At 41.6% G+C, this 72,089-nt stretch overlaps 1 protein-coding gene across 1 annotated transcript; it reads right to left on the bottom strand.

The window, feature by feature from the left end:
- Window positions 1-15,833: 15,833 nt before the first annotated feature.
- LOC147891248 (germin-like protein 9-3) lies at window positions 15,834-45,475 on the bottom strand. The gene is made up of 3 exons (XM_087389188.1): window positions 45,391-45,475; window positions 45,128-45,296; window positions 15,834-16,485 (listed from the first exon to the last, which is right to left on the bottom strand). The coding sequence occupies exons 1-3, from the start codon at window positions 45,473-45,475 to the stop codon at window positions 15,834-15,836; spliced, it is 906 nt and encodes a 301-aa protein (XP_087245314.1).
- Window positions 45,476-72,089: the final 26,614 nt, after the last annotated feature.

The following is a 72,089-nucleotide window of genomic DNA, read 5'->3' as shown; positions in this document are numbered from 1 at the left end:
TTCTAAAGCCACCTAGCTAGTACTTTGGTTTCTCCCTTCTCTTCCTTTCAAAATAAAGTATGGTCCTCTTCCCTTGATGTCTCCATATTTGCATTCCTCCTCCCATCATGTACATGCTTCTCTTCCCCCTCTCCCTTTCCCCTTGTGTCATAGTCTCCCTCTTCATTCCCTCCCCTTCTAATTCCTTTTCCCCTCCCATGATAACGTTTCGCCCTCACGTTCTCCTTTCCTCTATGGCCCTCGAGCATCGCCATGCTTAACCTCTAGCCTCTGGTCCTGATTTCTTTTCCGGCTAATAGTACACGGTGCAATAATATTTATGAACTCTCAGCTTTTAGTGCTCGAGCAGATGTGAAGAACGCTAAGTTGTGGCATGAGAGGTTTGGTCATCTAAACCTTAGTTCTTTGAAGGAGATGCATAAAAGTGGAATGATTGCAGACCTACCAAAAATTTCAGATCTACCCGATGTATGTGAAGCTTGCATGATGGGCAAGCAGCATTGGCAACCCTTTCCTAAAGAGGCCAGCAGAGCAAAGGATCCTCTAGAGCTCATTCACACGGACCTCTGTGGAAAGATGGAGACCGAAGCTTTGGGTGGTTCCTACTACTTCATGACACTGATCGACGACTACAGTAGAAGGATATGGATATACTTCCTGAAGACTAAAGATGAGGCTTTTAGTAGGTTCAAAGAATGGCATGTAATGGTCGAGAAAGAAACGGGGAGGAAGGTGATGAAGATGTTGAGATCAGACAAAGGTGGAGAGTTCACATCAAGTAAATTCGAAAGTTACTGCAAAAGTCACGGAATCAAAAGGCAGAAACCCCCGCCACATACATTACAGCAAAATGGAGTAGCAGAATGCAAGATGCGCATCATGTGCGAAATGGGCCAGAGTATGATGAAAGGGAAAGATTTGCCAAAGACTTTTTGGTCTGAAGCATGTAACACTGCATACAATCTTTCACGTCCTTCAACGCACTACGTGAAATGCTAGTAGGTAGTATGAATTGAACCCACGAGGAGGTGGTTGATTAGTTGCTTATAATTATTCACTCACAAATTTGAAATATTATGCACATAAAATACTTACTTGGAGCATCTTGTGCCAATCATGAGATTTCAAGCCATATATTTGCTCTACACCTCTTTTCTTGCTCTTTGTAAAGGCTCCCTTCAAACACCTCATGCATCCAGTGGGAGTACGAATTGTAGTAATAGTGTGCTTCACTGCTGCCATCTCTAGTTTTGATAACCTCCACAGTGCACGAGGTAAAAAAACACACCCATTTGGTCTCTCTTGTGGCCAAGCTTCATGCATCCTCCGTGTGGTATGTAGATCCTCCCTTATGCCTACGGAATCTTGTGTCCCATTCAAATGCTCCCAAATGGTAGATGCCACATTCTTGAAGATATGCATGGGATTAAGCAGGTGATTGATCTTGAGGTGGGACCAATATGGTAAACGATAACAGATGGAGTATCTAACCAAAATAAAGTGTTAGCAGGCAATCTTTATTTCCAGCCAATATAGCACACAATAGTTACAAACCTTTACCGGCTCATGCCAAGTGGTGGAGGAGTCGTGGAACCATCCCAAATTCTCATCCAATCTCCCACAGTGAGTGATTGTGGGAGGACTTCATTCCAAGGGGCAACATATCTAGGATGATCAGGTGGGAGAAATCGATGGTGATTCTCATAGATGACCTTATTCAATGCGTCTGCCCATGAGGCAACTAGCGAAGGACCACAAACAGGACATGCATGGTAACCCGATGTAGTGAGACCTGAGCAATAGATGCAATTAATAGTTGAAGGTGGGTTTAGGGTGCCACATCCTTTGCCTATTCATAATTAGAAGTGCAATGCTTACCTGAACACTCGCCATAGGCTGGGAAGTCATGATGCATCCACATCAAGACTGCTTTGCAGTTGAAGTCTCGTGACGAGGGAGGCCTGCTCACATCATGCAGCTTGATACCTCTCCAAAGTATCTCTAGCTCGTCAATCAAAGGCTCCAAATGAACATCAGGATTTTTGACTTTATGTTTCTCTGGAATTAGAAGGGACAGCATAACATGTCCTTTCTTAATAGCCATAGAGGGTGGAAGATTATAATTCACTAATATCACTGGCCATACACTGTAAGAGGTGCTTTTGAGACCAAATGGGTTCACACTGTCCATACCCAATCCAAGTCTCAAGCTCCTAGGTTCTTCCTTGAAGGTTGGCCATGTGTCTTGAATATGCTTCCATGCAAGAGTGTCTGCGGGAGTTCTCCACTTGCCATCGGTTGATCGATGGGAAGAATGCCATGACATGAGCTCTGCAATGGATTTGCACTTGAACATATGTTGGATGCGAGGGATTATGGGAAAATGTCGCAGAACCTTATGAGGCACGTCCAAAGTTTTGAGATCTGCTCTATATCTTGCCTCTCCACAAGTAGGACACTCTCTTGCATCCTTATGAAGTCCACGAAACAAAACGCAATCATTGACGCATGCATGGATGTGCTTATAATCTAATCCTCCAAGAGAGGTCACATGTTGCCTTGCCATATCTCTTGAGGTTGGTAATTTATTCTCCCTTGGAAGCATTTTACACAATAGCCTACACATGAAGACCATAAATGAGGAAAAGCATTCGAGTAATTGACCCACTAGCATAATTCACCATGTTTGCAAAATAGACTTTAAAGCTTACTTGAGTAATGCATTCAAACTTGCATTGCTCCATCCATAGATGGTTTGCAAGTTTAGTAACTCAAGGGAGGCACGTAGAACAGATAATGTGCACCCCTCAAACAGTGGAGTCGATGATGCAATAAAAAGATCGTCCTGCTCTATGCTATCATCCCTCCCTTCGGATTAATGGACATATAAATCCCGCACCATATCATCAAACACCTCCTCCTCGATGACTTCATGAGGTAATGGTGGAGGGCTACTATCACCATCACTCCATGCATCCATTCCCTCCTAAAGATCCCACCTCATATTGCCGATGCTTCGCCTCCTCACGGCGAGCATAGGGCAACATATGCGAGTGCGACACTGCATCCTGTATCAAATTAAAATGGGATCATAACTCAAAAGCGGCGATTGAATGAGTGTTGGAATGAAAACTATTTTTTCTTTGCATCCTTTTCCACATCCATTCTAGTCCTAGCCTCTCACAAGACTTTGCCTTCTTGCTCATTTGGAGGCATTGTAGGTCTAATTATTAGACTTTAGGTTACATGGCAAAGTTAGTACATGTACCTTTTATGACACCTAGTTATGTTGGGACACCTATCTTAGGGTTTCATCATATTGGGTATGGGTGTAGTCTTTGTACTTTCCAACACACTTAGTTATTCTACTACAGCAGCATGTTTTGCTTCTTGTATAATAAGACAAAGCACCCACAGATGCATTTACTGAACTTAAAAAAAAACTTACAGGTGCATCTATTTGTGCGTCTATTTTCGCATCTAATAGCGTGTCTATATAGCAGACAGATGTGCATATAGATGCGCATCTAGACACGTAAATAGACGCTCTGCTAAAAAATTTAAAAAATAGACAGATGCATCATCAAACGCGTGTATAGATGCATTTATAAACGGTCTTATAGATGCATTTATAGATGCGCAAATAGACGCTTCTCGAATAGACAGATGCGTATATAGACGCGTTTATAGACGCACTGCATAGTATTTTTTTTTAAATTTACAGAATGCTGTGTATGTTGTGTATGCTATATAGTTACAAGAATCCCATTTCCATATTGTGTAATTCAATTCTTACAGCCAACCGCATTTTAATTACAATTCCAAATAAAACAGTATAACTCCAAAATGCAATAAAATTGAAAGCTCAAAAAGTGCTTGTATGTAAATATAGCACGAAGCTAAGCCACGTCATGTGGCTTCAAGTACAAAAAATAAGAGGAGTGTATATACAAGAGGCATGAAGCCAAGCCAGTGGCTTTAAGTACAAAAAAGAGTAGCTAGCACTACTTCTATGACTAATCTATGTTCTCCACATCCTCGCTCCCTTCCATGCTCCCTTCTGTGCTCCCTTCTCTGCCTCCTTCCTCGTCTTCTTGTGTAGGGACCTATAAACAAGGGACAACATATATCAATGTATGAAAAATCAAATCTTTACTTGTAATATTGACATTATTTAATTACTTTCAAATACCTCGGGGGCTGCTCCAGTACCCTGGATATACTGCTCCTCAATAATCAACCCGTCATGATAGAAGTGCTTCCATGTATCTCCTCTACGATGGTGGTGGTGGTAGGCTGTCTCGACAGGAGTAGGGTATCTGCCCACGATATCAAGCTGCAAGATGACACAATTTGCGGAGGGGTTAGTACAAAGAAACAACCTCCTAATAAACTACATAAGCAATATAATTTGACATCGATACTTACAAATTGGGCCTCCCATGATTCAACACCACCTGCTCCAAAATGCACGCTTCCATTTTGCTCCATCTGGATCCTTCATGCCTCCACATGCTGTAGACTGGGGTCCTCCCTCGCTGACTTCATTGCTTTCTTCCACTCATGCTTGTGAGCGGTGTGGGGCGGGCCCCTTGGTGGTTAACCTCCCTCGAGCCTGGCAAGCTCCGCTAATGCGTGCCTCTTAAGCGAAGATCTTTTATTGCCAAGTATCGTAACAATCTTTGACTTGGCCCACTTATCTATGAACTGATGATTAGGGGGGTTAGGATACCTAGAGCGAACAGCAACGAGGGTCTCATCAGCCAACCTCTTTGGCTGGTCTTTGTAGTGGATAAAGAAATCTCTGTAATTGTTAGCAATTTTTTCAGAGCACATGAAGGCCATGATGTCCTTCCCCCATGCATCCATCAAGATGCCTCCTGTCTGAATGATGTCATAGAATATCGTACCATCACACGCAGGCACGTCTAAATCATCTGAATCATCATCGTCCCCACTACCACCCCTCCCAAAGCATTGTGCCATGCATCCCCCACCACTCTTCCTGCTACTATGCCTGCTACCATGTCGTGTCGAGCTAGTACACTGGCCACTCGTAGCTGGAGACTACACGCACCTACGTGGACCACTTGTAGCTGGAGAACCGAGTCTCGACTACACAGGAGTATGCTGATGGCTTTGCGCGATAAAAGGACCTCTTGATGGCAGGGGGGAAGGGGCATAAGATAGCATGGCAGAAGGGGCATAACACGGCATGGGGGAAGGGCATAAGATGGCATGGGAGAAGGGCCTCGGCTGTGTAGCCGACTGGGCTATTCTGACTCCACTGGGGTAATGTCAGCTAGTGTGGGGTGGTTTGGAGTCTATAGTGCCAACTTCTGGGGGGTGTTAAGAGTACCCATCATATACTCGTATAACTCTGCAGGACTAGGAGGGTGCCCTAAAAGGTTATATAAGTCCCTAAAAATAGACTCTCGGAGATTAGGTGAGCCCAAAGAGCTTCTTGGCCACATGATGAACTGGAAAAAAGAAAAAAAGACGATTACTGATGAGCTAAGAAGAAAGAGGAAAGGAAGAAAAGATTACTGTCGGAGCGTGTCTATAGACGCATCTGAGAAGCACGTCTATTTTTGCGTATAATAGTGCATCTATAGACGCGGTTATCTGTGTCTGCAAATAGGCTAGATGCACGTCTAGACGCACCTGTAGACGCATTTTTAGACGCGCTCTGAGACGCGCCTATAGATGCGCTCCGACAGATGGACTTTTCAAAAAAGTAGAAAAGGACATGTGCCCGACACAAAAACGTAACACTGATACCAAAATCATGCAATTCTTGGATACGAGAAAGGACAAATCCAAAGAGAGCAAACTTCCAAAAAAGATCAACTATAAAAACACTTACCTGGGATAGAGGTATGGAAGCTTCTTCTCATTTCAAAGTTGCTTCTCTTCCTTGTTCACCCTCCTCTCCTTTAAGCTTGGAAGTAAGTGTGGGTGCCTTCCTCTTAAGTGTGAGCTTGGAAGTAAGTGTGGGTGCCTTTCTCTTAAGCATCAAAACTGTGGATCTGCTAATAGAAAAGCAAGCAAGCCACGTGAAGTATAAGTAATGTGAAGAAAAGCAAAGCGAGCGTGCTTAAAGAAGATTTAAAAACCGCGCCTATAGGCATGTCTAATAGTGCATCTATACACGCATCTAAATACATAGGGAATACGTGGTTTTAGACACACTTGTAGGCACGCACCACAGAACAAACATATGTGGTTTTAGACACACTTATAGATGCGCCACCATAGAACATACAGACGCGGTTTTAGACACACCTTTAGACGTGCCACAGAGTTTAAAATTAAATATTTGAAGAAAAGCAAATTTTTTCGGGTTGTTTGTTTGTAGGATGTCTTCATCTTCAATAAATAGCTCTAGTGAGGATGAATCCCTTCGTATCCATCATCGCAAAATGTGGTTGGAGCAAAAAATCAAATGTATGTGTGATCGATGTCGAGGAAACATGTATCGTGCACGCAGGATTACACTCAATCACATCTCAAAGTATGGAGAATGGAATGCAACCGTAAACATGGTAAGTGTTAAAGAGTTAAGCTTGATTCTCACATTACATATCCATAAAATGAAAATTCAGAATCTTAAGCCTGATCACATGGTAACACCCTGACACCCAAACTAGCTAAAATATCTAAGACTATATCTCACAAAGGCTATAGGAAAACATATACTCTTGACAATACAGACAAGAAAACCAAAAGTCGTTCAATTCTTTATTAGATCATATTAAAACAATTCAAGCACAACAAAAATACCGCATATGCAGGAACTTCCAAAATTAGACAAAGTTCCAAACATGAGCTGACCTGTCCATAATCAAACACAAACACAACAAGACAAAGCACCCATAGACGTGCGCACAGACGCGTTTCATGAACTAAATAAAAAACTTACGGGCGCGTCTATTTACGTGTCTATTTGTGCGTCAGGAGACCCGCATCTAATTGCGCATCTATATATCAGACTTATGCACGTATAGACGTGCTCATACACGCGTGAATAGACGTGCATATAAACGCTTTGATAGACGCACGTATAAACGCAAGTCGAACAGACAGACGCGAATATAAACGCGTTTTTAAACGCACTGATAGATGCGCCTTTTTTTTAATAAAAAAATTTTACAGAATACTGTGTATGTTGAAGAATCCCATATCCACATTCTGTAATTCAATTCTTATAGCCAACCGCATTTTAATTACAATTCCAAATAAAATATTACAACTCCAAAACGCAATAAAATTGAAAGCTCAAAAAGTGCTTGTATATACATATAGCACGAAGCTAAGCCACGTCATGTGGCTCCAAGTACAAAAAATAAGGAAGCTAAGCCATGTCATGTGGCTTCAAGTACAAAAAATAAGAGGAGTCTATATACAAGAGGCATGAAGCCAAGCCAATGGCTTTAAGTACAAAAAAGAATAGTAGCACTACTTCTACGACTAATCCTCGCTGCCTTCCATGCTCCCTTCTGCGCTGCCTTCTGCGCTCCCTTCTGCACCTCCTTCCTCGTCTTCCTCATCGTCTTTTGCAGGGGCGGCCTGTAAACAAGGGACAACATATATCAATGTATGAAAAATCAAATCTTTACTTATAATTTTGGCATTATTTAATTACTTTCAAATACCTGGGGGGCCTGTCCAGTAGCTCGGGTATACTGCTCCTAAGTAATCAACCCGTCATCATAGAAGTGCCTCCATGTATCTCCTCTGCGATGGTGGCGGTGGTAGGCTGTCTCCACTGGAGTAGGGTATCTGCCCACAATCTCAAGCTGCATGACCGTGATACACTTTGTGGAGGGATTAGTACAAAGAAACAACCAACCTCCTAATAAACTACATAAGCAATACAATTTGAGATCGATACTTACAAATTGGGCCTCCCATGATTCAACACCCCCTGCTCCAAAATGCGCACTCCCATACTCCTCCATCTGGATCCTCCGTGCCTTCACGTGCTGCAGACTGGGCTCCTCCCTCGCTGACTTCATTGCCTTCTTCCACTCACGCTTCTGAGCGGTGTGGGGCGGGCCCCTTGGAGGTTGACCTGCCTCAAGTCTGGCAAGCTCCGCTAGTGCCTGCCTCTTAAGGGAAGATCTTTTATTGCTAAGTATCGTAACAATCTTTGACTTCCCCCATTTATCTGTGAACTGGCGATTGGGGGGGTTAGGATACCTAGAGCGAACAGTAGCGAGGGTCTCATCAGCCAACCTCTTTGGGTGGTCTTTATAGTGGATAAAGCAATCTCTGTAATTGTTAGTAATTACAGAGCGCATGAAGGCCATGATGTCCTTCCCCCGCGCATCCATCAAGATGCCTCCTGTCTGAGTGATGTCATAATAAATCGTACCATCACCTAGAGGCACGTCCAAATCATCTGAATCATCATCCTCCTCACCGCCACATGGACCAAAGCACTGTGCCATGCATCCGCCACCGCTCTCCCTGCTACTACGCCTGCCACCCTGTCGTGTCGAGCTCGTACACTGGCCACTCGTAGCTGGGGACTGCACGGGACTACGCTGACCACTCGTAGCTGGAGAACCCAGTCTCGACGGCTGGGGAGTACGTCAATGGCTCGTTGAGGCAGAAGGACCTCCTGACGGCATGGGGGAAGGGGCATAAGATGGGATGGCAGAAGGGACATAAGACGGCATGGGGGAAGGGGCATAAGATGGTACGGGGGAAGGGGCATAAGATGGCTGTGCGGACTCTGCTGGGGTGATCTCAGGCGGTGTGGGGTGGCTCGGAGTCTATAGTGCCGACTCCTGGGGAGTGTTAAGGGTACCCGTCATGTACCCGTATAACTCCGCAGGACTAGGAGGGTGCCCTAAAATGTTATATAAATCCTTCCATATCGATTCACGCAGATCAGGTGAGCTAGAAGCACTTCCTCCCCACATGTTAAACTTGAAAAAAATAAACAAATCTATTACTTTAGGAGCTGAGAAGAAAGGGGAAAAAAAAAAAGAGGCTCTGTCAGAGCGCGTCTATAGACCCATCTGGTCTTCGCGTCTATAAACGCGTCTAACAGAGCATTTAACAATTCAAGTAAAAGCGCGTCTAACAATCCGTTCCTCAATCCGTCTAACAGTGCGTTGAAAATTGCATCTACCACCGCGTCTAACAGTCCGTCCAAACCTCCGTCTAACAACGCATCTAAAAGTGCATCTAACAATTCGTTTAAAACTCCGTTTAACAGAGCGTCTGTGTGAGCGTCTATATACACATCTGTGTGTGTCTGTAACAAGCCAGACGCACATATAGACGTGCCTATAGATGAGTGTTTAGATGTGCCCTCAGACGCCTCTATACACGCACTCCGACAGTCGAGAATACTCAAAAGTCGAAAAGGACATTTCGCCCGACAAAAGAACGTGTCGCTCATACCTAGATGCTGCGTTTCGTGGATGCGAAAAAGTACAAAACTGGAAAGAGCAAGCAAGAACAACTTCAAAAGGATTTACTTGGAAAAAGGTATGGAAGGATCTTTCTTTTCCAAACTTGTTTCTTCTCCTTGTTGGTACTCCTCCTCTTCTTTAGGCTTGGAAGCAAGCTGTGTAGGTACGGTCCCTTTGTCTTGAGTGAAAGCTTGGAACTATGTATGGGAGGCTCTCTTAAGCTTCAAATCTATAGAACTGCTAATAAAGAAGGAAGAAAGCCGCTTGCGAAGTTTAAGTAGTCCAAAAGAAAAGCAAAGCGAGCGGCGCGCCGAAAAGCAGGTTTAAAAGTCGCGTCTATAGTCGCGTCTGAATACACAGAGTAGATGCATTTATAGTCACGTCTATTAGCACGTCTACAGGTGCGTTTAAATACACAGAGTAGATGGGCATTTAGACGCGCAGTTAGACGCGACATTAGACACGACGATAGACGCAACATAGAGTTTTTAAGTTAAGCATTTGAAGAAGAGCAAATTTGGTGGGTTGTTTGTTTGTAGGATGTCTCCATCTTCAACAAGCAGCTCCAGTGAGGATGAATCCCTCCATATCCACCATCGCGAAATGTGGTTGGAGCAAAAAATCAAATGTCTGTGTGATCGATGTCGAGGAAACATGTATCGTGCATGCAGGATTACGCTCAATCATATCTCAAAGTATGGAGAATGGGATGTGACTGTAAACAGGGTAAGGATTTGTAAGTTAAGGTTGATTGAGATACCTATGGGTGTTCATATGTTTGAGTTATAATGATCCCGTTTTAATTTGATACAGGATGCAGTGCCACACCCGCACATGTTACCCTATGCCTGTCGTGAGGAGGCGAAGCGTCGGTGATATGAGGTGGGATCTTCAGGAGGGACCGTTACGGATGCATGGAGTGATGGTGATAGTAGCCCTCCACCATTACCTCATGAAGCCATGGAGGAGGAGGTGTTTGATGATATGGTGTGGGATTTATATGTCCATCAAGGGAGGGATAATAGCATGGAGCAGGATGATCTTTTTACTGCAGCATTGACTCCACTATTTGAGGGGTGCACATTCTCTGTTCTACGTGCCTCCCTTGAGTTACTAAACTTGCAAACCATCTATGGATGGAGCAATGCAAGTTTGAATGCATTACTCAAGTAAGCTTTAAAGTCGATTTTGCAAACATGGTGAATTATGCTAGTGGGTCAATTACTCGAATGCTTTTCCTCATTTATGGTCTTCACGTGCAGGCTATTGTGTAAAATGCTTCCAAGGGAGAATAAATTACCGACCTCAAGAGATATGGCAAGGCAACATGTGACCTCTCTTGGAGGATTAGATTACAAGCGCATCCATGCATGTGTCAACGATTGCGTTTTGTTTCGTGGACTACATAAGGATGCAAGAGAGTGTCCTACTTGTGGAGAGGCAAGATATAGAGCAGATCTCAAAACCTTGGACGTGCCTCGTAAGGTATTGCGACATTTTCCCATAATCCCTCGCATCCAACATATGTTCAAGTGCAAATCTATTGCAGAGCTCATGTCATGGCATTCCTCCCATCGATCAACCGATGGCAAGTGGAGAACTCCCGCGGACTCTCCTGCGTGGAAGCATATTGAAGACACATGGCCAAGCTTCAAGGAAGAACCTAGGAGCTTGAGACTTGGATTGGGTATGGACGGTGTGAACCCATTTGGTCTCAAAAGCACGTCTTACAGTGTATGGCCAGTGGTATTGGTGAATTACAATCTTCCACCCTCTATGGCTATTAAGAATGGACATGTCATGCTGTCCCTTCTAATTCCAGGGAAACATAAAGTCAAAAACCCTGATGTTTATTTGGAGCCTTTGATTGATGAGCTAGAGATACTTTGGAGAGGTATCGAGGTGTATGATGTGAGCAGGCCTCCCTCGTCACGAGACTTCAACTGCAAAGCAGTCTTGATGTGGATGATGCATGACTTCCCAGGCTATGGCGAGTGTTCAGGTAAGCATTGCATTTTTTAATTATGAATAGGCAAGGACGTGGCACCCTAAACCCACCTTCCACTCTTAATTGCATCTATTGTTTCAGGTCTCACTACATCGGGTTACCATGCATGTCCTGTTTGTGGTCCTTCGCTAGTTGCCTCACGGGCAGACGCATTGAATAAGGTCATCTATGAGAATCACCATCGATTTCTCCCACCTGATCATCCTAGATATTTTGCCCCTTGGAATGAAGTCCTCCCACAATCACTCACCGTGGGAGATTGGATGAGAATTTGGGACGGTTCCATGACTCCTCCACCACTTGGCATGAGCCGGTAAGGATTTGTAACTATTGGCTGGAAGTAAAGATTGGCTATATTGGTTGAAAGTGAAGATTGCACGCTAACACTTTATTTTGTTTAGATACTCCATCTTTTATCGTTTACCATATTGGTCCCACCTCAAGATCAATCACCTGCTCGATCCCATGCATATCTTCAAGAATGTGGCATCTACCATTTGGGAGCATTTGAATGGGACATGAGATTCGGCAGGCATAAGGGAGGATCTACGTACCACAGGGAGGATGCGTGAAGCTTGGCCTCAAGAGAGACCAAATGGGCGTGTTTTTTTACCTCGTGCACCGTGGATGTTATCAAAGCTAGAGATGGCGACGGTGAAGCGCGCTATTACTACAATTCGTACTCCCACTGGATGCATGAGGTGTTTGAAGGGAGCCTTTACAAGGAGCAAGAAAAGAGGTGTAGAGCAATTATATGGCTTGAAATCTCATGATTGGCACAAGATGCTCCAAGTAAGTATTTTATATGCATAATATCTTTTTCCTTTCAAATTTGTGAGTGAATAGCTATAAGCAACTAATCAACCACCTCCTTGCAGGTTCAGTTCATACTACCTACTAGCATTTCACGTAGTGCATCAAAGGACGTGAAAGATTGTATTTACAAGATGGGCGAGCTTGTGAGGTATGTGAGCTCAAAGGAAATAGATCCCACCACGCTTGAGAATGCTCGAGTTATGTCAGTGGAGGTGGTTTGTTTAGTGGAGGAGACATTTCCACGTTCTATTCTCACAAGCCAACTACATCTCATAGTACATTTGGTGGATGAGATTGCTATATGCGGTACTATACATGCACGATGGTTGTTCTTCCTCGAGTGCTTCATGAAGACGTTGAAGGGCTTCGTGAGACAAAATGCAAGACCCGAAGGTAGCATGGTCGAGGGTTGGTTGGTACAAGAGTCACTTGTATATATTTCTGAGTTTCTTGTTGATGTGGATACCTCTCTCCCACGACTATGGAGAGATGATGAAGACCTAAGGATGACCTCTATTGTGCCTCAAGGAAAAGGATGCAACAAAGTAATAGACACGGAGTTGCATAATAGTATCAACCTCTTTTGTGTGCTTAATAGTGATGTGATGAAAAGATGGGTGACAAGATACGAGGATGCAAAGGCAAGAAGACAAGAAGAAAGGGCCCTCTTTCGTACACACCACGGATCTCGTGTGCCATACCCTCAGCGTCTAAGAGCACTTCCAAAGGATATTCATGTGGATTGGCTACTTGATGAAATGGAGAAAGCAGAGAAAGACGAGGGGATGCATATCACAATGGAAGAATGGGAGTATGCTAGGGGATGCATGAGCAAGGTCGGTATATAGAATGTTATGCATAAGTTAGGAGGTTTTTATAATTTAGATTGCTTATTTAATTGATTTTTTCTTGGTGTAGTGCACCATGTTCAATGCTATATGGTGTGAGGGCAAGCATTTTTGAACACAACGGATTGATGATAAGAGAAACACACAAGATTGCGGCGTCATTGCTAGCTTTGAGGGAGCCAATGGAGCCATGGATGATTATTGTGGCATAATCCAAGATATCATTATGCTTGACTTTCGACGCTTCTTTGTGTATGTTTTGGATGTAAAGTGGTTTAAGGACGTGGTGGAAAGAGGCCCTAATGCAACAATCAAACGCCATGCAAGTGGCTTTGTAACTATTGACTCCACAAAGTTTTGGTAAAGTAGGAAGGACACACTAATACTACCGCAACAATGTGAACAGGTACTGTGCACACACATAAAAATACTCGCTTTTAAATATTTGATGCAAGAAAAGTAACATGATTGTATTTGTGTTTGAATTAGGTTGTCTATCAACCAATGGTGGATAATAATAGGTGGTGGCATGTCATACCTATTATGCCACGTTCCAAAGTGATGTATAGTACATTTACTAATATGGAGCGTATGGAGGATGATCATGGCCATGGACGTGATGATGACCGTGATACAAGAGAGGAGGATGATCATGAGATAGGAGATATAGATATTGAGGCCGGCATTACCCCTGAGGACGAGCCTACCATTGGAGATCTTGATTTCGATGAGCACATGAGTGGCACAAGTAGTAGTGGGTTGAATGTATTTGTAGATCTAAACACTTGTTTGGATTTTGAAGTAGATAGTTTGGCAAGGGTTGATCTCATTGAGGATGAGATTGAACCGTAGCCCCACAATTGATATTGGCAAAACTATTTTACATATTGTCTCATTCTCCTCATTTCCCTTAATTCTTGTATATGTGGGCTTGCAAAAAATTATGTGCTTTGGTAATCATGGGCAATGTTTGGAAAGCAATGATGTACACCAAAATCTCACTTTCTGTATCCTAGGACTGTGCATGCTTGGAACTGCCCATCCCTACTCTTGATTCTTGGCCATCATATCCTCATCCCAGAAATGGCATTTATAAACTTGAGTTTTTCTATTGATTCTTGTAGTCGTTCAGTTCAAGGGATACATATTACTTGTGATGAGGCCCCTTAGGCTTTCAGAGATCCAGGACATGATAACAGTCATCAGCTTGTGCTCCATCAATTCTCGTCAGGTTTATTGCATATCTAACTCGCAAGCCAAAGCTAAAAGGCCTACTTCAAGTGATCCGGGACTATCAATTCTCCATGAAGTGGGCTAAGGCATAATTTGAAGATCACCAAAAGCAAAAGAGCATCGCTGGAGTTCAAAGGTGTGTTGTAACTAACCTGGATGTACAGAAAGGGATCAGCAATGAAAGTGCTTGGGTGGCTTGACACGGAGGCGCACGTCAAAACATGATTAGCAACAGGCCATGCAGATCCTTTATTATTCCTTATATTCTCCTGTGAGGAAGCCACCAGAAAATACAATTGTTGAGAGATAGAGATAGAGATTAATTGCTCGCCTAATAGATCTACATTCAGGCTCTTACAGTATTGACACAAAATTGACATAATTCTGTGGAGCTTCATTTCTATCATGATACTCGTGCTTTTTGAGCTTAGAATACAGATGTACAAACTAGTTCGATCGGTTTCAAGGACAACGGATTGCTCTTGAAGTAAAGGCCGATAGACCACGATCCTTCGTTATCGCGTTGACATCCTAGTACGACGGCATCAGACAATGGTTTGCCGCATATATCCAAGAATCTATTCTATGATAAACTCCTTTCGGAAGCACTCGAACCCATCAATCTTGTCAACACATCCCACCCATCGCCTTGAGGGATCGAGCCTACAGTCCTGATGACGGAGATCGCCTTAAAGGTTTCTCATTTCTTAACATTGTTATCTAGGTGAGCAAGGGACACCAATTCAAGGTATTCAAGGTGAACCTGCAGTTCCTCTCGTGAGGCAGGGGGAGGGTGATCATGAGCTAGGACTGGAGCTTAAGGGCGACCTACTCCTCATCATATCCGAAGGACCAATCCAATTGGATTTGGAATTTGCAGAGCAAGGGACACCAATTCAAGGTATTCAAGGTGAACTTGCACTTCCTCTCATGAGACGTTTTGATTTATAACTAAGGATGGAGACAAAACGGTTGGTAGATGCATCGGTCTGATGTGAGACATTTCTTGCCATTCACAAAATTTGAATTAATATATAAAATTATTACACGTGGCTCAATGGGAAGGAACTATTTCATTTCATCCCACAATGCTACCTGCCTAAAAATTGGAAACCAACATAATTATATATTATTGAAGACCACCAAGGTTGCCACTCAGAGTCAAAATCACCTAAATCGGCTAAATCAATTTCACAACCCGACAAAGCATTGTCCCTTGATAAGCTATTACCATATTCCACCCTCAAGGCTACCCTTGACGTGTGGGAAAGTGCCTCAATAAGCGTAATAGGCTCTCGATTACTACCAATCGCTTGCAAGCCTCCCTTGGCACTTTCACTTATGACCATAAGAGGACAAGGGAGCTCCATAATAGATGGTACAAATCAAAACACTAAGGGGGAGGCTTTCAACTTGAAGTTTCAAGAAGCCTACTTTAGAGAAGAGTACATTAATTCAAAACCAAGAGCCGAGTATTATTGGGTGGGCAACTAATGAAAGCTAGTTCTTTGTGGAAAACGGGGATTCGAGCTTCTTCACGACTGAATCGGGAACCTGGAAGGCTTTCTCCAACACAGCTTCCGGAATGCCGGTTCCGAACAATTCCTGTGGAAGAGCTATCAAGCCGGGACTGGCGCTGCCGAAGGATGCCAGTGCATGTGCCTCAATGCTCGAGCTCGGGTTCATCTGGAAATGCACCAGACCCTGCGGAAAAACGAATAGATCTCCCTTCTGCAGCGTCTGATTGAACATCTTGTTGGTGCTGTCCACCAAGCCGACCATGAGAGTGCCATCGAGCACATAGAGCAACTCGGTGCCCCGGGGATGAGTGTGGGGAGGGTTCAGGGAGCCCGGCTGGAACTCTAGGAAGGCTGCGGAGATGCCGAGGCCGTTGAGGGCAGGGAAGGCATCCACAAAGGCCTTGACGGGCTTGAAGGAGCCTTTAGGAGCGTGTGCCCCTCCGCGAAATCCTGTGAAGGTAAAGAAGGAGCCAGTGAGGGTACTGGCATTAACGTTGGGGGGCACCGAGAAGTCGGTGAGGAGCTCCACGTCGCGGGCTTTCACGAGCCGCCCTGCACAAGCAAGGATGAGGAGCAATCCGCAAACGTAAATGGAGCTTGCTGGGGTGGCCATATTCTTTTTCAAGCAAAGCCTGCACAGAGAAAACAATCTAGGAGTTAGAACAAACGAGCACCATTTGAACTCTGTTATCATATCTAACAGGATAGTCTAACGAATGAAGATTCCACAACTCGACTCTCCTATACAACAATCAGGTTTCCATGCAGACATTGAGGAAATGATTAGAGCTATCACACCTAAACTGTTGTCTAATAATGCTGGCTCTAGTTCGAGCCAGAAAAGAGACAGCGACGTATAAATACTGGATCCCCGGATACTGCGAGATCACCCGGAGTTCGAACTCCCGTAACCCGTTTCTCATCTGGCCGTTATTGGAACTGATTGTTTTCTCATTGATTCGGTTAACCGCTGGATATGCTTTGTTTCTTTCCTCTGTTTATTTTTGGATATGCTTTGTTTCTTTCCTCAGTTTATTGTTGGATACTCAGACGAGGCCAATTAATTGTAAAAACATAGAATGTAATCGGCTTGCACGACAAAAACTTCGATCAAGGCGATGGATTGATTGATGACCTCACCGGCTTTATTAGAAGGGCGTCGTTATTGTAACTCGGCTTTCTTCGGCCATCTCAGGTTGTCGTGTTTATCGGCTGTCAGATCGGTGAATTTACAACTTTCGACCACAATGTTGCGCATTCTCTCCCTCTTAGAGTTTCATTCATACTTAATAGAAATGCCTTCCATGCATATGCATCATTGCATTTGCATTTGATTTCATGAACCCGTTCGTTGGATTTGCATTACTTTCATGCACACGTTTGTTTCAATGCATTTGTTGAAATTTAATTTAATACCATGCATTTCTTTCATGGAATTTGCATAATGCCTAGTAGTGGCATTTACTCCCATTGCAATTGTATGTAGTTTCATGCATAAATTCTTTTTCATCCCCATATTCTTTAAGATATGGCATACATGGAAGTGCATATGTACCATTATCTAACGTGAAAAGGAAAAATATTAGTGAAACATCCTCTCTCTTTTTAGCGCCTCCAAAATTGAATCAACATTATTAAAAGGATTACATATAGAGAGAATATTTTTAAATATTACTTTTGTTTTTTGTAAAACAATGGAGGTGGGGGGGGAGGGAGAGAGGGGGAGAGAGAGAGAGAGAGAGAGAGAGAGAGAGAAAGATTTTGACTAATGTTTTTCAAATAAATTATTTTTAAGGCATTTGACTTTTGCATTTCCATATCAATGGCATCATCTTCCATGTCATTTCCAATACAATGTATCTTTAAACCGAGTGTACCTAATGCCTTCCCTGCATGTGCATCATTGCATTTGCATGTGATGTCATGCACATTTTTGTTTTAATGCATTTGTTGAAGTTTGATGTATTATCATGCATTTGTTGAAGTCTCATGTAATATCATGCATTTCTTTCATGGATTTGCATAATTCCATTGGGTTTTGAAGTTGTATTTTCTCCCATTGTAGTTGCATTGGTTCTTTTCCATTTGCATGTGCTTTAAGATATACAAGTACTCAGACCCGTCTACGATGGGTTTGGGTCCTAATTTTGTGATGCTGTGAACCATATCCTCTTAGTCAAGTGGCCACACCCGACGCCCCATTTCTCTCTTGATACCCCTTTCTTTCATACTCGCGACCTTTAATGGATAATTGAGGTTCGAGAAGATCATCGAAACGTGATTTGATAGTTGAAACATTCATCACCACAATGTGCTTTGCAAAGTTGAGCATTTTTGGGGTAGATTCTGCTCCTGAATCACCATCTTCCGATTCATCAATAGTTTTTCGATCAATCCATTGCAAATTTGAGCATTTTGCTCGTAGATTCTGTTGTAAATCGACATCCTTCACCCTTGCATATCACCAATTTTTGCCGGCATTCTTTTGTTTCCTAGCTCAGAATGTTTTCATTGGCAAATTATATGCCTTCTTCTCTTCGTTCCCAATTCTCAATGTTTTCATTAGTAGAGATTCTTCCTTCACAATGGTTCACAATATCTCAGTGCTTGCACATGATCATCTAGTCTCATCTGCATACTTTTGTCTCTAAAAACCCAAGGGTCTGAAAACAATTATGCTTTCATCACTTTTTCATGAGCAATCGCTGAATCTGTCAATTTTTTAGAGAACTATCGTCTACCAACTATGAAGGGGGCTTAGTATTATACGCTTTGAAAAGAACAGAGATTTCTACCGTGAAGGGAGTGCAATCATTGGTAGCCAAAGAGAAGACTCTGCAGTTCAGCAAAGATGCAAAGCCGTGACCTGTAGTTAATGCAAATTCTCCATGATTTTGAAGGCTTGAATTGAGCCGCCTTGCAATGTATCACTATATATCTAATTGCTCCCTTCCTGCAACTGGGTCCTTAAGCTATCTTCCCCAATCTTCTTTCGAGTTGTGACGCAGGTGAAGACCCTGTATGCCGAATTTTAGTGATCAATCTCCGAGCTCACCAAGATGAGATTGTCTTTCATGCTTTCAGGCAATGCTGAGTAGTTTTACTGGAACCTTGAGCGATCAACACTAATTGGCCTTCCATGCAGCTTGTCAATGTGTAGGCCCTCTATAAATATGCTAGCCCACTGATTGCCTATTGTACTCAAAGTCCCTAGACGAAGGATAACCTTCACAAAGAGATGAAGTGGGTTGTAATATGCACTACATCTTCCTTAGATTCTTCAAACAAGTAGAATGTGATTCTGACGTCGAGAAATACATCAGTTTTCAATAGCTTGAGAACGGTGACTCTCAAAACCATGTGATATTAAACCTATCAAAGCATTAGAAGCTAAGCATGGAATGCTATTTTGGGATCCCCATGCATGGGAAAAGATTTGATGCTTACATCATTGGACTGCAGAGGATCACATAGAAATTGTAACGTTGTAGGAATCTAGAATAGAAATATTGCATACGATCAAGTTTGTGAATAATAAAAGAAGGATGTGATCAAGTTTGTGAATCAGAAAAGAAGGACGGTTACGGACCTGGAGGTGAAATAACCAAGCACATACACGGTTTTACAAAATGATCAACAACCATCATGATGGCAAAGGAGGAAGTGAGGAAGGTGGAGCTCATGCACAGAGTGCAGATTTTTGCATGAGAAGCCGGTAACTATTGGGAAGGCAGTTATTGCTACGTGGAAGGGAATAGGAAGGAAAGAAGGAAGGGGAATATGCTTTAAACTAAACCTACATCTTGGGGGGTCACCATGTAAAAATGCCTTATAGCATGTGGGATCAATGGTTATTAAATAAACCCCCTACCTACATATTTTTACAACCTATATACAGATCTTTTATTGATCGCACGTGCTATCTTACATATTTCTTAGTGACCACCCTCGGAACCTACATAAACCTTGAGCTTTTCTATTTTTCTTTGGTTTGTTTTTTTGGTACGCACACCGTACCATCCAATCGTTACCTCACCAACAAGTCTCTGGATCATTCGAACCCCCTGCCCACTTCTTTTGTTTGTTGAGATAGATGATGTTTTGGGTGGATGCACTCTACGGTGAACTATGTAAAAAGTACTCCTTTTAGAAAAAAGAGGTGGAGTTCTAAAATTAGTATAGCAATGTTGCTTGCGATTCAAAATCCTTTCCCGCACATCAAGGATTTTTTATATAGCATAGTAGTGTTGCTTGTGATCATATGTCCCCTGCACTACAAGGATTTTTTATATAGCATAGCAATGTTGCTTGCAATCATATGTCCCCTGCACTACAAGGATTTTTTATTTCAATCTCTCTGTCCAGTATTGCGCTTTCTCTCTACATGTCTCTCCTTATCTAGAGTGTCTCTTGTTATCTCTAACTCTCTCTCTCTCTCTCTCTCTCTCTCTCTCTCTCTCATTGTCTCACAAGCTCCCAGTCCCTCTCTTATTATCTTGCATAGGTTCCTCCCTCACTCCATGCCTATGTCTCTCTCTCTCTCTCTCTCACACACACACACACACACATACACACGCGTGCACACATAGACACACACACACACAAATACACACAATATCTTTATTCTTATACATAATTAATTATACACACACACACACACGCGCGCACACACAATTGATACATCTAACTACCCCACTTTCTTTATGATATGATTCCTTTTTGGGAATTATTAGTAATTTGGTTTATGTTGGAATTTGCTCCCACTCTTGTTAAAATTTACACATTTGTCCCCCCCTATTATTGCTTTTTTCCTTTCCACCCCCATCCACCTTTTTTTATTTTCTTAAGCTTTAACCATTTTATGCTAAGATGTTGGTTTGGCGAAGAATTATGTATAAGATGAGCATTATAGTCCTTTTGGATTTGAGGAGTATATTCATAAGTTTTGTGTGAACCTCACTTATTAATTTTCCACAATGAATTTTTGGAAGCACTTTTTGTTTTGTCACACATTTCTATACCGCCTTTTGTGCTTACTCACACATTTGCTTATTAACCTTCCTAAACTGGTTTAGGATTCACATCACCCCTCTTCTCACGCATTTTAAGATGTTTTACAACATTAATCATTTATATGTACAACTTTTTAAATTAAAAGCCCTCTTATCTTTTTGGAAAATTGTCTAAAGAAGATACACCCACGCTCTACTTATACTCTAATGTAACCATTCAGCTCAAAACAAATGGACCTAACCTTAAACAAACCCACCTCACATCGGCCACCGCCCACCTACCTTGTAATATTAAACCCCCTTAACTACCTTGACTTGATAACTACCTTGACTTGAAAGCCCTAACCTTAACACACTCTCTACCCACGACCTTGCTGGATGACCTTCTTGTAACGCTTGCATCACCGTGATCTATGGCTTGCAGTCCACGATCCTCGCTTCTCTAGTCCTCTCTTCATTTGCGTTATTAATCAGTGCCCTTGCAAAGGTCCTATATAGCTACTTATGAACTTCAGGGTTCTTGCTTGCTTGGTGCAACACTTTGCCGTTTCACAGTTCTCTTATCTCCTGGCCTAAGCTATCTTTCCTTCTCTTTTTTACGTACTCCATCGAGCAGTCTCTATTTTACGGCGTCATCAGTATTACAGGTGCTTAGGCCTTCTTCGTTTGACACACCTTCAACCTTTTTTATGTGACTATGCTTTCTTGCTTGGCGGCATAACCTTCCCTTTTACATAGCTTTGTTGTTAAGCCATCTGGCTTTTGCTTATGCCTTCGATCCCCCTGCTCTCAAGATTGGCTGCCCGAGCTCTCCGTCCTACTCAGTCTCTGAAAGTCTGCACTTATTCCTCTCGATGGTGTGATTGTTAACCCATGAAGAATTTTACTAAGGTTTGAGCTCATCGCTTGGCTAGCTTGTCCTTTGCTTTTCTTGATTTATGTTACTACAGTTTGCCTTACTACTTGGCTTTCTACGTAGTATAATTTTTAACTCTGTCCGACTGTGTCTTTTTGCGTGTTTTTTTTGCAAGCTTTTAGTCTAGCTAGCTCTTCCCCTCCTCTTCAACTTCATTGATAAGAATTATTTTTTCGGTGGTCGCATGGCTCTCGTCGACCTCGCCGTTGACAGTTTTGAAGCTGGCGCTTCCTTCTTGCACCCCAAGAATCACCACACTATCCACTTCCTCCACAACCGATTTTCTTTCACTTCCCTGCCTTGTCGCCTCCTTCATGCTCACTACTACTAGGTCGCCAAACTGCTAGGATGGCTTCAGCTTGCTCTCTGGTCAACCGACATCTCTTTATTCATTTTTGGCTCTCCTTGGTCTTTTGGTTACGTATCCCGTTCTCTTAACGAGTTTGCTATTACGTTTGTTGCTACAAATCTCCACTTCAAGTTCATGATTAGTGCTCTTGTCTAGTCGACGACTGCGCGCCCTTTCCTAAACCCTTTGTTTAATCTTTGCATCCATTATAATGGTAGGCTAAGTATTTGCTTTTCTTTCACACATAGTCATTTTTTCTTAATTTTACTAGTGCTTTTTTTATAGTTGTTCCCTTCATTTAATTGTGGTTAATCTTTCAAGATGAGGATTACTCTCCTTTTAAAATCTTGATAATTTAATTGGCTTGATTCTCATTCCTAAGTTTAAGGGTGTGGACTACCCCCCTCATTAAAATTTTTTGTGGTGCTTCCCATGGCATTTATTGATGGGACTATTAAATCTAAACACACATGATACTGATTTTCCAACTAGCCTTTGGTCGGGCTAGTGCCATACAATTAATTCACATTGATTGGATAACTCTTTATTATGTATAGTTTGTATAAGTCATGTTATCATTGGATAATTTTTGGCTTGAGATAAATATTTTTCAATAGGTAATGCTTTGACTCCATTTAATTTGAGTACTAATTATTGCCTTTTATGTGCAGAGACATGGGTACCACCCTACTATGGAACTGGGATATGCTTATCCTAGTGACATCACTTTTTGACACTTATCATAATGATCCATTTTTTCTCTACACACTACTAGGTGGGGAGTAAGTTCCACATGGTGGGCTTACTCCCCACCATGTGGTCTTACCCTCTGGGTCAGGGGTGGGCCATGCACACACCCACCTCAACCTACTTTTTCTTTATGAAAATATTATCCCTTGGACTATTCCACATGGGTCTAGTCCACATAGATGAGAAAGTCTAAGATGCCTTGCTACCTCTACTGATTAAATATAATATGTCCCCTTGGCCTTCGCCATATATCACTTAATGTTTCGTGGGACTGACTAAGTGGATGCCATCTCACTATACAATATTATTTGTTCCATGGACTATGTACAACACACCTTTGGGTCCTCTTGCTTGGAAGGGTAGCACATGTACATGCCCCGCCACCTTAACCTTGGGCCCTTGCCACTCCATATTATATTCTACTAATGCCACACACATATATTCCCTTCTAGTTATTACATTTACAATGGATTTTTTTTTTGGCGATAATAGAATCCCCCCCCAGGCATGAAATGCGCAGCATGCCCATGGCTGGGTGACAACTGAACACTGAAAGGGTTGAGATGCCTTCCCATTGTGTGGCTCCTACAGCTCATGAACCTCCACTAATCCATTGCTATGTTCCTTGATGACCTAGTATGGTATGGACCACTTTGGAAGAAACTTTTTGTCCATTTGGTGGTCCAATCTTCTATCAAAGCACAACACCATTTCTCCTTCTGCAAAATGACGCTCCCAGCCCTTGCAGATCTTGGCATCCAAGTGGGCTTTCTGTCGACTCTTCTGGATCTTTACATGATGCAAAGCATGCCACCGGGTCTCATCCAATTTTTCAAGTTGAACAAACCTCGCTTCAACTTGTTCATCTTTTGACATCTTTTGTTCCCGTGCTAACCTTAGTGCAAGTACTTCTATCTCTAGTGGCAGACACAACAACACAAAGCAACTATAGATGCGCTTGATAGACATGCAAAATAGCGGGCGCGTCTATAGGCATTGCTTGAATAGAGAAATTACGAGCGCATCTAATAGTGCATCTAACAGCTCGTCTATTTGCACATGCCGCCGGGTCTCGTCCAATTTTTCAAGTTGAACAAACCTCGCTTCAACTTGTTCATCTTTTGACATCTTTTGTTCCCGTGCTAACCTTAGTGCAAGTACTTCTATCTCTAATGGCAGACACAACAACACAAAGCAACTATAGATGCGCTTGATAGACATGCAAAATAGCGGGCACGTCTATAGGCATTGCTTGAATAGAGAAATTACGAGCGCGTAGATAATAGTGCATCTAACAGCTCGTCTATTTGCACATGTATTGACACGTCTATTAGCGCATCTATACTGAGAAAATACGGGCCCATCTAATACTACATCTATCAGTGCGTCTATTTGCACATGTATTAGCACATCTATTAGCGCATCTACACTGAGAATTAGATGCGTATTTAGATGTAAAACAGAGAATACAGAAAGTGAGATTTTGGTGTACATATTCACTGATTTCCAAACATCGCCCATCATTACCAAAGCACATAATTTTAACAAAAACATCAATGCTTTTTTGCAAGCCCACATATACAAGAATTAAGTGAGGTGAGGAGAATGAGACAATATGTAAAATAGTTTTGCCAATATCAATGATGGGCTATGGTTCATCAGTCTCATCCTCAATGAGATAAACCCTTGCCAAACTATCTATTTAAAAATCCAAAAAAGTGTTTAGATCTACAAATACATTCAAACCACTCTCATGATCATCCTCCTCTCTCGTATCACGGTCATCATCACCTCCATGGCCATGATCATCCTCCATACGCTCCATATTAGTAAATGTACTATACATCACTTTGGAACGTGGCATAATAGGTATGACATGCCACCATCTATTATTATCCACCATAGGTTGATAGACCACCTAATTCAAACACAAATACAATCATGTTATTTTCCTTGCATCAAATATTTAAAAGCGAGTATTTTTATGTGTGCACACTACCTGTTCACATTGTTGCGGTAGTACTAGTGTGTCCTTCCTACTTTGCCAAAACTTTGTGGAGTCAATAGTTACAAATCCACTTGCATGGCATTTAATTGTTGCATTAGGGCCTCTTTCCACCACGTCCTTAAAGCACTTTACATCCAAAACATACACAAAGAAGCATCGAAAGTCAAGCTTAATAATATCTTGGATTATGCCACAATAATCATCCATGGCTCCATTGGCTCCCTCAAAGCTAGCAATGATGCCGCAATCTTGTGTGTTTCTCTTATCATCAATCCGTTGTGTTCGAAAATGCTTACCCTCACACCATATAGCATTGAACATAGTGCACTATACCAAGAAAAAATCAATTAAATAAGCAATCTAAATTATTGAAAGCTCCTAACTTATGCATAACATTCTATATACTGACCTTGCTCATGGATCCCCTAGCATAGTCCCATTCTTCCATTGTGATATGCATCCCCTCGTCTATCTCTGCTTTCTCCATTTCATCAAGTAGCCAATCCACATGAATATCCTTTGGAAGTGCTCTTAGATACTGAGGGTATGGCACATGAGATCCGTGGTGTGTATGAAAGAGGGCCCTTTCTTCTTGTCTTCTTGCCTTTGCATCCTCGTATCTTGTCACCCATCTTTTCATCACATCACTATTAAGCACGCAATAGAGGTTGATACTATTATGCATTTCTGTGTCTATTACTTTGTTGCATCCTTTCCTTTGAGGCACAATAGAGGTCATCCTTAGGTCTTCATCATCTCTCGATAGTCATGGGAGAGAGCTATGCACATCAACAAGAAACTCAAAAATATATACAAGTGACTCTTGTACCAACCAACCCTCAGCCATGCTACCTTCGGGTCTTGCATTTTGTCTCACGAAGCCCTTCAAGGTCTTTATGAAGCGCTCGAGGAAGAACAACCATTGTGCATGTATAGTACTGCATATAGCAATCTCATCCACCAAATGCACTATAAGATGTAGTTGGCTTGTGAGAATAGAATGTGGAAATGTCTCCTCCAATAAACAAACCACCTCCACTGACATAACTTGAGCATTCTCAAGCATGGTGGGATCTATTTCCTTTGAGCTCACATACCTTGAAATGAAAAAGTACACCATATTAGCAATATGAACACCTTGCATGGAGCATTGATACGCATCATATTTTGTATCATGTAAAGTACCTCACAAGCTCACCCATCTTGTAAATACAATCTTTCACATCCTTAGATGCACTATGTGATGAAATACTTACTTGGAGCATCTTGTGCCAATCATGAGATTTCAAGCCATAGAATTGCTCTACACCTCTTTTCTTGCTCTTTGTAAAGGCTCCCTTCAAACACCTCATGCATCCCAGTGGGAGTACGAATTGTAGTAATAGCGCGCTTCATCACCACCATCTCTAGCTTTTATAACCTCCACGGTGCACGAGGTAAAAAAACACGCCCATTTGGTCTCTCTTGTGGCAAAGCTTCACGCATCCTCCCTGTGGTACATAGATCCTCCCTTATGCCTACGAAATCTCGTGTCCCATTCAAATGCTCACAAATGGTAGATGCCACATTCTTGAAGATATGCATGGGATCAAGCAGATGATTGATCTTGATGTGGGACCAATATGGTAAATGATAAAAGATGGAGTATTTAAACAAAATAAAGTGTTAGCGGGCAATCTTTATTTCTAGTCAATATAGCACACAATAGTTACAAACCCTTACCAGCTCATGCCAAGTGGTGGAGTCGTGGAACTGTCCCAAATTCTCATCTAATCTCCCACGGTGAGTGATTGTGGGAGGACTTCATTCCAAGGGGCAACATATCTAGGATGATCAGGTGGGAGAAATTGATGGTGATTCTCATAGATGACCTTATTCAATGCGTCTGCCCATGAGGCAACTAGCAAAGGACCACAAACAGGACATGCATGGTAACCCGATGTAGTGAGACCTGAACAATAGATGCAATTGAGAGTTGAAGGTGGGTTTAGGGTGCCACACCCTTTGCCTATTCATAATTAGAAGTGCAATGCTTACCTGAACACTCGCCATAGCCTGGGAAGTCATGCATTGTCCACATCAAGACTGCTTTGCAGTGAAGTCTCGTGATGAGGAAGCTTGCTCACATCATGCACCTCGATACCTCTCCAAAGTATCTCTAGCTTGTCAATCAAAGGCTCCAAATAAACATCAGGATTTTTGACTTTATGTTTCCTTGGAATTAGAAGGGATAGCATAACATGTCCTTTCTTAATAGCCATAGAGGGTGGAAGATTATAATTCACTAATATCACTGGCCATACACTGTAAGAGGTGCTTTTGAGACCAAATGGGTTTACACCATCTATACCCAATCCAAGTCTCAAGCTCCTAGGTTCTTCCTTGAAGCTTGGCCATGTGTCTTGAATATGCTTCCACACAGGAGTGTTTGCGGGAGTTCTCCACTTGCCATCGGTTGATCGATGGGAGGAATGCCATGACATGAGCTCTGCAATGGATTTGAACTTGAACATATGTTGGATGCGAGGGATTATGGGAAAATGTCGCAGAACCTTACGAGGCACGTCCAAAGTTTTGAGATCTGCTCTATATCTTGCCTCTCCACAAGTAGGACACTCTCTTGCATCCTTATGTAGTCCACGAAACAAAACACAATCATTGATGCATGCATGGATGCACTTGTAATCTAATCCTCCAAGAGAGGTCACATGTTGCCTTGCCATATCTCTTGAGGTCGGTACTTTATTCTCCCTTGGAAGCATTTTACACAATAGCCTGCACATGAAGACCATAAATGAGGAAAAGAATTCGAGTAATTGACCCACTAGCATAATTCACCATGTTTGCAAAATAGACTTTAAAGCTTACTTGAGCAATGCATTCAAACTTGCATTGCTCTATCGATAGATGGTTTGCAAGTTTAGTAACTCAAGGGAGGCACGTAGAACAGAGAATGTGCACCCCTCAAACAATGGATTCGATGCTGTAGTAAAAAGATCATCCTGCTCCATGCTATCATCCCTCCCTTGATGGGCATATAAATCCCGCACTTTATCATCAAACACATCTTCCTCCACAGCTTAATGAGGTAATGGTGGAGGGCTACTATCACCATCACTCCAATGGTCCCTTCTGAAGATCCCACCTCATATCGCCAATGCTTCGCCTCCTCACGGCGAGCATAGGGCAACATATGCAGGTGTGGCACTGCATCTTGTATTAAATTAAAACGAGATCATAACTCAAACATATGACACTACTACACACGCATCCTATTGCGACGTTTACGTACCGACGATTAGCGCCCGCTTAGCGTTAATCGTCGGTATAAAAATCGGGTGTCGTAAATCGTCGCTATATAGCGACTTTTAAGAATCGTCGCTATATAGCGACGTTAGTAATAGTCGCTATATAGCGACTATGAAAGGTCGCTATATAGCGACTTCTATTAAAGTCGCTATATAGCGACTTTTAAAGGTCGCTATATAGCGACACTGAGACTATATTATAGCGACGTTTTACAGAGAGGTTTTTTTTTTTTTTTAAGTCTTAAAATTTATTTTCTTCCAATGACAAAATTTTTTAAATTTTCATACATGTTTGAGCTCATAGAGAAATAAAAAATGAGAGCATGTACATCAAGCCTTTGAAGCTCATATATTCATGTCCAAGTTGGAGATGAGAAAAATCAAATTAAATAAGAGCATTTACATCAACTGTTTCATCTTGAGCCAAGTCTAAGGCGCCAAGTAAGTCTATCTCCAACTCTATACCGAGTTGATCTCCTATATCATCATCGTACTCTAGCATCGTACGTTCACCTAAAAGTATTTGATCATCTTCTTCAATTAAGCTTAAGTGTGGTGATCGATCTTGACGATTGTTGTCTTCCTCGTCAATATCGTGATCTCCATCCTCCTCCCGTGCGATGTCATTATGCGCATCTTCCTCTTGCCTCATATGGTGATCTACATCTTCTTCGCTAGATTCATCAATTGGATCCGGATTTGGTAGTGGCATCTCCATATCCACATCTCGATCTTCAAAAATCTGCTTACTTCGTGGCGCAACTTGGATCACGTACCACCATCTTGGATCAGAACGATCCGGATGAAAAACCACCTATATTGAAGATGAAAAATCACGTGCCAAATGTCGTCAATTATATATATATCAATGGACTTAAAAAACGAAAGCTTCGACTAATTAAATCATTAGTATGCACCTGCTCACAGTGCTCGGGAAGAACAAAAGTATCACTTTCATCGGTCCAATGTTTGGTGGAGTCTATTGCAAAGAGACCGCTACCATCTTTTCTCACAGTTGCATGGGGACCGTTGTAAGTAGTTCTAAACCATTTTACATCAAGAATGAAAATAGTAAATCGTCTGAAATCAATTTCATAGATGTCGCGTATGGTTCCACAATAATCCAACTGTGAGGAGAGAAGATTGGTATCCGAAGCACTTGCTCGGCTATCTTGTGTGAAGTTAGCCATGACTCCACAATCATACGTGACTCTCTTTGAATCGATGCGTTCTATGCGAAAATGTCGTCCATATGACCATAATGCACTGTACTTTTTGTACTGTAAAAGAGCATCATTAAAACAATGAAGATGCACCTATTTTATAGCATATATTGCCACAAATAATTACTTAATTACATCAAGAGATAAGAAACTTACATGCACCATACATCCAGATGATAACTCCCGCTCGCGCTCGTTTATTGTCTCTCCATCACGTTCGGCTTTACGTATAGCTAGTTGTAGCCAATCAAGTGACATGTGAGTAGGGAGAAGAGCCAGATCTCGTGGATATGGTTGTGATCGCCTGTACATTACTCTGAATCTCGTCCTTGCATTTATTCTTTCTGCTTTGGCCACTTCATATCTCTCAATCCACTTCTGCATCTCAGGGCTATTGAGGATACAAAACTTATTGAATTTCTCCATTTGCTCTTCGCTCATCTTTCTTTCAATCCCTTTTCCTTGGGGGACCTCGCCAATGATGCGATCATCATCCTTGTTGTGCCAAGCTTGCGGCATATCAGGATCCGTGGATGCAAGAAACTCTGTGATATATACTAATGACTCTTGCACAAGCCATCCCTCTGCCATGCTTGCTTCTGGTCTTGCTCTTTGTCTTACAAACCCCTTTAAAGTTTTCATAAACCGCTCGAGAAAAAACATCCATCGATTATGAACGGTACCTGCTATAGCCACCTCATCAACTATGTGCACAAGCAAGTGGACTTGAGTTGTCATAATGCTTGAGGGAAAGTGCTTCTCAAGCAAGCATACGGCTTCGATGGATTCCACCCTAGCCTTCTCGATGCTCGATATAGAGATCTCTTTTTGAGATATCCACCTATTTCACATGTCCATGCATATGTAAGATATTTGAGATATCCACCTATTTCACATGTCCATGAAGAAAATAGATAATGCGAATTGATAGTAAGCATACCTCACAATACCACAGATCTTGAATATAGCATTTCTAACATCTTCTTGTAAGCACCCTTTTATTGTAATTGGAAGGATGAACTATCAAAGCAACAATGAAATCATGTCAACAATATAACATAATAATAATTACGCTAATGCATCACTATTATCGGTACACTAATTCTACTTAGAATACCTGTAAGACCTTGTGCCAATCATGGGACTTGAGGCCACTAAGCTTATTGTCCTTTGAAAATGCTCCTTTCAAGCAACGCATGTACCCTGTCGGTGTTTGAAAAGAGGCAATGTCTGCCTTGATCGCTGCCTCCTCCCTCGTAGAGAGGATCCACGTTGCTTTCGGGAGGACAACTTTTCCTGAAGCATGCACTTGGGGCCACAAACGAGACATCCTATTCATAGCACGCAAGTCTTCTCGCACTCCTCTCGAGTCCTTGGAACCAACCAAGTGTGCCCAAATGGTAGCCCCCACATTCTTAAAGATATGCATGGGATCCAAGAGATGATTGATTTGTAACTGACCCCAATAAGGAAGCTCGTGAAAGATCGATAGCCTCTTCATACCAGGAGGAGGTTCCTCTCCATTCTCCCTCCAAGCTTGAATCCAATCACTTGCTTTTAAATATGATGGTGGTGGATCAAGCTGACCTCCACGTGCGAGATGGTCGAGCGGAAGGTATCGAGCATGACCTTCATAAACATTTTTCCTCATGTGTTTGGAGTAGCGTGCAAGCGATTTCAGAGCGGGTCCACAAACAGGACAAGCATGGTACCCACTTGTAGCAAGCCCTGCACGCGTGCATGAATATGTTAGTACAAGACATGCGTGCAAAAGAGAGTAAAAAAAGCATAATCCCTCATTATACATGTAAAGACATAACCACGTACCTGCGCACTCTCCATATCCTGGGTAGTCATGCATGGTCCACATCAAGATACCCCTGACGGAAATATCATTGGTATGCCTAGGAGCTCTGGAAATATCAAAGACCTGCACTCCTCTCCATAATATCTGTAACTCCTCTATCAAAGGTGCCATGTACACGTCCATGTTTCTTGCCTTGTACTTTCCTGGCACAAGTAGTGCAAGCATGAGGTGTCCCTTTTTTATTGTTAGCCATGGTGGGATATTGTAATTCACCACGACTATGGGCCATGTCGACCAAGATGTCGAGCGTAACCCGAAAGGATTCACGCCGTCCATGGCTAGCCCAAGATGTAAGTTGCGTGGCTCTCTCGCAAAGTCCGGCCACTGATTATCTATGTGCTTCCAAGCCGCACAATCTGCGGGAATCCTCAATGTGTGATCAGTGGACCGATGAGATGCATGCCATGTCATCAACTCCGCTATGGATTTGCATCGAAACATGTGTTGTATTCTTGCAATGATGGGAAAGTGTCTTAAGACCTTTACCGGTATCCTCTCACCCTGCAAGTCATCTCTATATCGTTGTTCCCCACACTTTGGACAACTAGCCAAATCTCCATGCTCACGACGAAAGAGAATACAATCATTACGGCAAGCATGGATGGTATCATAATCCATACCCACCATTGTTAGCATCTTTTTCGCTTCATCTCTTGATGCGGGCATGGTATTTGGTGCAGGCAACATCTTTTGGAGCAACCTATGACAAAGACACTATCCAAATGATGATTCTCAAAACAAACAATATCCAAATAATGAGTCAATCAAATTAATGCAAGGGCTAACCTCATTAAGGCCGAGACACTTGTATCCGACCACCCATACTGTACTTGTAGATTCAAGATTGAGAGACAAGCACGTAGTTTAGACATCCTGGCACCCTCGTACAATTGTGTTGATTGCAACTCTCGCATTTTCACCTCAGACTCTGACATCACGTGTACGTGGGATGTAGTGCCCCTAAAAATGGAATCCATCATGTCGACCATACCCTCGTCGTCATCTGGGAGACTATAGTCTTGTTGAAAGTGAGAAGGTATATGCGTACCCTCGTCACCCTCGTCATCCTGTCATAAGCTCATTCGTGTAAATAGAAGATCTTCTAATTCCGGGTATACAATAAGATTGCGAACTTAAATAGCTTTGACTTACCGATGATCCATCAACATGTGCAACACCAACGGGGGGTACTGGTTCCGGCTCCTCCCCATACATCCGCAAGTGGCGCATGATAATACGACGTTGATGTCGTACTTCTCGCTTGCAATGAGTGCAATGACAATATAACCTCTCCGTAAGCCACTTCGTGCTCCCGGGCGTTGGCGCATCATCGGATGAGCTTCCACTCGTCCCTTCCATCTACACTTATAAAACCAAAACATAAGCATGAAGAGGAGATGTACACAATTATGAGCATAGCATGTTTAATTTGAGCTTCTCTTGAGGCTATATAAAAAGAATGACATCGCTATATAGTAAGGATTGAAACAAAAAATCCTATATAGTAAGGCTGTGTAGTAAGAGGAGATATTGACAATTATAGGCATAGCATGTTTGAGTCACAAGAGGCCTCATTAAAAAACAAACAGTAAGCGTCGCTATATAGCGACGCTCTGTTCCGTCGCTATATAGCGACGATTTTAATTGAAAGCGTCGCTATATAGCGACGTTTTCAATTAAAAACGTCGCTATATAGCGACGAATAAGCGTCGCTATATAGCGACGCTGTGGGTTAAAACCCGAAACGCCGAAACCCGCGGCGTTTTGCTCAAAGCTTTCCTAATCTCTAAACTAAGCTCTCCAAAATCTCCTCCCACCTATTTTCACTGACCTCCCATCTATTCCAAGCAACCTCCTACCCTATTTCCCACTCCTCACCCTCCTCCTACCTCTTGTGCACCCTCTCTCTCCTCTTTCCCTCTTTGGTTTCCAGAAAGAAAGTTCTTCAAAAGGTGAGTTTTTTTCAACAATGTAGGTTGTTTGTTTGTTAGCTTTGGTTTTCTGAGTGTTTCTACTTGTATTGCTAAAGTTTTAAACTAGTTTTCATGCTTGATTAGAAAGGATTCAAACAAAAAACGAAATTTCAAGAAAGAAAGAAAGAAACTCACCTCTTCTTTCTGTATTTCTCTTCCTTCTCTTCCTTCTCTTCTCCTCAATCTCCTCCTTTCCTTGTCTCCTCAATCTTCTCTTTCCTTGTCTCCTTTCAAGAAGTTGCTTTTGTGATCTCCTCTTTCCACTAACATCTTATTTGAAAAAATGGGTTGTTTTCTCTCTTTTGTAGGGCCAGTCCACTACACCGAGCGGGACATAGTCTCTCTTTTGTGGGCCCAGTCCACTACACCGAGCGGGACATACTTTTACAGGTAAGTGCTTCCTCTTCTTTCCATTTAAGCTTTTTGTTATTTGCATTTGCCTACAGCTAGCGCCTTAAGCGCTAGCTGCAGTGATGGCCGTAGGAACCCTCTCTTCCCCCTTCTCTTTTTCTCATTTTCCCCCTTCTCTTTTTTCCCTCTTCTCTTATTCTCTCTTTCCCCCTCTCTCTTTTCCCTTCTCTCTTTCCTTTCCCCCTTATTCTCTATTTCCGCATCCCTCTTATTCTCTTATGCTTATGCTTCTCTCATTCCGCATAAGCTCCTCCTCTATTTCCGCATGAGCATAAGCATGAGCTTATGCTTATGCTTATGCATAAGCATAAGCATAAGCATAAGCTCATGCTTATGCTCATTCATGAGCATGAGCTTATGCGTAAGTTTCCGCAAGAGCTTATGCGGAAATAGAGAATGAGAGAAGCATATGCTTCTCTCATTCTCTTTTTCCGCATAAGCTCCTTCTCTCATTCCGCATAAGCTCCTTCTCTATTTCCGCATGAGCATAAGCATGAGCTTATGCTTATGCTTATGCTTATATGCATAAGCATAAGCTCATGCTTATGCTCATGCGGAAATAGAGAAGGAGCTTATGCGGAATGAGAGAAGGAGCTTGTCATGAGCTTATGCGCAAGTTTCCGCAAGTGCTCCTTCTCTTTTTCCGCATAAGCTCTTTCTCTCATTCCGCATAAGCTCCTTCTCTATTTCCGCATGAGCATAAGCATGAGCTTATGCTTATGCGCATGCATAAGCATAAGCATAAGCTCATGCTTATGCTCATGCGGAAATAGAGAAGGAGCTTATGCGGCATAAGCATAAGCTCATGCTTATGCTCATTCATGAGCATGAGCTTATGCGTAAGTTTCCGCAAGAGCTTATCCGCAAGTTTCCGCAAGTGCTCCTTCTCTTTTTCCGCATAAGCTCCCTCTCTTTTTCCGCATGAGCATAAGCATGAGCTTATGCTTATGCTTATGCATAAGCTCTTGCGGAAACTTCCGCATAAGCTCTTGCGGAAACTTACGCATAAGCTCATGCGGAAGAATGAGCATAAGCATGAGCTTATGCTTATGCTTATGCATAAGCATAAGCATAAGCTCATGCTTATGCTCATTCTTCCGCATGAGCTTATGCGTAAGTTTCCGCAAGAGCTTATGCGGAAATAGAGAATGAGAGAAGCATATGCTTCTCTCATTCTCTTTTTCCGCATAAGCTCCTTCTCTCATTCCGCATAAGCTCCTTCTCTATTTCCGCATGAGCATAAGCATGAGCTTATGCTTATGCTTATGCATAAGCATAAGCATAAGCTCATGCTTATGCTCATTCATGAGCATGAGCTTATGCGTAAGTTTCCGCAAGAGCTTATCCGCAAGTTTCCGCAAGTGCTCCTTCTCTTTTTCCGCATAAGCTCCCTCTCTTTTTCCGCATGAGCATAAGCATGAGCTTATGCTTATGCTTATGCATAAGCATAAGCATAAGCTCATGCTTATGCTCATTCTTCCGCATGAGCTTATGCGTAAGTTTCCGCAAGAGCTTATGCGGAAATAGAGAATGAGAGAAGCATATGCTTCTCTCATTCTCTTTTTCCGCATAAGCTCCTTCTCTCATTCCGCATAAGCTCCTTCTCTATTTCCGCATGAGCATAAGCATGAGCTTATGCTTATGCTTATGCATAAGCATAAGCATAAGCTCATGCTTATGCTCATTCATGAGCATGAGCTTATGCGCAAGTTTCCGCAAGAGCTTATCCGCAAGTTTCCGCAAGTGCTCCTTCTCTTTTTCCGCATAAGCTCCCTCTCTTTTTCCGCATGAGCATAAGCATGAGCTTATGCTTATGCTTATGCATAAGCATAAGCATAAGCTCATGCTTATGCTCATTCTTCCGCATGAGCTTATGCGTAAGTTTCCGCAAGAGCTTATGCGGAAATAGAGAATGAGAGAAGCATATGCTTCTCTCATTCTCTTTTTCCGCATAAGCTCCTTCTCTCATTCCGCATAAGCTCCTTCTCTATTTCCGCATGAGCATAAGCATGAGCTTATGCTTATGCTTATGCTCATGCGGAAATAGAGAAGGAGCTTATGCAGAATGAGAGAAGGAGCTTGTCATGAGCTTATGCGCAAGTTTCCGCAAGAGCTTATGCGCATGAGCTTATGCATGAGCTTATGCATGAGCATGAGCTTATGCATGAGCTTATGCTTATGCTTATGCATAAGCATAAGCATAAGCTCATGCTTATGCTCATTCATGCTTATGCTTATGCTTATGCTTATGCTCATGCTTATGCTCCTTCTCTATTTCCGCATGAGCATAAGCATGAGTTTCCGCAAGTTTCCGCATAAGCATAAGCATAAGCTCATGCTTATGCTCATTCTTCCGCATGAGCTTATGCGTAAGTTTCCGCAAGAGCTTATGCGGAAATAGAGAATGAGAGAAGCATATGCTTCTCTCATTCTCTTTTTCCGCATAAGCTCCTTCTCTCATTCCGCATAAGCTCCTTCTCTCATTCCGCATAAGCCCCTTCTCTATTTCCGCATGAGCATAAGCATGAGCTTATGCTTATGCTTATGCATAAGCATAAGCATGAGCTTAAGCATAAGCTCATGCTTATGCTTATGCATAAGCATAAGCATAAGCTCATGCTTATGCTCATGCGGAAATAGAGAAGGGGCTTATGCGGAATGAGAGAAGGAGCTTGTCATGAGCTTATGCGCAAGTTTCCGCAAGAGCTTATGCGCAAGTTTCCGCAAGTGCTCCTTCTCTTTTTCCGCATAAGCTCCTTCTCTTTTTGCGCATAAGCTCCTTCTCTCATTCCGCATAAGCTCCTTCGCAAGTTTCCGCATGAGCATAAGCATGAGCTTATGCATGAGCTTATGCTTATGCTTATGCATGAGCTTATGCTTATGCTTATGCATAAGCATAAGCATAAGCTCATGCTTATGCTCATTCATGAGCATGAGCTTATCCGCAAGTTTCCGCAAGTGCTCCTTCTCTTTTTCCGCATAAGCTCCCTCTCTTTTTCCGCATGAGCATAAGCATGAGCTTATGCTTATGCTTATGCATAAGCATAAGCATAAGCTCATGCTTATGCTCATTCTTCCGCATGAGCTTATGCGTAAGTTTCCGCAAGAGCTTATGCGGAAATAGAGAATGAGAGAAGCATATGCTTCTCTCATTCTCTTTTTCCGCATAAGCTCCTTCTCTCATTCCGCATAAGCTCCTTCTCTCATTCCGCATAAGCCCCTTCTCTATTTCCGCATGAGCATAAGCATGAGCTTATGCTTATGCTTATGCATAAGCATAAGCATGAGCTTATGCTTAAGCTCATGCTTATGCTTATGCATAAGCATAAGCATAAGCTCATGCTTATGCTCATGCGGAAATAGAGAAGGGGCTTATGCGGAATGAGAGAAGGAGCTTGTCATGAGCTTATGCGCAAGTTTCCGCAAGAGCTTATGCGCAAGTTTCCGCAAGTGCTCCTTCTCTTTTTCCGCATAAGCTCCTTCTCTTTTTGCGCATAAGCTCCTTCTCTCATTCCGCATAAGCTCCTTCGCAAGTTTCCGCATGAGCATAAGCATGAGCTTATGCTTATGCTTATGCATGAGCTTATGCTTATGCTTATGCATAAGCATAAGCATAAGCTCATGCTTATGCTCATTCATGCTTATGCTTATGCTTCTCTCATTCTCTTTTTTCGCATAAGCTCCTTCTCTTATTCCGCATGCAATTTTCCGCAAGTTTCCGCATGAGCTCCTTCTCTTATTCCGCATAAGCTCATGACAAGCTCCTTCTCTCATTCCGCATAAGCTCCTTCTCTATTTCCGCATGAGCATAAGCATGAGCTTATGCTTATTCATGAGCATGAGCTTATGCGGAAGTTTCCGCAGGAGCTTATGCGGAAATAGAGAATGAGAGAAGCATATGCGGATCTCATTCTCTTTTTCCGCATAAGCTCTTTCTCTCTTTCCGCATAAGCTCTTTCTCTTTCTCTTTTGCGTGAGCATATGCGGAAATAGAGAATGAGAGAAGCTTATGCTTCTCTCCTCCTCTATTTTCGCATATGCGGAAACATGAGCATAAGCTCATGCTCACCCATGAGCATAAGCATAAGCTCATGCGGAAAAAGAGAAGGAGCTTATGCGGAAATAGAGAATGAGAGATGCTTCTCTCCTTCTCTTTTTCTGCATAAGCTCCTTCTCTTTTTCCGCATGAGCATAAGCATGCGGAAACTCATCCTTCTCATGCTTATGCTCATGCATGTGCATGAGCTTATGCTTAAGTTTCCGCATAAGCTCATGCACATGCGTGAGCTTATGCGGAAATAGAGAATGAGAGAAGCATAAGCTCATTCTCTATTTTTGCATAAGCTCATTCTCTATTTCCCACTCTATTTCCCCCTTCTCTCATTTCCCCCTTCTCTCATTCTCTATTTTCCCTCATCTCTTTCCCTTTCTCTCATTCTCTATTTCCTCGTTCTCATTCTTTTCTTTCCTTTACATCTTCTTTCCCTCTTATCTTTCCCTCTTCTTTCCCTCTTTCCTTTCCCTCTTCTTTCCTTTCCCTCTTCTTTCTTCTTGCCTATGCCTATGCCTATGAGAATGCTCATGTTTGTTTATTTGTTTTCTGTTTTCGTGTTTGTGTCTATGTTAGACATGGGATCACGTCGCTCATCCGACGAGTACGGACAGCCTCGCAGGAGGAGAGCTCACGATCTATATGCTCCAGAGGACTTTGATTCCTCTCAGGCGACTACCCCGAGGACTACCCCTGGTCCGACTCCTCTCGGTCCTAGCACTGTGACTACCCCTGGTCCGACCCCTCTTCCACGTAGCACTGCCACTACCCCTCAGGGGACTCCTTTGCTAGCCGCGCATGGATTTGTTGGGACTCCCGACGAGTTTGTAGCGCAGATGAGCGATGAGGAGGCAGCGAGATTCTTCTCTCTGCTCTCTCAGAGGACCTCCGCAATTCCTTCCCCTACACCGACGGGTGGACGTACAGCCCAGCCATCCCCTCGCGCCCCTTCGACCGCGGGATCATCACCTGCGCATGCCTCCCGCAAGGGAAGGAAGAGTAGGATGGGCGGCTCATGTTGTGCTGACTCAGGAGATGTAGACGAGTCAGCACACTCACGCTCCTTTAGGTCTCCACTTGGTCCGGAGACACAGTATCAGTCGGGTCCCTTTCCCTCTCCTACTCCCACAGCTACTCCTCGATCCGGAAGCGGTCGCGCAGCTTCCACTCCTTCAGACTCTGCTACCGTCAGTCCCCCTTACTCATCAGGGGATCTCTCCTATCAAATCACATCTGCCGGAGAGATAATAGAAGACAAAAAGGGCAAAGCAGTGATGGCCGCCATGAGGCGGTTGATGAGTCATCACTTCAAGAGCGGCATAAATATCGATTGGCGGTATCAAGATGGCCAAAAGAAGCAGGCGGTGATCGATGAGTTAAAACTCAGATTTCCTAATCCGCCAAATGTGGAGTTTAATAACAGTTATATGCTCGAGCGCATGGGTTTGGTCCTAAAGCATCGCAGATCAACCATGCGTACTTCCATTACAAAGGGGTTGTCTAAACCCAGCTGGGCAGACAAAGCTGATTGGAAGTTCTTGAAGAAGCAGAATAGGGACCATCCTGAAATGTTCGAGGGTCAGAGGAGGGCTGCGAAGAGACAGCTGGATGTCGTAGGTACTTCGCACTTTGGTGCAGGTGGACGGTATGCGTTCGAGGCAACCGTGGTAAGTTTACTTCTTTCCATTTAATGTATTGTTCTATTTGTTTTACTTACATATTACATGCACTTTAGCTAACTCTAACTCTCGTAAATTGGATCCACAGCAAGCTGCGATGGGTCGTCTTCCTACGGATGCAGAGACGCGGCGCGCATTTCGGATAGGAACCAAGCCGTGGTTCATTGAGCAAGAGGCAATGGGAGCGACAGTCGATTGGGCTGAGGTGGCTGCTCGCACGGTATAAGTTTACTCCTGCTTGTAATCTCACTTTTTAATTTAAGTTCCAATCTAATTTTCGATTTATTTGGTTCAGTCTCAGGGTCAAAGCTCAAGCGTCCCATCATCAGAGACGAGCGATCAACAGGGGCAAGGATCGGACGCAGGTGCCGATGACGAAGGAGAAGACGCAGGTGTCGGGGACGAGGGAGAAGATGCAGGTGCCGAGGACCAGGGAACAGCCCAACAAGACGATTCGGATTCGGATTCGGATTAGTAGTGGTAGTAGCATTTTTCATATCCGCTCGTTAGAGCCATTTTGTATCGCCCTTTCACAGGGTAATTTTGTTTCAAACACAGTTGTATATGTATATGCATTTCTTCCTCATCGTTCACAAGAACAATTTTGTATCACCCTGCAAGCAAGGGAAATTTTGTTATAAAAAACTTTCTTTTGTAATTACAAAAAAAAAAAAAAGGTTAGTGGGGCTAAACAGGGCTTCCTTTTGGCCCTGTTTAGCCCCACTAACCATTTTTTTTACCTTCTGTTAATCGTCGCTATATAGCGACGTTTACCAGTGTCGCTATATAGCGACGATTAACAGAGTCGCTATATAGCGACGTTTATATCGTCGCTATATAGCGACGTTTACATCGTCGCTATATAGCGACGATTAACAGCGTCGCTATATAGCGACGGTTTATAGCGACGCTCCTTTTCCGACGATTATAACGACTTTTATAGCGACCTTTGCGCCCGTGAAAAAAAAATTTTTTAATGTAAAAAGCGTCGGTATTTCCGTCGGAAAATGGCCTATGCCTTGTAGTGTGAACACGCATAGGTATGTCAATCAGATGCGTCTATAGACACGCTCTGACAGTAATCTTTTCTTCCTTTCCTCTTTCTTCTCAGCTCATCAATAATCGTCTTTTTTTCTTTTTTCCAGTTCATCATGTGGCTAGGAAGCTCTTCGGGCTCACATGATCTCCGGGATTCTATTTTTAGAGACTTATATAACCTTTTAGGGCACCCTCCTAGTCCCGCGGAGTTATATGGGTATATGACGGGTACTCTAAACACCCCACAGGAGTCAGCACTATAGACTCTAAACCACCCCACACCAGCTGAGAGTACCCCAGTGGAGTCAGCACAGCCCAGCAGGCTACACAGCTGAGGCCGTTCTCCCATGCTGTCTTATGCCCCTTCCCCCATGCCGTCTTATGTCCCTTCTGCCATGTCGTCTTATGCCCCTTCCCCCATGCCGTCAAGAGGTCCTTCTATCTCGCAGAGCCATCGGCGTACTCCTGTGCATCGGAGACTCGGTTCTCCAGCTACGAGTGGTCCACATAGTCCCGTGTAGTCTCCACCTATGAGTGGCCAGTGTAGTAGCTCGACACGACACGGTAGTAGGCATAGTAGCAAGGAGAGCGGTGGGAGATGCATGGCACAGTGCTTTGGGAGGGGTGGTGGTGGGGATGATGATGATTCAGATGATTTAGACATGCCTCTGTGTGATGGTACGATATTCTATGACATCACTTAGATAGGAGGCATCTTGATGGATGCACGGGGGAAGGACATCATGGCCTTCATGTGCTCTGTAATTGCTAACAATTACAGAGATTGCTTTATCCACTACAAAGACCAACCAAAGAGGTTGGCTAATAAGACCCTTGCTGGTGTTCGCTCTAGGTATCCTAACCCCCCCAATCGTCAGTTCACAGATAAATGGGCCAAGTCAAAGATTGTTACAATACTTAGCAATAAAAGATCTTCGCTTAAGAGGCAGGAACTAGCGGAGCTTGCCAGGCTTGAGGGAGGTCAACCGCCAAGGGGCCCGCCCCACACCACTCACAAGCGTGAGTGGAAGGAAGCAATGAAGTCAGTGAGGGAGGACCCCATTCTACAGCAAGTGGAGGCATGAAGGATCCAGATGGAGCAATATAGAAGCGTGCATTTTGGAGCAGGGGGTGTTGAATCATGGGAGGCCCAATTTGTAAGTATCGATCTCAAATTATATTGCTTATGTAGTTTATTAGGAGGTTGTTTCTTTGTACTAACCCCTCCACAAATTGTGTCATCTTGCAGCTTGATATCGTGGGCAAATACCCTACTTCTGTCGAGACAGCCTACCACCCCCACCATCGCAGAGAAGATATATGGAATCACTTCTATCATGAGGGGTTGATGACTAAGGAGCAGTATATCTAGGCTACTGGAGCGGCCCCCAAGGTATTTGAAAGTAATTAAATAATGTCAATATTATAAGTAAAGATTTGATTTTTCATACATTGATATATGTTGTTCCTTGTTTACAGGTCCTTGCACAAGAAGATGAGGAAGAAGACGAGGAAGGAGGCGGAGAAGGGAGCACAGAAGGGAGCGCAGAAGGGAGCATGGAAGGGAGCGAGGATTAGTCGTAGAAGTAGTGCTAGCTACTCTTTTTTGTACTTAAAGCCATTGGCTTGACTTCGTGTCTCTTGTATATACACTCCTCTTATTTTTTGTACTTGAAGCCACATGATGTGGCTTAGCTTCGACTATATGTACATACAAGCACTTTTTGAGCTTTCAATTTTATTGCGTTTTGGAGTTGTAATGTTTTATTTGGAATTGTAATTAAAATGCGGTTGGCTGTAAGAATTGAATTACACAATGTGGAAATGGGATTCTTGTAACTATATAACATACACAACATTCTGTAAATTTAAAACAAAAATTTATGTAGCGCGTCTATCAGTGCGTTATAAACGCGTCTATATACACATCTGTCTATCCAAGAAGCGTCTATTTGCACATCTATAAACACGTTTATAAATGCGTCTATACACGTGTTCAATGATGCGTCTGTTTGTTTTTTAAATTTTTTAGCAGAGCATCTATTCATGCATCTAGATGCACATCTATACGCACTTCTGTCTACTATATAGAGGGGCTATTAGACGCGGGTCTCTAGATGTAGAAATAGACACGCAAATAGACATGCCCGTAAGTTTTTTTTAAGTTTAGTAAACGCATCTGTGTGCGCGTCTGTGGGTGCTTTGTCTTGTTGTGGATGATGATATAGGAGATCAACTCGGTATAGAGTTAGAGATAGACTTGTTTGGCACCTTATACTTGGCTCAAGATAAAACAGTTGATGTAAATGCTCTTCATTGATTTTTTTCATCTCAAACTTGGACATGAATATATGAGATTCAAAGGCTTCATGTACATGCTCTCATACTTTTATTATCTCAAAAGATCAAACATATATGAAAATTAAAGAAAATTTGTCATTAGAAAAAACTAACTTTTAAGGCCTATATGAGTAAAAAACACCTCTGGAAAACATCACTATAAAATAGTATCTCAGTGTCGCTATATAGTGACACTTAAAAGTCGTTATATAGAGACTTTTATAATCATCGCTATATGGTGACGTTTGCCTAAAGTTGCTATATAGCGATGCTTTACAGGACATGCTTCCGATACCGCCGATTAGCGCCCCGCGTGGGCTAAACGTCGGTACTCAAACCATCCATTTATGTCGAAAGGGGGCAGGACGATTGGATGGTTGCTTTCTTCTCAGGTCTAGCAAACTTACATTTGTTATTGATGACATGTTAGTGACATTGTCTTGAGTTGTAGAAAACATATTAGGAATCAAGCTCACAACTCTCTCCACTATGCTAGCCATATATTAGAGCCGCAATGGTGGGAATATTGCACAGAAACTGATGTTCAGATAATGCAGTCGTGGCATGATCTTCTTGGATGTTTCTTTGAGGATAGGATAGAGAATGCCTCTACTATTAGGAAACTGTCAACTTTTCGAAACAGAGAAGGATTGTTTGATTATCCAAGAATCAAAGAACTAGCAAAAGACATGCCAGGATGGAGATGGTGGGAAGAGTGTGGGGCATCCACGCCTCATTTGCAAGCCTTGCCATGAAAGTGTTGTCGCAACCTTGTAGCAACTCCTCTAGCAAATGCAATTGGAGTAACTATAAGTTTGTGCATTCCGTCACAAGAAACCGCTTGACATCGGAAAGATCGGTAAAGCTAGTTTACCTCTATGTGAACATTAGAGTTTTGGATGATGTGAAAGGGGTATCCAGCAACGATGATATGCCAAAGTGGGTACATACTGTTCTTCCACGTCCCTTGCATGATGCCCCTGTACTAACTCACCCTGAGCCAAATTCTAGTGACTCGGAAGAGGAGATGTTGGTTATAATTGGAACATGTTGCAATTGCAATTTTTTAAACATGCAATCCTTCTGAAATGCTATCTATATAAAATGCAATTATTTTAAAATGGCACTTAAAATGTAATTCTTTCACGCTGCAAACCTTTTAAAATGCAATTCTCTTAAAAATCAATTTATTTGATATGCAATTTAATTGATATGCAAAAAATGGTTCCAATGGTGGTTGGAGTGATGGAAGACTAGCCCTTGATGAAATTATAAATCTTTCCAAGCACACTTTGTAGAGGGAGCATAAACCCCATCAAAGTGTTTGTGAAGGATTTATAATTTCAATGATGGCTAATCTATGATAATTTTCATTTCACCGAACATGACGATTTACAATAATCCAAATATGCCAATTTTAACATCAACAAACATAATAATGGCTTGTCATCATATTATGAAAGTGCACATTGTACATGATATCAAAGTGTTTCTAAAATATTTACAATTTCAATGACAATTAATCTATGATAATTTTCAAACATGCAAATTTTCACATCAACAAACATAATAATGGATCGTTATCATATTATTGTACAAGGTATTGAGTTTGATCATAGTTTACATTTAGTCATAGTTACTGCGTGAACTGTATACGTGTGCTTAGTTTCCAAAGTTTATAGTTACAGATTAAGTGGCCAAAAAATTATCCTAAGAAGCTCATTTTACAAAAATTGTGAGCATCAAAAAATTGCTGGTGCATGTGAGGTCCATATCCTGTTGCTAATTTTGCAGACCGCATAAACAATTGCATCGCATGCAATTGTGCAATAGAACGATGAATAACTCGCACAACAACACCACCAACACGAAGGTGGACAAGATGGAGAGAAGTATGATCATCATGGAAGGCGGATTTGTAGAGGTCTGAAGAAAAACAATTAAGTATTAATTGCAGAGATATGAAGTGTAAACAAGCATTGAAATCGCACATCTACAAATTAAGTATTTCAAAACAATTAAAATACACCTCTAAAGAAAATTAATTTAAATAAATGCAACAAAGAAATCGCATGCCATTTACTTAAGTATTTCAAGACAATCATAATAAAGATAATGGATTTGAAAAAACACATCACTCATGCAACATTTTATTAAATATTTCAAAATAATTAAAAAGCCATCGCATTAGCTCCATTAACAAAATTGATATATGTCTTTACAAGGGAGTACAATATAGGAGATTATAGTGTTCTCAACGAAGGATCTACTGAAAATGTTGCTGCAATGCCAAGAACATCGTACAATTGCTTGGCTTTTAGCTTGCAGGCACTCATTCTCGCTCATCACCTGCTGATACCGATCATTGCATCATGCACTATGATGGTCAGAAAGGTGAGATCTTCCCATGCAACACCTTGCATTGTAGTTTGTGAACCCTCAACATGTGGACCCTCTACACCTTCATCTTCCACGACTTCACGCACGTTCATAAATAACTCAAAACTCGTCACGGAAACTACACAAATGCCAATATGGCTAATGAGTACACTATATATGATATAACAACTACAACAATGGACATGTAACAAAATGGCATGTACTTCACTTACCTGAAGTTGGGCTTCCCATGTTAGCCCTGCTATGAGGCTTGTCAGACTTGATCATGCAGTATATATAGTATGCATTATCCCTCATAGCGGGCTAGTGGAAATTCTTGATGGGCCACCGTCTATGTTTTGCATCGCCACATTCCCATACCCCTGCAACGTCCTCGTTGGTTCCATTTCCAACCATTCGGATCATGAAATACGCTTGCATTGGCAATTGCATGTGCCTCATCTCTTCATGTCAGGAGCAAGGTAGCATCAGCCACGTCCATCATGTGCTTCATGGCTTGCTTTCCCCTCACATTTGGATCTTGAGTCGATGCGTATACAACTTGCATTCCACATTGCAATGCGGATGCCATGGTGACTCGTGAGGGAGGGAGCAAGAGGAGATCTAAGCACCATGCGAGATTGAGTGAGTGAGTTGTTATTGAAACATTTAATTATAACATGCTTACACCAACCATACCATATAAGAATTTATCTAACTAACAGAATTAAGAATTGACCACGATCTATTAAATTGTACGAATAAAAATGTCAAACTCTGACAAATTGTCACATTTTGAAACCCACATTAATATTTTTCAAAGACATTAAATTTTGGCAATCATAGTGCTTTTATTCAACAACATGTCTTCATTTCCTCAATGGGTCACATTGCCACATCCTTCTTTACAATGACACTATGCAGTTTTGTTAAATTTGATCCCATGGAAGGTCACACCTTTGGATCAATATTGCAAAGTGCATTCCCACAATCATCCAAGAGCTTGATTGCAATGTATCCCTTCATGAAACGGTCACTGAGAGCATCTGCAGAATCTATGAGAAAGTTGGCAATTTGCCAAAATAGCCATCCAACGGCAAAGAAATCTGACTCCGATGCCCATGCGCCCTTCGAATTTGCCCGAGTAGTAGTATTGGCATATAATTTTGGTGCTAACCATGGAAATGCCCTGGGAGGAGCAAAAGCTGGGTCTTGTGGATATCGACTTTCGGTCCAGTGGAGGCTTCTTCCCCAATCAATAATCCCCACTTGGACAGACTTGTCATCCGTCATGAAGTCCAGCGTGTAGTTGGTTGCTTGCAGATTAGTGTGCACATATCTTTGTCGTGAACTATTTTCAAACCACTGGCAATAGCAGCACAAATGGGAAATGCATGACAACAAAATAACCTTGCTCACAACTTATAGTGAGTGGAGATTTCTAGTCAAAGCAAGGTTCTTCTCTAGGATGTGTGGTCTTAACCCATTGCACATATGCCCCACATCGCTGTGGGAGACACATCAGCATGTCGTGCACACTTCCACCATTAAAAAAGGGAGTGATGTCCCATAACTCTTGGGTGTGTGAGTACCCCAATAGTGGACAGATAGCTCTATGGAAAACTATCATCAATAGTTCATTCTTTAGTGCCAAATGAGCATGGGCATCGTCTTTATTGCTCCTCTTGCTAGTATAGCACTCTATTGGCCTAAGAGCTGAACACCCTGCACTTGTATCATGAATACCTTCCCTTCTCCTCCCTTGCCCACTGACTCATTCAAGGTCAACACTTACAATGGAAAGTGTACTGTGTGGGAGCACATGTCGGCAAATGTAGTACAAAGTTTTATATGTGCTCTCCCTTCAACTTGGCCTTGGTCAGCATTTGCTTCTCGACCACTAGCCATCTTAGTCATATGGACCAGGGCACTAGCTGTTGCCTTTCTGATAGACCCTTTCTCCTTTTGGTTTTTTCTAAATCTAGATATCTATGATGCCTTCCATTCAGTTGTCCAGAGTGCAAGCTTCACCTCTCCATTGTCGGCAAGGCTACATTGCTCACTTTCTCGTATAATATCCATTCTCCTACTAGATCTCCAAATACTCGAGGGATAAATTGTTCAAGTATCTGCCTCACCTCCGACCATGTCATTCGATTGCAATCGGGCCAACTCACGTAAATAAGGTCAAGTACTCAGGATATCATTTGATCGCGAAGAAATTTAGAGCTTGCATAGGCTCGAATTTCTTCATCACTCAATCCTATCAAGTGCTCGATCATTGTCTTATAGGCAAGCATCTAAATCTCATGCTTTAACTGCTCTTGCATTGCCATCAGAGATGGGTGTGTAGACAATGTAGTGATCTAGTGCATGCAACAATTCAAAATACACTTGCAAAATAAAGAACAACATACAATGAATGTGTAAACTAAATTTCTCTCAAAAGCAACATGCAACATCATGAACATGTCTTGCAGCATAATCTACTACTATAGCAATCTCTACGAGCGAATTTTGTAAAGTCACTATCGAGTGTCAATCTATCAACTAGTGGATGTAAGAATAGAAAACATATAACAACATCACATAATCAAGATGATCTAGATCAGCTTTGTCAATCACACATCCGGTTGGGAAGAGTTTTATTGAGAGGAATTGGCCAGCGGGTTAAAGCAAGCCATTATCTGGATAAAACTCAGCTCTATTGACACCTATGTATATAAATAGATATGATATATAAGAAGATTGAAGTGGGGGGAAAATGGCTGGCAGATGTGAGACATCACCCGGCTTCGATCTTTACTATTATTATACACATTAGGCGAGGCGAGGAGAGTACGATCGATCGAAACGGATCATCTCCTGGCCTGACTGAGACATAAACAAACATCTCTCCCTCTCTCTCTTTTACTCTCCCTCTCTCTATTTTCCTCTCTCCCTTTACTCTCCCTCTCTTTCCTCTCTCTCTTTTACTCTCCTTCCCTCTCTTTCCTCGCTCTCTTTTACTCTCCCTCCCTCTCTTTCCTATCTCTGTTTTACTCTTGCTCCCTCTCTTTCCTTTTTCTCTCTCTTTCAATCCCTCTCTCAAATAGCCTACTCACAGTCAGCCAGGTGAGGTGGGTCATCACTGACTGGCCCAATTGACTGACTCTAAAAGCGCTAGGAGCTCACCGAAAGCTAAAGGCAAGAGTTGCAGTGGGAAAGTGACAGGTTTGTAGGGCAGTAGTGGTAGGGGTGGGTCCCTTTCATAGATTTCATCATAGACACTGCTGAACCCTTCCTGTACTGCATGGTATCTCAATGTAAAAGATTTCGTATCCTTCCCAACCAGACGGATCCACGATATCACACATGCTAATTGGACATCTATCGCATGGTACAGGAATGTTACCGGTGGTGTTTACTGATGCCCTAATAATTACCGCTGGTAGAGACCATGGATCATGTGAGGCAATTGATACCGCTTGGTATGGCTAGACACTGCATGGTGTTTTCATAACGATACTATGCGGTGAGAGCTTGTACCATGCGGTGGTCTTTCGATCATCAGTTGATGTAAAGAACCGCGTTTTTTTGTGTTTAGGGCGTTAGGACACACGATCTTTAGTTAAAAAGTATGTATTTTTATTTTGAAAAATGTACTTTTTAAATCCCTAACTACAAGAAGCTCAATGCAGCCACAAAAAGAGATCATCATCCTTTACCATTTCAAGACATCATTCTAGAGAAGGTTAGCGGCCATGAGATGTACACTTTTTGTGATGTGGCTACTCAGGATTTTATCAAATCAGAATTGTAGAAGATGTGTACAAGACTACATTTGCCACGCCATGGGGCACTTTTGCTTTCAAAGTGATGCCGTTTGGTCTTACCAATGCTCTAGCTACATTCCAACAATTCATGCAGATGGTCTTCGCCCCTTATCTATGGATTTTCTTGGAAGTGTTTTTAGATTATTTTTTCATATTTTCTACACGAAGTGAGCACATCATCAAGGTTTGCATGGATTTCTAAAGGATTAATGAAGCAAATGGCAACCTCAACCCCAAGAAATGCATTATTGGGGCCACTCAAGGAAGATTGCTTGGGCACATAGTCTTAGAAGATGGTGTTAGGCCTCATCTAGATAAGGTTGATGCAATTCTTAAGCTCTCTCCACCCACCACAAGGAATTAGGTGCATTCCTTTGTGAACTTGGTAGGATATTACCGGTGCTTCATTGATCAGTATGTTGCTTTGACTAGACCCATGACTATGTTGTTAAAAGATGGTGTTAATTTTTCATGGAGTGAAGACTATATGACCAAAGGTTGTGCAAATCAAGGATGCTCTTGCATCTGAGCCTATTCTCTGCAATCCCAACTGGTCCAAGATATTTTATATTGAACCTAGGGTTTGGAGAGCACACTTTAGAAGGAATTCTTCTCCAGTAAGGAGATAATCGATTCATGTATCCCATTCGGTTTGCTTCATGGCAAATGCTTGAAACAGAGTAGTGCTATTTTGATGCCGACAAGCATTCTCTATCCTTGGTGTTTTGCATTGAAAAGCTTAAGCATTATGTGGCTTATAGAGCATTTGTCATTATTTCAAGCAATGGTTTTGCAAAGCAAGATTTGCAATCTACTAATCCCCTTGGCCGATTGGCTAAGTGGTTAGCAATCCTTCAAGAGTATGCTTTTACCTTCAAAATTTAAAAGGGGGTTGTTCTAATTTGAAGAATGCTTTAATTGACCTGGAAGAAAGTCCTGAAGTGAACCTTGTAGATGGCATGGAAGCAAATGATCCATGGTATCGAGGTATCTACAAGTTTTTGGCTACTTGTTCTTCTCTGCCTGACTGCACTAGTTATGAGGGCAAGAAGATCCATAGATATAGTGGCCGACTCTTTGATGGGGTGTTGTATCGCCAAGGCATGGATGGTGTATTAAAAAGAGCTATTGATGTAGAAGAAGTACCCAAAGTGTTGCAGCAATACAATGATGACTTTTGTGGTGGAAACTATGTAGCACATTACACCATCAAGAAGATTCTACATATAGGATACTACTGGCCTAGAACTATGTTCAAAGATGTAGCTATGTATTGCAAGACCTGCAAGCCCTGCCATTTCTTTGGTAAGAAGTATTTATGGCCTAGGCAACATCACCTTGTGATGTCCATTCATCCATTTCAAAATTGGGGTATTGATTATGTGGGCCCTCTACCATTGATAGCCCACAAGAAAACGTACCTTTTGGTGGCTACACAATATGTCACCAAGTGGGCTGAAGCTGTAGCTCTCTCAGCAGCAAATGGTAAGGTAGTCTCGAATTTCATCTTTGAGTGGATATGTACGCATTTTGGGACACCTATGGAGATTTTGTCCAATCATGGGATTCCATTCTTGAATGAAGCCGTGAAGGCACTCACGGAACATATGGGTACTGATCAATATCACACTTCTAGCATTCATTATCCACATTCCATGGGTCAAGTGGAGCAAGTCAATGGCCTCTTGTATACATCCATAGGGAAAATGGCAGAAAAACATCGAGGCCAGGGGGATCAGAAAGTTGTTGAGGCAGTTTGGGGATACAATATTACTCACAAGACATCCACTGGACACACACCATTTGAATTAGTGTATGGTACTAAAGCAATTCTCACAACAAGATAAAGCTAGTTGAGTGCTAGACTTTGGATGATTTCTCAATTTTTGGGAAAATGGTGGAACACTTAAATCACTTAGCATTATGCTTTGCTAGATGCAGATTTGTTGGTTTGAGTTTAAATCTAGCAAAGTGTGCTTTTGCTATTAGTAGAGGAATTCTACTAGGACATATTATCTCTCAAGAAGGAATGGAGATTGATCCTAACAAGGTTTCAGCAATTCAGAATGCTAAACCCCTAAAAAACATCAAACAATTTCAAGAATATAGGAAGCTCATCTCAAGAAAGCAAAGCTGCGCTGGATGACTCTAGAAAATAATCATACCTTGCAACAAATGGAGAAGTCATTTCAAGTTAGGTTTCAAGTTGGAGAACAACCTCTTACTTTTCTATTCGATGAAGAGGACATTTCAATCCTTTTAAACTTCAAGAAAGAGGTTAATGACAAGGTCATAATAGCCATCACACTTGATTTCATATTTTTTTGGAACTCTTGTTTCAAATTTATTGACACATGATTGTTACTATAGTATGTACTGTCAATTTCTTTGCAGGGGTGTAGTACTACATATGTGTCGAATGCCATCACCCAGCTTAGTGTATTTGTAAGATTTATCAGAGGGTCTGCAAATACATATCTAATTTTCCTTCTCATTGCAAAACTTAGTTCCATTGCTTATAGATGAATAAATGTAGGTGGATATCATAAAAAAGAGATCAAGAAATAATCCATTATCACCATCAAAGTTGTATCTTTGATTGAAAAGGAATTTCCAACAAATATCATGGACATCCAATTGCATCTACTAGTACACTTGGTAGAAGAACTTTGAATAGGCAGTGGATGTTTTTCTTAGGACAGTTTATGAAGGTGTTGAAACGGTATGTAAGACCAAAAGCTAGACCAAAGGAAGCATTGAAGAAGGCTAGATGGTGTAAGAGTCAATGTTGTACAACTCATGCTAGACATGTCTCGACTTTGGGATGATGGTGATGACCATGGTTGTAGGAGAGGTCAGACAAGGGAAGGGAAAGTAGTAGAAAATGATTGTTAGTGTCTCCTTGCAACTCAATAGATCGATTTTTTCTTTCAAATTTTGGAGAAATAAAGAAATGGATAAAACAATATGAAGAAGAAAGAGCTAAAAGAAAGGAGGATAGTAGCATCTATCATAGGCTCATCGAGAAGGAGCCAACAGTGAAAAGGTCTAGAAGCATAAGATGTTGCAAAGGTATATGAGGTGCCGAATGCTGATGTAGGGATTGGTCTAAAGTCGTGGATCCAACCACTAATCTGCATCAAGTAAGGACTGCATACTACAGCCATAAATGCATGTTGAAACACTAGGTCTCCCTAGGTTGTGCTATGGCTGAACTTGATGATGTCTACTGCACTGGGTCAGGATCGCACTGATGCATAAGTATCCTCATGCTAAGGAATGATCTGTTGATTTGTACTACTGATGGAAACTGTGTCCATGGTATGCTCCGTGTTAGAGGTGAAAGCATCAGTGATGGATGCTGGAATGTAATCACCTAAGGAGCTGAATGCGCTGTGGCATAAATCTTTGCATGTGGCTGGAGATGTGAGTGCATTGTACTGAGGAGTTACCTACTGTAAGACTGCATGATTAATGGTGAACTCCTGCTAAGCATTTGCATCTGCGGCAAAGGATGGAGTCAGATCCATGCATAAATGTGATGGTTGTACATCATTAGAATCAGTCTGTGCTGATGTCGATGGGATTGCCTTGTACTGAGGGCTTACTATCAAATGTGCCTCATGCTAAGGGCTTACCAAGGAGTGTGCATGATCAAAAACTACAGGCTGATGCTTGCTAACATGTGGAGAATCTACATCTAATCTATCAAGGCCAATGAGGCTCGAGTCTGCATCGTACATTGGTACATACCCTGTGGCAATGAATGGTCAAAGAAGGTTCTCTTTCCACTCACGGATCTCATCTAGAGTCATGACTGGTGTATCATCAATTGTGTGATGTGAAGAGCTCCATGCTGGAGGCGGTCTGGTGCTCTGTGCAAGAGGCTTACCCGTGTACCGACGAGAGTCTACCCATGAGAACACTGTGTGAGAGCTGCCACTGGGGGGCTTACGCTAGACTGTCAGAACCAAGTCATGTGAGAACTACAATGTGCCAAGGATTAATCCTATAACGTAATGATGACAACTATGTGTCAGGATAACCAAAAGGTTGTACAATGCTGATGTATGTGTATGGAACCAATGCCAAAAATAGTCAATGAAAATGACTATACATGGGTGGCATATGTGCATGCAAGAAGTATGCAACCATTGTAAATCCAAGAGGGAGAACTCTGCCAAGTGTCACACTAAGATGCTGAAGTGCCAAATGCCAAGAGATTGAGCTGGTGTCAGTGTGTGGATGATAGATCCGAAGGGATTTTTGAGACTATCGATTCCAGACTCCACGTCTCCAACGATGCCAAGGACATCCATGGTGGGTGGAGAGATGATAAATTAAGAGTGATAAACGAAGAATGTGCTTGTAGAAGGACTAGGATGGACGAAAGAAGGGATTCTAGTTATATTATTCTTGTCTTCAATCACTTTATTTCATAGATTTAAACCGATTCAAAATCTATCATCTCATGTGTCTCTCACATTTACGGTCTTTTATTTTTTACTTCACTCAATGGACAACTCACCTCTCTAAATTTATTAAATTGGTTTTACTTTTTTTGAAGTCTAACTTATTATATACAAAAAATATCTTATGATGAGAATCTAATAATCATATCATTCTTATGTTCCACATTCTTTATTCTAAATCTTTCATCTCACATTATGAGTCTGTAGTTCTATAAATCCCTTAGTAGTCATTCGTATTCTATATCTTGCCCTTAGTAGCTCTTCTTACCTTACTCCTCTCCTCAAGCTTACTCCTTTCATCTCACATTTTGAGTCTACACTTCTATAAACCCCTTAGTAGTCATTAGTCTTCTATATCTCACCCACAGTAAATACTTCTTCCACTTTGCTCTTCTTACCTTATTCCTCTCCTCAAGCTTACTCCTTCCATCTTGGTTGCCCGCAGCCTTACCTCCTCTCCTCAAGCATACTCCTTCCATCTTGCCTTACCTCCTCTAGTTACCTTCCTCGTTCTCGTTACCTTGGTCCTTTCGTTTCCATGGATCTTTATGAAGTAATCTATCGAGGAAGCCATTGGCAGCAACAAACTATGGACTGTAGAGAACCAAGGAAAGAGAGAGGAGAGAAAGTGAAATCCAACTCTGTTAACCCAGTACGAGAATGATGAGTTTGCTTGTCAGAAGGCCTTAGAGAAGGAGGAGAAAAGAAAAATAAGTATGGCTACTAGTGAAATAGATAAATTGCAGTCATATAGGAGAGAGTTGACAGACTTTCTAAGTGAAATATCTTCACGTGTGGCTCATTATGGAAGATTTTCACCCCAGGAAGTGCAAGCCATTCGAAATAAACAAAGTATTATGAAGGAGAAAATTCATCAATCCTAACTTCTCTTCTATAATTTTAACTACATTGATGAGGATGAGATGCAGAATGGGTTGAATTTAGGATAGAGAGAGAAAATAGATTTGCCTTCCAATGAGAGGCTTATTGTAACTTATGGTGTCTTTAAACACCTTTATAAAAATTGTGAGAGTTTGCTACTTCCACTTGTAACTTCTGAAAGTGCTTCCTAAACACTATCATTAAATATTAAGAGAGTTTACAATTGTTCGATCTTATTTTTTTGTGTAACTTATCTAAGGCTTATTGTAACTTTTGGTGTTTGTTAACACCTTTATAAATATGGTGAGAGTTTCCTTGATACTATTTTGAAGGTGTCTATTAACACCATTAAATATTAAGAGAGTTTGTAACTTTTGAAGGTGTCTATTAACACCATTAAATATTTAGAGAGTTTAGAACTATTGAATCTTATTTTTTCTTGTAACTTATCTAGGCTGCATTAAATTTTATAATTTGAGTTTCATCTTCTTTAGAAATATATTAAAAAATGCTTGTTTTTATGTTTTAATATGTGATTTGAAGATTGGGTTTTTCTTAAATTTTATCCGAAAACTAGTCCGAAAGTATATGTAAAAATAAATCTGTACATTGACAAGTCCAAAATTAATGAAATAAGTGTTAAGGCCTCATCCTTTGAATACTGCTTATAAGGCCTCATCCTTTGAATACTGAGCCCCTTGCAGATATTGCACTATTGCAGCCTTTAATATGTCTGATTCCTTGCTGTCTTACTCTGTTCTGTCATGCATGTGCTTTTTTCTATCTTCTCTATATTGTATAATGATGTTTGGCAATTCTTCCTTATTTTGTGCTGCAAATTCCAACAAAGCTGTGATGAAGAGTGCAATCTTTGAATGTGCATTTGATGTAGTCAAATCTTTCTTTGCTATCGTGGCATTAAAAATTGATATTTTTATTTGGCACTGGTATTGTTTTTCTCTATGTTTGATAAGAGTTTAAGTATCAAGTGATAGCCTAGCAGCTCTCACTTATTTCTATTTTCTAAGATACTGTATGGGATTGAGAGGATGAGTGGAATGGATCATTGTTGCAAATACCATATGTATGAATGATAAATACCTTGGTATGGGGTGAGAGTTATTTGTGTATGCGATATTATGGGTTTTTAGAAAATAGGAAGAGTGAGTCGTATAAAGAGGTGGGCTCATGTCCATGTGTTCCAATAATATAAGAGAGGCCACATGCCAAGCGTGTGGAAGGCATGTGGAGGAGTGTGGAGTCAAGAGGAATCCTTCTAGAATTCCTATGTGGAATAAGGAGGATGTCGACATATGGAAAAGAGAGGGTCCCTATGGGCTCCATGTAGGGAGACTCTTGACTTTCTCAATATTCTAAGAGTCTTCAGCATCTTTTGATGGGACACATGGCAAGAGTAGCCAAAAAAGGATATGGATGGTGACATATGGGCTTATGTGATTGATGGGGAAAGGAATCTACAGGCAACAATGGTAAATGGGTGAAGGAGGGTGACAAAATTTCTTTAAAAGGAGCCCTCCTCTCCCTTCTTCATATCATCATCTCTTCCACGTTGCTATAGCTCTAGTCTCCTCAAGCCTCTTCCATGAGCCTTCTCTTCCTCTTGTAGATATTCTCTTATGTAGACTGTTGAGTCCATCTCTCTCTAGTTCATTCTTTCTCTATGAGTAGTCTTGGAGATTCCGCTCCCTTTTATATGTATGAAACCTCTTCTTTTCCCTTGTGTTCATAGTATTTTGAGTTGCATTGGAGTGGAGTCTCACTCTATTGACAACCAAGATCACTGTGTATTCTCTCTTTTGAGTCTCTCTTTCCTTTTCTTTCTTTCAAAGCCTTAAGAAAGAAAACTGCTCATTGCACACACATGGTCCATCCATTTCCCAAGCCACCGAGGGAGTTACTCTCTTCTAGGCAAAATCTATGAGTGGTGAATCGTTGATGAAGGTGGAGTCTTGAGGGAGCATCCTCCTCAGGTGAAATTAGCATGGGTGGAGGGTAGTTTTCATGATAGTTTGACCCCCTATTAGTGTTTTGGCCATAACTTTCCGCTTCGTTAGTTCGATTCTGATGAAACTTATATCAACGTAAAGCTATATTTAAGGCGCATATCTCTATGTGATTATATCTTGAATCAAATACTATAGCAAAAAGTTATGAGTCTCTGTATCTGATAGTCTCTTTTTATGATAGTTTTTACCCCCGTCTGGTAAACCGCCCATAACTTTCTGGCCGCTTCTTTGTTTCTTACAAAATGTATATCAGCACCAAACCCATCTCAAGGCGCATCTCTATATGTGTTTGAATATTTAATATCATATCTCTACTAAAAGTTATAGTTTTTTGTGTCTAATGATAGTTTGCAAAGTGTTTTGAGCTAAGTGTAAAGGTATCTATGAAGGCGATGCAATGTTTCCTCAGAACCTACCCATACAACCCAATCAGCCCCTTCAAACTCCTTGATATATATCAGTTCATGTCATGTTGAGCCACAAGATCTTCTTTTAACAAAGTATCGCTCTTCTCTTTGGTGCAAACCAACTTGCTAAGATTATGGCCTCTGCTGATCCTTTCCTTCTCCCTATGCTTGAGTACAACATCACTTGGGATGTTACCATCTTTCTTCTCATCTAAGGGAGGAATGTATGGTGTGGTATCTTGGCATAAAAGCTTCTTTTTAATGTCCCTTTCTCAATGATAAATATCTTTGTCACTCAGTTCAAAAATCGTACGAAGTGAAGAGGTGCATGAAGTTTATTACCCCCAACTTCATGTCACACTATCTCCCCCATGAGATGTGTATGCAAGAACTGAGCCCAGCTGATTTGTGTGCCCTTTTCTACTACACAGAGTACTGCATATGAATCTTGGCTCATTATGTTGGGCTTCACCAACAGCTTCATTCTCTCTAAATACCATACCAATTGTTGGCGACGGCCTGTATCTCGTACATTACTCACAAAGAAATAATTCTTATGTGTTTTAGGTAGTCCAAAATCTTTATGCATCTCACTATTTACATCTTTCTTATAGGCAACATCCTCCCTAATTAAAGGTAATTAAAAAACCTCAGAGATAATCTCAGGTATCACCATGAGATTCTTGCTCAACATACCTCCCGAATTTTGGAACGCTTCATATTGTGCGAGAGGATCCTACAGGGCCTTCCAAGATGTCCATGGTAGACTTGTGTACTGGAGTAGGCCTATTTTCTTTAATCATTTCTGGTTTTTGCTGAGGTCTAAAGAAACTTTGAAGCTTGCAAAACTGGCCGTCACAATTTGCTTCTTTAGCTGTGGCTGGGGGTTCATCATCGGACTCAATCTCCTCATTCTTTGTGATAACAATCACCTTCTCCCTGTCTGGGGTTGTTCGGGGGCTCTTTCTTGCTGGAGTCAGGGACTTTCTGCTTCTACCCATCTCATCGTCCAGCAAAGTAGCTTGGTGAAGGAGCTCAAGCAATAGATCCTATGTTTTAGAAGGCAAGGGAGTTGTAAGGTGCAAACTACATTTGGGAGCCATTTGAAGGAAAGCTAGAGTGTAGAAGCAGTCGTTCACTAGGCTTTTCTAGAGATTCACTTGGAGTTTTGCATGTGCTGGACTGGCAGTATGAAGCGGCCATTCGGTGTGTGTATAATCAACCTCCCATCCCTCCTTGTTTATACGAGTGTGCATCATGGGGTCGGTAAGGTGTGGGTCGGTGATGATGCTCCTCCTCATGGTGAGGGCATCAGTTGTGTGAGCTGCCTTGTCGATTTTTGTACCGTTGATGCTATGTACATACGGGCACTGATGGGTTGGTCTCACGGGGTTCACCTCCCCAAATTTCAGTGTACCATGTGCATTCAAAAGGAGGGTATTTTAATTCCTTTTTTAAGCAAAAATTTAACAAGTTTACAATAACAGGAGGGGGTTTTTAATTCAACTTTAGAAAAAAAATCCGTTAGTTTATAAGAGGGGTGGTATTATTGGGGAAAAATTTTTGGTTGAGGGGTTTTTTTAATACCCCTTGAATGCACGTGATACCTAGGATTTCTTAGCGGTGCACCCCCGGAGGGATTGGTATGGATGCAGTGTGTTCTGTGAATTGGTAGATGGAGGGTGGATTGAGGTCGGATAGGTGAAATGTAGTCGGAGTTTGCTACGATGCTTGTGGAGAATTGGAGTCAGACTATCAGGTCGGATAAGTGACGGACACGACAGGTAGACGGATGTCGGACTGGGGTGGTCGGATCAACAGATGCAGGATTGAACACGTGAACAAGTTGTCAGACCTAGATTGTACTTTAAAAAGGTAGAAAAAACTCGTACAGTGCATGTGCGACGGATCAGAGTCGTATTGGCATAGCTTGGTTCCCGTCAGAACCATGGTGGAGTTCTCAATTGGTTTTGTCAAACTTCGGTCGAAAACACATCAAAACATTGTTGGAGCGTAGCTCATCGCATCTTGATTTTGTTGTAGCATTTTCTCACCTGCAACATCACTTTTGTTTATTGTAGGGCAATTTGAGTATACCTGAATTGTATTCAAAGCATGGCAATGTCTTTGTTGCATTGTTGGCAGACTATACTCATAGTCGCTATTCATGTGATTGCTTGCTAGGATGGTACTCAGAGCTGTCAAAAAAATATTATGTATTTTTCTTTGAAGGCTTCATTGGAAAGGTGCATGATACCCTATTAGTGAGAAGATAGGTTGAAACAAAGACTATGTAACGGTGTACCTCAGATGGGTTCTACAGTGAGATTGTGTCTTCGCTTGTGTGGGATCAGGGCCAATGTAAGGCTTAAGTCAAAGACCATTGACTAGTTTTTCAAAGGAGTTTCCATGCAGGTCTGCCAACAAAAATGTTCCTTGCTCATAGGTATCAATCACTCTGAATGGACCATCATACCTTAATTTGAATTTTCCTGGCATTTTTCCCAATTTAGTGTTGAACATCAACACTAAGTCTCCTTTTTTGAAAAGCTTGACTTTAATATTTGTTTTGATCCAGGCTGCTCTTCTTCTCTGGATAATGTCAGTTGTATGGGAGCTAGCCAATCTATCTTCATCCAATTGTAAAAGTTTCTCCAACCTAGCATTGATGGAGTCTTCTAGTGAAACTTTGTTATCAATTACTACTCTCAGACTACTTGCAGCAAACTCCATGGGTACCACTGCTTCACAACCATACACCAGCCTAAAAGGTGTTAACCCTATGGCCACCTTGTGTGCTGTCATGAGTGCCCAAAGCACTAAATGTAAATGCTAATCTTAATCCTGTGGGTGATCAGCAATTGTTCTTCTATAAACCTTTTTCATGAGCTTGTGGGAGCTTTGAGCCAATCCATTGGCTTGTGGGTAATATGCTGTGGTTTTTTTGTGCAGCATCATGTGCATCTTGATCATTTTTTTGATGGTTTTGTTAATGAAATGGGTTCCTCTGTCAGATACAATCCCAATCAGAACACCAAATCTGGTTACAATATTGTGATACAAAAAATGTGCAACTATTCTGGCTTTGCATGTCTTCAATGCTACAACCTCAACCCATTTAGTGCAATAATCAGTAGCATCAAGGATATATTACTTACTTGAGAATTTGGATGGAGGTTTGATTGGTCCAATAAATTCCAATCCCCACTTTTGAAAAGGTCCTAATGGAAGAATGGGCTGATGTGGCATTCTGCCACTATCCATTGGTCTGCCACCCCCCTTTGACATGACAAGCATGATTTGGCATAATTGTGTGCATCTTTTAATATTGTGGGCGACCATAATCCAGTCTGCAAGATTTTCTTGCCTATGATATCACCTAAGAAGTGGCCTCCCGCTAGCCCTCTATGTGCCTCTGCTAGCACAGCTTTTTGCTCATGGTCTTGGACACACCTTCTGATGACCTGGTCAATATCTCTTCTGTACAATACTCTAGCAATGATAAGGAAAGGTTTGCTTTGTGATACTAACTTTTTTCTTTGATCCCTATTTAATGTTTTTAAAATCAGTCCATCAGTAAGGAAAAATAACATCTTGTCATACCAGTTTGATGGTTCTTCTATCCTTACCATAAATATACTTGCATTAGGGAGTTCAATCTGGGATGCCGGTCGGAGCTTCTCTTGACTGGAGTCTGCTCAAATAATAAGCTATGGCATGTTGTTTTCCTGGTCTATGCACCACAATGTAATCAAACTCTTGTAAAAAAATCATCCATCTTGCAAGCCTTCCTATTAGTTGTTGTTTATTGACCAAATAAATCAAATCTTGATGGTCAACATGAAAATTCACCTTATTAGCCAGTAAATAATGTCTAAATTTATGCAATGCCTAAATCATACCAAGTGTTTCTCTTTCTGTAACTGCATAGTTTCTTTCATGTTTGCTTAAGATCCTACTTGCATAGTACATAGGGCAAAACCATTTTGGTGTTTTTTGTTGCATTAGTACTACACCAACTGCTGAATCTAAAGCATCCACAAATACTTCAAAAGGAAGAGGCCAATCAAGGGGTTGTAGGATAGGTGCCACTATGAGCATCTTTTTCAAAATGCTAAATGGTTCTGTATCTCTAGTTAGATTTGTGAAAGGATAACAAATATCTACAAGGTATCTTAGAAATCTGCAATGCCATTTGATTTGGCCTAGAAATCCTTAGATCTCTTATGAGAAATGGGCTTGTTTTCGTGTCTATGAAATTATTAAATTAGTTTGTGGAAGTTTTAAGATCTCCTTATTGAGTTCCTTAGATCTCTTGTGGGAATTTTTGTATGTGGGAGTTTTAGGATCTTCTCGTTGAGTTCCCTAGACCTCATGTGAGAAATATGATTTTATTATGTTTGTATTCTCACACTTTCTTTGAATGAATATGTAATATTCTTTCAATAGAATGTGAAAGAATACAAAGAGATTTAAAGTGTACGAATTGAAAGTTTTAAAAGTTATTAGAAGAGTTGTCTCATTCTTACACTTTCTTTTGAATGAATATTTAATATTCTTTCAATATAATGTGAATTATTTTAAAAGAGTGTGATTGAATGACAATTAATATATTGCATGCTTGAACATGTTTTTTAAAGGATATGTGTTGTTTTTTATAAAATGTGTATTGCAATATGTTTCTATTGTATACTCAAATTAGTTTTTTTTGCATTTTATTTTTGGCAACTTCATAAGCATGGTGCGTGGCAAGATTTGGTCATACGTGACGGAGATACAAAAGTACATGCCTCGGTCTCTTTCTTGCAGTGTAAATATTGTGGACACAAATTCACAGGTGGTTCTACTTGCATCAAGCAACATTTTCTCAGAATAGGCAGTGACATTGGAGCTTGCACATGCACTCCATCTGATGTTCTTCCGTTATGCAAATCGTATTTAGAGAAAGTGAAGAAAGTGGTTAATCTGACCCTAATAAGAAATTGTGCAAATCAACAAGATGCAAGCACTGAGGTTGATGAGACGGTTGAAGGAGAAGCACCAATAAATGCGAGGAGTGTATCCATACATGAAGGTGATGTAGATATGCTAGCAAGCGAGCCGCAGGTGAGTTTTGATGTGACTAATGCCTTTCAGGTAAAGAAGAGAAAAAAGGAAGAACAATCTTCTATGGAGGATGGATTTCTTCGACAACAAGTGCATGAAGAGCACTTAATATGGACAGAAGCATTTGTTAAAAATGGTATTATACCATTCAATGTCATGAGAGATGACATGCTTCGTAATTCCTTGAAATCATGTGCTGTTGAGATATCAAGCTCCACTCCCGATATGCCAGGGTGACTGTTGTGCATTTATGTCACCGACTTGTTAGCTGCAGACGTGGTTGGTACACCGCCCACGAATAATAGCTGGATGATAGCTATCCTTATCTACTCTAGTTTGTGGCTCAGTTAGTATGCCACCTTAGTTACTTGAGTATGGTTTGAGACCCATATATAGGGTTCTTCTATTTCTTTGTACTAGAGTTCTTTTGGCTTTCACAACTAAGAAGAGGAAAACTGTTTTCAGCCTCCACCTTTGTGTGTATTCCCCCATTGTGCATGTGAGAAAGCCGCAAGTGAGACTCCTTTCCTCTCTCCCACTATCTTCACATGGTATCAGAGCCTTGTTCGTGGTAAGGAGCTCAAGAAAGCAAACCAAGTTCGCGGTGTCCTGGTAAGAGGACCAGTGTTGCTTTCCTATTTCGAGTTTGGGAGCAAATCTCTGCAGGTAGCACAGCCAGAAGTGCAAGAGTGCACTGTCTCAGATTGAGACGCCCTTCGCGGTGTGGCGAGAGGGCAGTATATGCTGCGGATAAGGGCAAAGCCCATGGTGACTTTATTTTTCTGATTCGAGGCCATTTCGGGGCCCGTTTTGAATGCGGAAGTTCTTCGCAGGCACTCAGGAAAAGGCCCTGTTTTTGCTGTGCGACCACAACTCTACTAGTTGGTGAAAAGTTGCCACAGAAATTGCATCGTATGCCTGTGTGCAGAGATATTGGGAGTTGCAGAATCATGCTTGTTGCCTGTTGATGCAAAATCGTCACTAGGAAAGTGACTGTGTGGTCAAATACCACTTTCGTCAGTTTTGCAGATCTGCCCGTGTGAGAAAAAAGCTGTTTTTTTTGCAGTGACAGAATATTTTGCAGTGTTCTGTAATGGCATCTGATTCTCTTTCACAGATTGTCACTGAAAAGCTTGACAAGAATAACTTCCAGGCATGGAAGTTTAGAATGACGAATTTCCTTATGGGAAAAGGCTATTGGGAATTCATTACAGGAAATGAAGAAGAACCTGTTCTTCCTAATGTTCCCAATCAACAGGAAATGCAAGCATTTAAAGGATGGCATGAGAGAGCCAGAAAAGTTATGTACTGGCTATCTATCAGTATTTCAGATTCTATGATTGTGCATATTCAGGATGCAAGTACGCCAAAGGAGGCATGGGATACTTTGGCAAAAATGTACAGCACAAATACGCAAGCCAGGAAAATGCAACTCAAATAGGAGTTGCACAATGTGCAGAGAGAAAATTTGAGCATAAATGACTACCACATGAAGGTGAAGAAAATTGTAGATGCACTTCCTTCCATTGGGTCGCCAGTGGAAGATGATGATCTAGTTTCTGTGACCTTGAATGGTCTAGGAAAGGATTATGCACAGTTCCGAACATCCATTGCCGTCCGTGAAAAATTTCCTAATTTTGAAGAGTTGTTTGCTCTTCTAATTTTTGAAGAGCAGAGAAATGGGGGTGCATTTTCTTCAGGAGGAACTTCAAAAGAAACTGTCTTCTACTCAAATGCTAGAAGAGGTAGAGGCAGAGGGAGAGGAGGCCAATCTGCAAGCCATGGTAGAAATCAGAATATGCAGCAAACTCAAGAAAACCAGTCCTATGCAGGAGGACGTGGTAACTCTAGAGGCAAGGGGAGCCAAAGAGGCCGTGGTGGATGGCAGAGAGGCCAAAATGCAAACAGCAATGTTGAATGCTACTACTGTGGTAAAACGGGTCATATGGCTAAGGACTGCTACAAAAAGCAGAATGACATTATGGATGGAAAATTGCAGCAAGGCAATTATGCATCTTCCAGTAGACAGGGTGATGACACAAATGAGCATCTATTTGTGGTGCAGCATATGACCAATTCTGTGACAAGTGCAGAAGAACGAAATGATGTGTGGTATGTTGACTCAGGTGCATCAAACCACATGATAGGTCATGCAGAATGGATGCAGGATGATGCAAGGAAAATGGAAAAACCAGGATTTGTGGAGACTGGTGATGATACTGCACATCCTATTGTGCAGATTGGTAAAATTCCTTTGTCTATGCAGGATGGGAAAAAGAAATACCTGTCTAATGTATTTCATGTCCCGAACATCACCAAGAACCTGGTTTCTGTTGATCAAATGGTTGAGCAGGGCTTGCAGGTCAGATTTAATCCTCATGGATGCTTTGTTGAGGATATGAAAAATAACGGTCGCTTGATAGCAAAAGGAAAGAAGAAGGGTAGGATGTTTACATTGGATGCGGACATGCCTAAATTGAGTGTAGCAATGTTTGCACATGGGACCGGTGTAGTTGCAGATATTGATATCCGGCATAAACGCATTGGTCATGTTAATATACAGCGACTTAAATCAATGCAAGCCTAAAATATTGTTGCAGGATTGCCTAAATTCAAGGTTGCAGAAATGCATAAGGTTTGTGAAGCCTGTCAATTTGGAAAACAGGCAAGAAAACCATTTCCTAAGCATGTTAATCCACTCTGATGTGTGAACTACTAAAGCTGCATCTATTGAATCTGTCACTATTTTGTCACTTTTATTGATGACTTCAGCAGAAAAGTTTGGGTGTATTTTATGAAAAAGAAAAGTGAAGTGTTTGGGCACTTCAAAGCTTTTAAAGCTATGGTTGAAAAAGAAACAGGCTTGCAAATAAAATGCCTAAGGTCAGATGGAGGGGGAGAGTACCTCTCAAATGAGTTTGCAAGGTTCTTGCAGGAGCATGGCATAAAGCAGTAATATTCATGCAGTCATACCCCACAGCAAAATGGAATTGCAGAAAGGGAAAACAGGCATATTGGAGAGGTATCTCGGGCCATGCTAAATGAGAAAGATCTACCAGATTATTATTGGGCTAAAGCAGTTGCTACAGCAGTTTACATAATGAACACGACTCCCACTGCAGCAATACATGGCATGATGCCAGAGGAGATGTATACTGGTAGGAAACCAGACATTGCTCATTTGAAAAATTTTTGTTGCATTGCCTATGTTCATGTGCCAGATGAGTTGAGGTCCAAGTTGGATTCAAAAGTTGAGAAGTGCATCTTTATTGGTTATTCTCTGCAGCAGAAAGGGTATAGATGCTATAACCCTTCTACTTGTAAGTTTACAGTGAGCAGAGATGTTGTTTTTGATGAGATGAGCAGCTAGTATAAACCAGTAAATGTGATGATTGATGTAGATGCACAAAATGGTAATGCTGCACAGAATTCACAGCAGCAATCACAAAATATCAGTGGACCTACAGTGTCCTCTAGCAGTGGTTCACATACTTCGCCATGGATAGGCAGATTAAGATTAAGAGAATCTCCTCAAAGCAATGCAGATAGTGGTACGCAGGTATCACGAAAAGGAAAAGAGAAGGTAGATCAGCCCATGTTTGATGTGAATGCAGGTCACTCTTTTGTGGATGGTGAATCCAGTGGCTCAGAACAAAGCATTGATGATGAGTTGGGTATTCCTTCTGTTGTCACACCTAGAGTAAGGAAGACCAGGGATGTTTTGAGAGCACCTGGAAGTGAGCCTATTTTGTGCAGGTCTACCAGGGTTAGGTATCCTGTGGATAGGCTGAAATATGATGGATTTACAGCCATTCACTATGCCTATATGGTCAAAGTGATACAGGAACCAAAACCCACTTCTTTTGAGCAAGCCATTGGAAATGAAAAATGGGAGAAAGCCATGGATGAAGAAATGGATGCCTTGGAAGCCAATGCTACATGGGAATTGGTGCCTTTGCCTAAAAACAAGAATGCAATTGGCTGTAAGTGGGTTTATAAGATCAAGCACAATGCAGATGGTTCTGTGAACTATCTAGATACAAGGCAAGATTAGTTGTCAAGGGGTATGCACAGACATACGGCATTGATTATGAAGAAACATTCAGTCCGGTTGCAAGGATGGCAACTGTAAGAGCAGTCATTGCTATGGCTGCATTAAAGGGATGGTCTTTACACCAGATGGATGTAAAGAATGCCTTCTTGCATGGTGATTTGCAAGAAGGGGTCTTTATGGAGCAGCCAGCAGGTTATGTTCATGCTATTCATCCTGAGTTTGTTTGCAAGTTGAAGAAAGCCTTATATGGCTTAAAGCAAGCACCTAGAGCATGGTCTGACAAGATAGGACAGTATCTTGTCATTATTGGCTTTCAGATTTCCAAGGCAGATTTCTCACTCTATGTGAGAAAAACAGAGAAAGGGATTATGCTACTTGTCATTTATGTTGATGACTTGATCATCACAAGTGATAGTGATGAAGATATCCTTCATGTGAAAATGCTATTGAAGCAGAAGTTTGAGATGAAGGATTTGGGAGAGTTGCGTTATTTCTTGGGCATTGAGGTGATTAGATCACCAAGTGGGATATAGCTCTTGCAGAGGCAGTATGGATTGGACATGCTGTCCAAATATGGGATGATAGGCTGTAAGCCTATTTCAGTTCCTTTGGAGCAGAATGTGAAGCTGAGCACAGATGCAAGTGAGCTTCTGGAAGACCCTACTATGTACAGACGCATAGTAGGAAGTTTGATTTATATGACTATTACTAGGCCAAATTTAAGCTATGCTGTTGGATTGGTAAGTCAGTTTATGCAGGCTCCAAGGAAACCGCATTTGGATGCGGCTAGACGCATACTCAGGTATGTGAAGTCCACATTGCAGTATGGACTATTTTATGAGGCTGGGGTTCAGATACAGTTGCATGGATACACTGATGCTGATTGGGCTGGTAGTATTTCTGATAGACGATCTACCAGTGGATATGTGTTCTCTTTTGGGAGTGCTACAGTCACTTGGAGTAGCAAGAAACAGCCTACAGTTGCCTTGTGGAGTACAGAGGCTAAGTACAGGGGTGTAGAAATGGCTGCATGTGAGGTAGCTTGGTTGCACAAGCTGCTTTATGATATGCATCAGTCTACAGATGGGCCAGTTGTCATTTATTGTGACAACATGAGCAGTATACACTTGGCAAATAACCCAGTCTATCATGCTAGAACAAAGCACATTGAGGTGCATTATCACTATGTGCGGGAGAAGGTTTTACTAGGTCTTATTGATCTAGTTTATGTCAGCACAGAGGATCAGGTAGCTAACATATTCACGAAAGCATTGGGCGCAGAAAAGCTACGCAAGTTCAAAGACCTGCTTGGTGTGCAGGAATTGGGATTGAGCTCGAGGGGGAGTGTTGAGATATCGAGCTCCACTCGCAATATGCCAGGGTGACCGTTGTGCATTTATGTCACCGACTTGTTAGCTGCAGACGCGGTTGGTACACCACCCACGAATAATAGCTGGATGACAGCTATCCTTATCTACTCTAGTTTGTGGCTCAGTTAGTATGCCACCTTAGTTAGTTGAGTTTGGTTTGAGACCCATATATAGGGTTCTTCTATTTCTTTGTACTAGAGTTCTTTTGGCTTTCACAACTAAGAAGAGGAAAATTGTTTTCAGCCTCCACCTTTGTGTGTATTCCCCCATTGTGCATGTGAGAAAGCCACAAGTGAGACTCCTTCCCTCTCTCCCACTATCTTCACATGTGCTAGGCTGAGATTTATTTTTCCAAATTATAATAAAATGCATACCGATCATTTTGATAGAGTCAAACAAATTGTGGCAGATTGCTTGAAAAAAAAGATATTTGACTTTATTCCTATATATGGGTGCACTCTTGCGTTTAATGAATGGAGTAGCAAGTAAGCCAGACCCTTGATAAATGTAATGTGCATTACTCCCAAGGGAACTACGTTTTTGGAGAATATTGATACGTCTCTAAAAGAAAAAACTTCGGCATATATTGTAAACATATACAAAAGAGCAATCCCCAAAGTTGGTGGTAGTGAGAATGTTACTGCATTAGTAACAGATAATGCATCGAATTACAAGACTGCAAGTGAGATGGTCATGGCAAAGTATCCCACTCTGACATGGGTGCCATGTGGTGCTCATACTCTCAACTTATTGTTGAAGAACATTGGACAATTGCCATTTGTGCAACCAGTACTGCAAGATGCTAATGTCGTAGTGAGTTTTATAAAGAGTCATCAATACTTGCATGCAATATTCAGAGAGCACTCTGTGAAGCAATTCAGGCAATTTTGTCAAACTAGATTTGCCACTTCTTTTCTAGTTCTTGTTAGATTGTTGGAAGTGCGTCAAGCTTTAGTCGAAACTGTTGCTGATAGATGATGGGCAAATTGGCAAGAAAAAAAGACGCAGTATGCAATACCAAGCTCTAAATGTGTACATCTTGTACAATCATCTCTATTCTGGAAAAATGTTGAAAGAATAAAAGAAGGTATAGAACCATTTGTAACAGTATTGAGGATGGTTGTTGCCGATGCCTTTGTTATGGGTAAAGTGTATCACTAAAAGGCATAGGCCCTTTTCCGACGAAAAGACCGATGCTTTTTACATAAATTTTTTTTTTCCATGGGCGCAAACATCGTTATAAAAGTTGCTAAAAGCATCGGAAAAGAATCGTCGCTATAAAGCATTGCTATATAGCGACGCTGTCAAACATCGCTATATAGCGACATTATAATCGTCGCTATATAGCGACACTATAATCGTCGCTATATAGTGACACTGGTAAATGTTGCTATATAGCGACAATTAACAGAAGTTAAAAAAAAGCATTAGTGGGGCTAAACAGGGCCATAGCAAGCCCTATTTTGCCCCACTAATGCTTTTTTTTTTTAATTACAAAAAAAAGTTTTTTATTACAAAATTTCCCTTGCAAAAAGGGTGATACAAAATCGCTCAAATGAAATGATTGAGCAATAAAAGGATATACATGTCAAACATATACAACATTGTTTATTACAAAACTACCCTTTCGAAAAGGGTGATACAAAATTACTCAAACGAGCGAATATACAAAATGACATACATGGCGAAGTATATGCAAACTGCTACTACTACTACTACTACTACTACTACTCATTCGAATCATCCTCGTCGTCCTCGTCCTCCTCCTCGTCTTGTTGGCCTGATCCTTGGTCCTCTTGAGCTGTGCCTTCTCCTTGATCCTTGTCTTAATGACCTGATCCCTGGCCTTGCTGATTGCTCCTCCGATGATGGGACGCTGGAGCTTGCACCCTAAGAGTAAACCATATAAATTGAAAATTAGATTGGAACTTAAAGAATAAAACAATTTAAAAAGTGAGATTACAAGTAGGAGTAGACTTATACCGTGCGAGCAGCCACCTCAGCCCAATCGACCATCGCTCCCATTGCCTCTTGCTCAATAAACCACGGTTTTATTTCTATGTGAAATGCGTGTCACATCTCTACATCTGTAGGAGGATGACCAATCGCAAAGCCATGTGTGGCTAGCAAAGGAGTTCCCCAAGGGGTAGTCACAGTGCTACGTCTGCGAGGAGTCGGACAAGGGGTAGTCCCCGTGGGTGTCGCTTATGCTTATGCATAAGAGGAGAGAAGAAGAAGGAATGGAAAGAGAGATTGGAAAGGGGGAAAGAGGGAAATAAAGAGAGAAGAAGAGGGAAAGTAAAGAGGGAAAAAGAGACATATGCTCATGCTTATGCATGAGCATATGTCTACTTCTCTTATGCTCATGCATAAGCATAAGCATGAGCATATGTCTCCTTCTCTTATGCTTATGCTTATGCATATGCATAAGACTCCTCTTATGCATATGCATAAGCATAAGCATAAGAGAAGGAGACATATGCTCATGCTTATGCTTATGCTTATGCATGAGCGTAAGAACATGAGCATGAAAGAGGGAAAGGAGGGTGGAAAAGAGGAGAAGAGAGAAGAAGAGGGAACGGAAAGAGAGATTGGAAAGGGGGAAAGAGCGAAAGAAAGAGAGAAGAAGAGGGAAAGTAAAGAGGGAAAAGAGACATATGCTCATGCATGAGCATATGTCTCCTTCTCCTATGCTCATGCATATGCAAAAGCATGAGCATATGTCTCCTTCTCTTATCTTTATGCTTATGCTTATGCATAAGCATTATGCTCATGCTTATGCGTATGCATGAGCATAAGAGAATGAGCATGAAAGAGGGAAAAGAGGGGGAAAAAGAGAGGAAGAGAGAAGAAGAGGGAAAGTAAAGAGGGAAAAACAGACATATGCTCATGCTTATGCATGAGCATATGTCTCCTTCTCTTATAATGCTCATGCATAAGCATAAGCATAAGCATGAGCATATGTCTCCTTCGCTTATGCTTATGCTTATGCTTATGCATAAGTGGAGTCTTATGCATAAGCATATGCTCATGCTCATGCTTATGCTTATGCATGAGCATAAGAGCATGAGCATGAAAGAGGGAAAAGAGGGGGGGAAAGAGGAGAAGACAGAAGAAGAGGGAAAGGAAAGAGAGATTGGAGAAGGGGCTCGGGGGGGTCATTATGTATAAACCCTCTATATCACTTGCGTTCAAGGCCTATATTTAAAATCCCTTATCTATAAATTTTTTCATTAATAAAATGTACCCCTTTTCTAAGAGGAGAAGAGAGAACAAGAGGGAAAGGAAAGACAGATTCGAAAAGGGGAAAGAGGAAAGGAAAGAGAGAAGAAGAGGGAAAGGAAGGAGGGAAAAAGAGACATATGCTCATGCTTATGCATGAGCATATGTCTCGTTCTCTTATGCTCATGCATAAGCATAAGCATGAGCATATGTCTCCTTCTCTTATGCTTATGCTTATGCTTATACATAAGAGGAGTCTTATGCATAAGCATAAGCATATGCTCATGCTTATGCATGAGCATAAGAGCATGAGCATGAAAGAGGGAAAAGAGGAGGGGAAAGACGAGAAGAGAGAAGAAGAGGGAAAGGAAAGAGAGATTGGAAAAGGGGAAAGAGGGAAAGAAAGAGAGAAGAAGTGGGAAAGGAAAGAGGGAGAAAGAGACATATCCTCATGCTTATGCATGAGCATATGTCTCCTTCTCTTATGCTCATGCATAAGCATAAGCATGAGCATCTATCTCCTTCTCTTATGCTTATGCTTATGCTTATGCATAAGAGGAGTCTTATGCATAAGCATAAGCATATGCTCATGCCTATGCATGAGTATAAGAGCATGAGCATGAAAGAGGGAAAAGAGGAGGGGAAAGAGGAGAAGAGAGAAGAAGAGGGAAAGGAAACAGATATTTGAAAAGGGGAAAGAGAGAAAGAAAGAGAGAAGAAGAGGGAAAGGAAAGAGGGAAAAAGAGACATGTTGATGCTTATGCATGTGCATATGTCTCCTTCTATTATGCTCACGCATAAGCATAAGCATGAGCATATGTCTCGTTCTCTTATGCTTATGCTTATACTTAGGCATAAGAGGAGTCTTATGCATCAGCATAAGCATATGCTCATGCATATGCATGAGCATAAGAGCATGAGCACGAAAGAGGGAAAAGAGGAGGGGAACGAGGAGAAGAGAGAAGAAGAGGGAAAGGAAAGAGAGATTGGAAAAGGGGAAAGAGGGAAAGAAAGAGAGAAGAAGAGGGAAAGGAAAGAGGGAAAAAGAGACATATGCTCATGCTTATGCATGAGCATATGTCTCCTTCTCTTATGCTCATGCATAAGCATAAGCATGAGCATATAGCTCCTTCTCTTATGCTTATGGTTATGCACAAGAGGAGTCTTATGCATAAGCATAAGCATATGCTCATGCTTATGCATGAGCATAAGAGCATGAGCATGAAAGAGGGAAAAGAGAAGGGGAAAGAGGAGAAGAGAGAAGAAGAGGTAAAGAAAAGAGAGATTGGAAAAGGGGAAAGAGGGAAAGAAAGAGAGAAGAAGAGGGAAAGGAAAGAGGGAAAAAGAGAGAAGAAGAGGGAAAGAAAGAGAGAAAAAGAGGGAAAGGAAAGAGGGAAAAAGAGACATATGCATGAGCATATGTCTCGTTCTCTTATGCTCATGCATAAGCATAAGCATGAGCATATGTCTCCTTCTCTTATGCTTATGCTTATGCCTAAGAGGAGTCTTATGCATAAGCATAAGCATATGCTTATGCTTAAGCATGAGCATAAGAGCATGAGCATGAAAGAGGGAAA

The sequence above is a fragment of the Dipteris shenzhenensis genome, chromosome 18 (genome assembly GCF_047967505.1).
Source record: "Dipteris shenzhenensis isolate YYH24624 ecotype China chromosome 18, Dip_SZ_1.0, whole genome shotgun sequence".
In the NCBI taxonomy this organism is placed as follows: domain Eukaryota; kingdom Viridiplantae; phylum Streptophyta; class Polypodiopsida; order Gleicheniales; family Dipteridaceae; genus Dipteris; species Dipteris shenzhenensis.
Note: the sequence above shows the minus strand (reverse complement) of the source record. Positions and strands in the feature narration are given on the sequence as shown.

Excerpts from the sequence above, each read along its gene's own strand:
- LOC147891248 (XM_087389188.1), bottom strand. The coding sequence starts at position 45,475 with ATGAGGGATAATGCATACTATATATACTGCATGATCAAGTCTGACAAG. Across the intron at positions 45,297-45,390 it reads CATGGGAAGCCCAACTTCAG|TTTCCGTGACGAGTTTTGAG; the intron begins GTAAGTGAAGTA and ends GCATTTGTGTAG. Across the intron at positions 16,486-45,127 it reads GCAATGATCGGTATCAGCAG|GCTTTGCTTGAAAAAGAATA; the intron begins GTGATGAGCGAG and ends TTCTCTGTGCAG.